This window comes from Miscanthus floridulus, unplaced genomic scaffold (genome assembly GCF_019320115.1).
Source record: "Miscanthus floridulus cultivar M001 unplaced genomic scaffold, ASM1932011v1 fs_310_1_2, whole genome shotgun sequence".
NCBI classification, from domain to species: domain Eukaryota; kingdom Viridiplantae; phylum Streptophyta; class Magnoliopsida; order Poales; family Poaceae; genus Miscanthus; species Miscanthus floridulus.
The window spans coordinates 1-60,000 of NW_027096560.1; the positions used below are offsets into that span (position 1 = coordinate 1).

Sequence of the window (60,000 nt, forward strand, 5' to 3'; positions counted from 1 at the left end):
TATACCATTTTGTTGAGGAGTATAAGTTACAGAGACTTCATGCTTGATTTCAACTTCATCATAATAAGCTTCAATGTTTGTGTTGTCAAATTCTTTTCCATTGTCACTTCTTATCTTCTTGAGCTTCACTTCAAATTCATTTTGAGCTCTCTTGGCAAACTTCTTGAAGTAAGATGTAACTTCAGATTTGTCATAAAGGAAGAATACCCATATATACCTTGAATAGTCATCAATAATCACAAGACAATAGAGATTCTCTCCCAAACTCTTGTATATTGTTGGTTCAAATAAATCCATGTGTAGGAGCTCTAGCACTCTTGTGGTTGACATGAAAGCTTTGGTTGGATGAGTATTTGTAACTTGCTTGTCGGCTTAACATGCACTACAAAACTTGTCATTCTTAAACTTCACATCCTTCAACCCTCTCACCAAATCATTCTTTATAAGCTTTTTGAGTGAGCTCATCCCAACATGAGCAAGTCTTCTATGCCATAGCCATCCAAGTGTTGTTTTGGTGAATAGGCAAGTCTTCAAATTTGCATCTTCGGAGGTGAAGTCCACTAGATATAAGTTGTTGTATCTAAATCCATTGAATATCACTTGATTGTCATCTACTTTGGATACAATAACCTCCTTCTCGATGAACAAGCATTGGAAGTCAAGATCACACAATTGTCCAACAGATAGCAAGTTAAAGCTCAATGAAGCAACATAGAGCACATTAGAGATGGAATGATCATTTGAAATTACCACTTTGCCCAATCCTTTAACCTTGCCCTTTGAATTATCTCCAAATATTATTTTCTCTTGTTCATCTACCTTTTCATCTAGTGAGGTGAACATACGAGGATCACCGGTCATATGTTGAGTGCAACCACTATCAATAACCCAATGACTTCCACCGGTCTTGTAGTTCATCTACACACAAGAGATTCAAACTTTAGGAATCCAAACTTGTTGAGGGCCCTTCACCTTCTCAATAAGTGACTTAGCCACCCAAATCTTCTTAGGCCTACTCTTGTTAGAGGGTCCTAAGAACATGACTTTCATCTTTCCACTAGAATCTTTTCTAAGCATGTAGTGAGCATTGAAAGCAAATGGTCTAGCATGCTTGGACAAGGGTTGTGGCGATGGAGTTTGACACTCATGAGCAAAGTGGCCTTCTTGTCCACACTCAAAACATCTCTTTGGCTTTGATTGTTGTTGTTGAGCTTGAGCCTTCTTCTTCTCTACACTTGCCACATATCCAATGCCACTTCTATCCATCTTCATGACGGTGTTCATGAGTAGCTCACTTTGGAGATGCTTGCCTCTTGCAAACTTGCTCAATCCCACCTTGAGATGCTCTTTCTCCATCTTGAACTTCTTGTTCTCTTCCTTGAGAACATCATTGTTCTTCTCTTCCTTAAGCTTCTTGTTTTCTTCTTTGAGCTTCTCATTCTCAAGGATCAACTCTTTGTCGTGATCAAGAGTTTCTAGCACAATGGTGTTGTGGCTTTTCATCTCTTCAAGATCTTTCATGAGCTTCTCATTATCACTCTTGAGCTTGACATACTCATCATAGTCATTGCACTCAACCACTTGCTTGCCTTTGCTACTAGTTCCTTGCTCAATGCTCTCATCAATTAAATCATCACATGAAGTAGCTATATCAATCTTAACAACATGGTTAGTAGCATCATGTGGCTCATTTGATAAAAATTCTTGAGCAATAACAAGAGTATCATGATTGATCTTGAGAGTAGTGTATTCATCTTTTAGCTTGTTGTGGCTAGTGATGAGCTCATTGTACACCCACTCAAGTTTATCATGTTTATCCTTAAGCTCTTTCTTAGAAGATTTGAGCTCCTTGAGTTTGGATGATATAGCATCATTAGTTTCTCTAAGCTCATCATTTGCCTTTTCCAATGTATCGCACTTAGCTAAGAGTGAATCATTTTCAGCATCAAGCTTTTTATTTATAGCTCTACTCTTTCTAATGATCTTAGTGTATTTTCTTAGTATTTTAACAAGATCATCATATGTAGGTGAATCATCATCATCGCTATCGCTATCATCATCACTAGCTTGCTCATCATCACTACTATCATCATTCTTAGTTACCTTGCGTTCACCCTTGGCCATAAGGTATAGGTGTGTAGAGGATGATGGCGATGGTGGTGGTGAAGTTGCAAGATCAATAGCAATGGCGGCCACCTTCTCATTGTCACTATCATCATTGGATGATCCACTTGATGAATCAATGTCCGTGAGCCAATCACCGACAATGTAGGCCTTTCCACTCTTCTTCTTCTTATAGAAGTCCCTCTTTTTGTCATCTCTCTTCTTGTATGGCTTGTTCTTCTTCTTCTCATCTTTATCTTCATTGCTTGAGTCATCTTTCTTGCCCTTGTTCTTGTTCTTGAACTTGTTTTTCTTAGGCTTTGTGCATTAATGAGCTAGATGGCCAAGTTCGCCATAATTGTAGCAATCCATCTCGGAGATTAGCTTTCTTCTTGAGCTAGTGAAGAACTTCTTCTTCTTGCCGTCAAACTTGATGCCACTCTTGTTTAGCTTCTTTAGCATATTGGCAGTCTTCTTCACCATGAGAGCAAGACTTTCTTCATCATTTTCATCACTTGAGCTCTCATACTCAAGTCTTGCTTTGCCCTTATCTTGGCTAGCTTTAAATGCTAAGTCCTTCTCTTTCTTCTTTATAGAGGATGAGCCATCTTGTGGCGTGATGTGCATGTATATCTCATGAGCATTGATCTTTCCCAAGATTTGTGTTGGTGTAGCGGCGGAAAGATCACCTTGATATAGCACGGTCACAATGTGCCCATATTTGTCAATGGGGAGGACACTCAAGATCTTTCTCACAACGTCGGATGGTGACATTTGAGTAAGTCCAAGCCCATTGACTTTCTCTATAAGAACATTTAAACGAGAATACATCTCGTTAGCACTTTCTTTGGGAAGCATCTCAAATGAATTTAGCTTTTTAATTATAAGATGATAGCGTTCCTCACGCTCACTCTTGGTTCCCTCATGGAGCGTACAAACGTGCGACCATAGTGCATGGGCGTCTTTGTGGTTTCTTACACGGTTGAACACATCTTTGCAAAGGCATCTAAAGATGGTGTTTCGAGCCTTTGCATTCCATTTTTCATAGTTAACCTCATCACCTTGTAGGTTAGTAGCATCCCGAGGTTTTGGGAAGCCTTGTGAGGCGGCTCTAAGAATACCAACGTCTAGAGCTTCTAAGTACGCCTCTATGCGGATTTTCTAATATAGAAAGTCATCTCCCTCAAAGATAGGAGGAGGTCCATCCCCGTGAGACATCTTGCTCAAAGCGATTAAGCTTAAAACGTGAGTACGAGGCTCTGATACCAATTGAAAGGATCAAGATGCCGAAGAGGGGGGTGAATTGGGCTAATTCTAAATTTTCTTGTAATAAACAAATCCTGTGGTTAGCCCAATTAACCCTTTGAGCCTAGAAAAGTGTTTCTATTGATCTAACGCACAACGGACTTGCAACCTATGTTTCAAACTTACTCTAGCATAGCAATTCTATGAATGTAAAGACAAGTATTGAATTGCTCAAAGTAAATGCTCAAAGTAAATAGAGAGAGAGAGGAACGCGACGATATTTTGCCGGGGTATCGGAGAGTCGCCACTCCCCACTAGTCCTCGTTGGAGCACCCGCGCAAGGGTGTAGCTCCCCCTTGATCCGCGCAAGGATCAAGTGCTCTCTACGGGTTGATTCTTCGACACTCCGTCGCGGCGAATCACCCAAAGCCGCTCACAACTTGAGTTGGGTCACCCACAAGCTCTACCAGGTGATCACAAAGCTCTCAATCACCACCAAGCCGTCTAGGTGATGGCAATCACCAAGAGTAACAAGCACGAACTCTCACTTGACCACGCGAAGCCTAATGAGAAGATAGATGCACACTTTGCTACTCTTGATTCACTAATGAGGCTACTCTCTTGGATTCTCAAATCTCAATCACCTCACTAGGATCTTGCTTTTCTTGGCACTCACAAACGTGTTTCTCAGCTGTTGGAATGAGCAAAAGTTACTCTACACACGAGTGGAGCTTCTATTTATAAGGCAGCCTGAAAAACGAACCGTTATGAGCTTCTGCGGGGTGACCGGACGCTCCGGTCGTGTTGACCGGACGCTTCGGTCAGTTCAACCCGCGAACCAGTGAAAATGTGTTGACCGGATGCTGGCAGGGTCCGGTCACCACTGACCGGACGCGTCCGATCGCATTAAACCCTTACTGGAACCTTATTGGACTCGACCGGACGCTGAACTCCCAGGGTCCGGTCAGTACTGACCCGATGCGTCCGGTCACAGATTCCCTTCTCTGGAACCTTACTGGAGTCGACCGGACGCTGTCTCTCAGCGTCCGGTCATATGACCTCTCCAACGTCCAGTCGCACCGAACGCAGACTGCTTGATCAAATGAACTGACCGGACCCTACGGCCAGCGTCCGGTCGCACCGGAGCCAGCGTCCGGTCAGCATTTGACCCTCCATTCACTTTCAACTCTCGAACATATGTGAATGAAGTTTGCTCCAAAAGATCTTAGGCATTCATAGGAGCTACCTAGAGCTAGTTTTAACAAGTGTGCACCACACCTAACTCACTAGACTCAACTAGGTCAAGCTACCCGTTCATACTCCCTTAATAATACGGTCAAAGGAAAAACAAAGTCCTAAACTACTCTAAGTGTCACTTCAACTCTAATCGACACTTAGAACTAGTCATCCTTAACCTTGTCGTTCATCCTTTGAAAACCGAAACGATTTCCATCGTAGGGGCATGACCACCTCGATTGCCCAATCGATCTCCATTACCATGACCTAACTTTATTGCCTCTGCAAAACACACGTTAGTCATAGTAATATTGTATTGACATTAATCACCGAAATCCAACTAGGGGCCTAGATGCTTTCAATGTGTATTAAATTTTTCCGTCGTAACGCATGGGCATTTATCTAGTAACGCTAACAAAATGTGATATGGATATTGCGTGGGACGTGGAAGACGGAGCTACCAGCCAGGTGGTGGCCTTAGGAGGTGTTTGATTCAGGGGCTAAAGTTTAGTCCGTGTCACATTGGATGTTTGGATAAACATGAGTTAATTATAAAACTAATTGCACAGGAGTAGACTAATTAGTGAGACGAAACTATTAAGCCTAATTAATCCATGAGTAACATATGTATATTGTAGCATTACATTGTCAAATTATGGATTAATTAGACTTAATAGATTCGTCTCGCAAATTACCCTCGATCTGTATAATTAGTTTTATAATTAGTCTATATTTGATACATCAAATTAGTGTTAAACATCCGATATGACAGGACTAAACTTTAGCACGCTATGATTTCGGGTTCAGCTCCTCCGCCTCCTTGGGACGCAAGTCAAATTCATGACAATGCCGAGCCTGACCTTTTCTTTTCTTGAAGCAGTATTCCTCGTTTGACCGCGCCAGTTATAGGTTGGGCATCTTTCATGTGCGTGCTTCTGAAATCCGAGCTTCCAATTGTCCTACAATTTTAGCTAGCTAAATTTAGTTGCTATGTATCCAGATGACTTAGCTAAAAGATTAGCTAAAGCTATTTTAATCTAGCTAAAATTTAGCTAAGTCTATTAGCTAGAGAATCCAAACACCTTAGTTGAGAGAACTTTTAGCTGGCTAAAATTTAACTTTAAAATTTTAGCAGTTAAATTTTAGTTGGGTACTAACGAGCCCTAGCTTTGGAGTATACGTTCCATTCCGATTAAATTAACTCGTTCGTGCCTTGGCATATTATGCTCTTTATATTATATATATATTCTTCACGTATCTACAAGGCTAAGGCATAAAGTGTGCCAGCCTCAGCAAATGTACATATTGTTACATGTATAAAAGAATCGTATATTCTATCAAGTAGATATAGTTCTCGCAGGCTACTTCGACTCTAAATCATGACTCACTTCAGTTTTTTCATAAGTTGTATTTTCTCCAATTTTAGTCGAGTTTACAAAAAATGTATATATTAACATCTCTACATGCTTAAATAAATGCACCATCTAAATAAATTTCATGGATACAAATTAATAAAGATGTCTTCAATTGCAAAAATAAGTGGTCACCGGTCAGACTGTTTATTGAGCCATTCTATGGCCTAAACCGAAGAGTAACCATGGTTTACCGTTAAACATTGTTGAAATACTGGCCAAAAACACTCGTTTAGGCTAATAGTACTATTCAAAGCTAATAACAAAAACTGATCATGTCTTTTGCAAGACATAAAGTAGACATAGAAAATTCAATTATTAGTACATATATCAATCTTAAAATGTTTTTTTCTAAATGACACTTCACACTTGATAGATGTCATTTTTTAAAAAACAAAATTTAGAATGTGAAAACCAGAGGCCAGTTGCTACCTTATTGCACCAAATTTCAAGCCATTGGTAAAAAGGCCAAGGCAAACACTTTTTTCTTTGGTAAAAGGATATCACTAATTGATTTAACAATGTATACATATTTTCCCCCCATTTTTCAGTTCAAACAGAATTTGGTTTTTGCATGCAACACATATATGTAATAAAAGTAAAATTCAGTTAAATATAAACCATGACAGCCATACGTCTGCAGCTAATATTCGGTTATACGAGCTTATACAAATTACAAAACACAAATACTCCTGAGTTGGTTTACGTAATTTTTTTTTTCTGAAGTAAGAAACGGTACCAAGTAAAAAAATAGTCCGTAGTACTGTACAACCAACCGTTAGAGTTGTCATAATACCAAACTATACGAGGTGTTCATCGCAAAATATCCGTCTTATTCCCCTGCGCCGCCCCCTGTTTTTTTCCAGCCCCTTTTTTTTTTCTCTCTCTATCTAATTTCTCGTGGAGGCGAGCAGATAGACAGGAGAGAGAAAGCAACGCAAGAAAGAGAGAGAGGGACACAGGAGGCGCTCTCGCGATTGGACAGGGCGCGAGCACCCCGACGGCGCGCGCGATCCCCGAGGCACGGGGGTGACAGCCTCGCCGTCGCCGTCGCCGGGGCGGCCGTTTCGAGCTCCGTCCCGCCTCGGCCCGGCTCGGATTTGCTGGGATCCGGCCAAGAAATCCCGCGGTTGGTGAGGAGGGAGAGGAGGGGAGGAAGGGAGGGGATGGGCGTCGGTGCGGAGCCCAAGGAGCAGGCGGCGACGGCCGCCGGGGCGCCGGCGGAGGAGGACGAGGCGGGCGGGAAGGAGGACAAGGCCGCCGCGGTGTCCTGCTCGATCTGCCTCGACGCCGTGCTCTCCGCGTCCGGGGAGAGGTCCACCGCCAGGCTGCACTGCGGCCACGAGTTCCACCTAGGTAATTGTCCCTGGATCTGTCGGTGGATTGTTTGTTGCTTGAGGTTCAATTGCGGGTAGGTGCTATTTTTGGGTTGGACAGGCAAATTGGATGTGGGGACCCTTAAATGTGGCCAAATTCGTGAATAAATGGTTTAATTTTGCGGAATTAGGACCCGTTCACAATTTATAGCTGCCTCCGTGCTGAATTTTGGGCTAAAAGTTCTAAAGGTCGGATCTTTTCAGCTATATAGGCATAGGCTTCTGTTGCATGAACAGGTTTCGTGGATGAATTTTTGCTATTTTAGCTGGCTCCATATGTCGGTACTGTTTGTGAGCTAGATTTGATGCCTGAGGATGATTTGGGAGTGTACACGGTTCTGAAATTTAGGTCAAGGTTCCTAATGTCTTATTCTTTTTTGTGTAACCTTGAATAATTTATGGTGACTTTAAAGGTTTGATAGAGCGGATTTTGTTCTCTATTAGTCTACTTGATAAAAGTCTCCAATTTTTGGGAACAATTTAACATTGGGAGGATGATTTGGGCAAGTACACCAGGTGGTTATTGCCAGATTTGTGTAACTTGTCTCTGGTTTTTGTTTACCTCATTCAAAAATCAGAAGTGTACCTGTTCTGAGTTTGTTTATGGTATAAGTTGAGCCTGTTTGGCGTGACTTTGAGGTTAGCAATGGGGAGTTTTCCTAGAAATTTTGGGGTCTTGAGCTATTTTATTGAACTTCAGTATAAATTCGGATTTTGGAGTTTGCTGGTTCTTCAAAGGGATTTAAGCACGTTTCAAATGCAAATATTGAAACTTGGGCAAAACTAAAAATGACACAAATTTGAGTTGTCAATTTGATTATCTCATTGGACAGTCTTTGTTGTCTTCTGTAATGAATTTAAGCTCATGTACTCACCTATTATATTCCCTTTTGTGCTAGATTTATAATTATGTGCAATTTGAATCTTTAGTAAATACTCCCTCCATCCCAAATTATAAGACGTTTGACTTTTTTGACCCCAAGTTTGACCACTCGTCTTGTTCAAAAAATTTATGTAAACATAGTCAAATTTAAGTCACTCTTGAAGAACTTTTATTAATAAACCAAGCCCCGACAAAAGAAGTGATATTTTGCACAAATTTTTGAATAAGACGAGTGGTCAAACTTAATGCCAAAAAAGTCAAACATCTTATAATTTGGGATGGAGGGAGTACTAGGCTGTCAGCTGTTTTAAGATGGCCAGTAAGAGGATTAGAGGAACTTTGCAGGTTTGTTGTTAACTTACCCTTAGGGATTGCTTGAATATTAGACTATAGAGATTCAGGTAAAATCCTTCCTGATATTTAGGGACATTGGACTAATATCTAGCGCGCACAAAAGAATTTGTGTATAGTCTTTATATTACTGAACAAATATTTAGTTGTTATCTTGATAAATGGAACCATGTGCTTCTTGTATATGCTGTATTCTCACTAAAGTTAATTTTAGTGGTATCGGTCTTCCTCAGCTTTGTTTTTAGCTCAACATTCCCTCATGTCACAAATATAAGTCATTTTGGACATTGACATGGTATACATGGTAGATCTCTGATATCTAAATAAAAAAGGATTATATTTTATGGAAGTATATTTCATGATGAACCTACTAACATCAATCCTACCTTGTCAATCTATCTAGTTCTTTATACATTAGTGGTCAAAGCAAAGTTGAAAGGTTTGACTGACAAGAATCTTAAAATGGCTTATGTTTATTATAGGAGGAAGTATCCATATGGTTGTAATTGAGTTCTGATAGGGGGTTTGCTACTTCCGTGGTTTTCTGATGAAATATTGCTTTCTCTCAGTTATCTACAGCATTTATACTAGGTTGAGGATGGTTTTAGATGCTTCTGAATGTTTATGCCTATTTTTCTAAATATGGTCTTCAAATAGAGATTGGAATTTCGAGAACCCATGATATTGCAACATGCTTTCATGTATATCCAGGGGCGAATTTAGGGGGGGTTATCGGGGTTTGTCGACCCTGACAAAATGTATAAATCCTTTAGCAAAATACTATTGAAGTTCAAGAAAATCTATATCATGTAATGAAGCTGACCCTGATGACCCTGACAAAATTTATAAATGCTTTAGCAAAATACTGTGTATATCATTAATTCTTTAGCTGGTACGCAGCTTACAAAAGTTCACGCGTATTGGGTATCTAATCTTGATTTGAAATGTTTGACTTGATAAATTAAGTTATGGGAGATAAAATAAGTATTACTTTTCCAAGGCGTTCGATGCGGCTTCTGCCTGTTCTTTGAATATACAATTTGCTGTTTTTTAGCAAGTAATTTCTGGTTTGCAATGTCACTGTTATGAACCTTAGTTCATTTGGGGATAGGGAGGATAACCATTGCTAGGAAGATGGCCGGGCAAAGTCGGCGTGGAGGGAGACTAGAGTATTTGGGGGAATTGGGAATTGGATTGTTTGTTCTTCATTGCTTGATTCAAATGAGGGCTGGTACATGGATTATATAGGCACTTGGCCTGCTAAATAAAGGAAAATAAACTCCATGATCCCATAAATCTTGTCTTCCCAGCATTCTGATCCGCAGCTGCTCCTTGCTGTTGCTGACCAAATCTGGCTGCGGTAATTGCGCCCCCTCTGGTCACCATGCAGCCGGTCACCATGCAACCCCCGGCTGCCCCACATGACAGTCACTGTAGTGAGATTAGATGCTGAATTGCTGATGGAGAATAGTTCTTCTCAAGGAATGTGCTTATTATGTGGTGTGAAGTTGTGCTAGTTTACTTTATTACCTATTATGCTGTCTTAATAACCTACTATTGTGTGAACTAATCAGGATCAAAGCAGTGCTCTGAATTTTCTTTGCTTGATAATCTTTGGTATGCTAAGTATAAGTTTTTTTCCCCAGATTGCATTGGATCAGCATTTAATGCCAAAGGGGTTATGCAATGCCCCAACTGCCGCAAAATTGAGAAAGGGAATTGGCTTTATGCAAATGGTTCCCGATCTGCACATGATGTTAGCATGGATGAGTGGGTCCATGATGAAGACCTTTATGATGTTAGCTACTCAGAAATGGTATGTGACTCTGTCAACCATACTCTTAAATTATTTGTTCTTGTTAAAGAAACTTGACTTCTTGTTAGTTTTTGTGTTGGCTACATGCCTTTTTCTACTGAATTTTCCTATATTTCAATGTGTACTCCTGATGCTTGATATGATTCCTCATGCCAACATGCAAATGGTGGAACTGACCATACTTTTCTTTTGGTGTACTTGTTATACTACATGAACCAGCGACTTCTACTAAGATCAACAGCTTTATGTAGCATATTTAGTATTCTAGAAACAATGCTTGAGTTAATTCAGCAATGTTCTTGCTGCATGAATAATCCTGGGACCAAACACTGTCCCTTATTTAGATAATTATTATTATAATGCATGTTTATGGTTCCTTGTTGCTTTTTCGTTAAAACATTTATGCGTCTCATATAAATCCTAGTTTGCTTTACTCTAATAAACAACCCTAGTTTAGTTTATTTTTGTCGATTCCTCATTTGCTGGCATTGTTTTACTTGCAGAGGCAGTTCTTGTGCATGATTATCCTGATAATTTATATTTCTGTTTTGTGCAGCCACTTCGCTTCCATTGGTGTCCATTTGGTCGCTTAGCACAACTTCCATCTTTATTTGAGTATGTTCTGCTTCACATTATTATTTTTTACTCTTGTTTAACATTCTGTTCAAGGATTCCGTGCACACAGTTTCATCTGTCTAATTGATTACAGGCCAGTAGGTTTAACATACAAACCACATTGTTTACCTACCTACCTTTACCTTGTTATAGATTCATACACATGACTCATATCATTTGTTCAACTTAAATCACCCATTTGGGATTTGCTGATGGCGATAATAGGTGCTTTACTTATGTAGGGTGTATTGAAGAAAACAAGTGAGCCAATCCTAAGATCCAGTAGCATCGATAATTTATTTTCTACTTGTAGCCATGCGAGAAAAAACTGATGCAGGGCAACCCAGCTATTTGCTTTTTTTAAGCTGGAAACTTGACTATTTGCATTTCAACACAATCCTGAACAATCTGCAATAATGAATTAAATTTTTTGGCAATGTCCATAGTGGCATTCTTGCCAAGATAGAGATGGCCCTTTTTTTTCTCAGAAGCATAGCCAAGTAATGATTGACAATCCATATTGCCATAGTGCTTCATGTGTAATGCAAGGAAATTATCGTGGAGGATACTCAGTGATTTTTGCGGGAAACTTGATTATTGGTGTTGATATGCAATCCTGAACAATCTACAATATATTGCCAGATTCCACAGCTGCTAGTTTGACAGTGCTTGGTTGAAAATCATGTATCAAGCACTATGGCAATATGGAATCTGTACATGTAACGTGTTTGTTCCAGTTATCTCCTAAGATCATATCTGATTTATCAACAAACCTGTCTATCTGTTCTCTTGCTGTGAACCCCACTCTTTTCCTGTTACCTGTTATGGAAAAATTAGTGCTATTCACTTACACCTTCCCTTTTTCTGTCAGGGAAGGAGAATCATCACCTCCAATTACATGTAAGTTCTGATTTGCATTGAGAAATTTGTAGTAAAATTGAAATTATATTGAACATGTTTGGATATTGGTGTTGCAGTTCATGACTTCATGGGACAACATGTGTTCACGGAGCAAGTAGCTGTATCTGCTGCACCAGGGACAACTCATCCTTGCCCCTATGTGGCATACTTGCATCCTCTTCCACCACTGACGTCATCATCAAGCTCCCATGTCCCTGAGAGAACTATGGATCGTCCTGCATACCATGATCATTGGAACCCCATGGCTGGGCCATCAGATGTTAGGCCCATGCAAACAATGCAACCTGCTGATTTCCATCATAGCCATTGGGCACACGTGCCCCATTCTTATGCTCAACCCAACAGCAATAACGAGCAGCCAGGAATCCCTTTTGGAACAAGGGCTGCACGGGTTGATGGTGATAGCCAACGTCGAGCATCCGTTGTTTCTCCATCTTACTTCAGTAATGGGTAAATTATACTTATCTCTCGTGAGTTATGCTACGACTTTGCTATGAAAATATGAAATTCTGAATTCATGCATTGTACTCTGAGAAGATGCACCATTTTTTAGTAAAATGAATCTAAATAAACAGTGAAAACCTGGGTCTCTTAGCATATATCACCTGTGTGAATACAACAACAACAACAAAGCCTTTTAGTCCCAAGCAAGTTGGGGTAGTCTAGAGTTGAAACCCAACATGAGCCCCTATTCACGGTTCAGGCACGTCAATAGCTACTTTCCAAGCACTCATGTCCAAACAAAGATCTTAAGGTATATTCCAACCATTCAAATCTCTTTTTATTGCCTCCCCCATGTCAGCTTCGGTCTTCCTTTACCTCTCCTCACATTAATATCTTGGCTTAGGACTCCACAATGCACTGGTGCCTCTGAAGGTCTCCTTTGGACATGGCCAAACCACCTCAACCGATGTTGGATAAGCTTTTCTTCGATTGGTGCTACCCCTAGACGATCACGTATATCATCGTTCCGAACTCGGTCCATCCTTGTGTGACCACAAATCCAGCGCAACATACGCATCTCCGCAACACTCAGTTGTTGGACATGTCGTCTTTTTGTAGGCCAACATTCTGTTCCATACAGCATAGGGGGTCTAATCGCCGTTCTGTAAAACTTGCCTTTAAGCTTTTGTGGTACCCTCTTGTCACAGAGAATGCTAGATGCTTGGCGCCACTTCATCCACCCTGCTTTGATCCTGTGGCAAACGTCTGCATCAATATCTCCATCCTTCTGTAGCATCGATCCTAGATAACGGAAGGCATCTTTCTTGGGCAACATTTGACCTTCCAAACTCACATCTTCCTCCTCATGTGCAGCGTTGCCAAAGTCGCATCTCATGTATTTTGTTTTAGTTCTACTTACTCTAAAACCTTTGGACTCAAGGGTCTGCCGCCACGACTCCAGTTTCCTATTTACTCCTGTCTGGCTTTCATCAACTAGCACTACATCGTCTGCAATATATCACCTGTGTGAATATTGTTAAAAAATTTCTTGTGCATATTTCTCGATGTTAGATTAGTGCCTTTGCCTCGATTGCATTACTCAATTTCCCTTTGTTTAACCTTTACCTGACATAATAGGTTGGGAGAATAAATCTAGAACAAAAGCTATACTGTTACAACATCAACGCCATACAGTCTAGCATCTTATTCATCTCTGTGAATACTGCTGTTATAATGTTTTTCTTGTTTGCAGATCTGGTTCCAGATCTAGACCTCCCAATGTTCCTCCTTTGATGCCTCAATTCATGAGGGCTCATGGCAGCATCAGCGAACAGTACCAACAAAATTCATCTTCTAGCCTATTTGCTGGGGCACATAGGTCAGGAGGCGTGCGACCTGCCCCAACACCTCTACCAGAGAACCTCACCTTTTCCTTGTTCCCGCCGGGTTCATCTGGCCATAGTTCGATGGAGACTGATGATGTGGGAGGAAGCCGGTTCTACGCCTGGGAGCGTGACCGGTTCGCCCCATACCCGTTGATGCCCGTGGACTGCGAGACAAGCTGGTGGACCTCACAGCAGCAGTCTCATAGCACATCAGAGCCTACATCCGCTCCAAGGAGGCTGTTTGGGCAATGGCTCGGCGTCGGCAGGTCGTCCCCTGAAAATAGATCGCCCGAGGGGTCTTCGTATCGGCAAATGCACTCACCGCGGATGTAGACCCTCGCTGCTATAGAATCCAAGTTAATTTGGAATCTGAGTCGCTTGTAAGAAATGATGTGAAACCCATTGTATTAAGTTAAGCCGGGCTGCGCCGTAAAACTTTGGGACAATGTTCGAGGGGCCAGAAACAGGAAATGATCCGGCTGAGAGGATATTTTGATTTGGTTTATGTGAATTCCATCTCGTACATATTTGAAATCAAGTTGGGATGTTCGGAGCTTCGAAATGTGATGTAATTTCGTATGCTGCAATTCTGCTGATTGACGGATATCAAATGATTACATTTCCGTTGCATGGTACCTGTTGAACAGTATATGTTTCGTGTTCGTATCATAATCATAACATATGAAAACCTACCTTTCATGCAGTTTCCAACAAAATAAAATAAAAATTTGGTTAAACACTTACCATCGATTTGCAGTTGGTGGCATTCGTCGTGTTAGCATTGTGAAGTGTTGAATGCTGCGAGATGCAGACATTAGTAGTGTCCACCTAGGTAATCTGATTGGAATCGCCACACAGAAGGCCAGCAATTGGGGCATGGATAGCACAGAAAATACAAAAATACTTCCATCATTCTAAATTATTGTATTTAGGTGCACTGTGCACATCTCTAGAATAGTTAAAATGAATTATAATTTGGAATGAAAGGAGTAGTACTTTAAGTACAAATTGGTTGCGGAGACATCTCTTTACGTTATTATTGACAAAAAGGTGCAGTTGAATTTCCGCATGAAGATCGTTGAATTTAAGGCCCTGTTTGGTAGGACTTTAGGTTCTGACTTCTTCGGAGGAGTTGGAGCCATCGAAACTAGAAATACTGACTTTATTGGCTCCTAGCTCATTTCAAAAAGAGAGAAAAACGGTTTTTTGTTACAGTGCAGGATATTTTCTAGAAGTCAGAACTGTTTTGTGACAATAAGCTCTCCCAAATAGCACCTCACTATTTGTAGTGAGGTTGAGCTCAATAGCATTTTTGAGGAAAGACGTGCGCCCTTGTGTTACACGAGCTCGTGTATTTATTTTTGGCGTACGCAACATTACAAATGCATCATGTATGTTTATGTTGTTACAGTGCATTTGATGTTTTTTTCCCTAAAAAGAAGCAATTCTCGTTTTTTAAGGAGCAAAAAATTTTAAGTTTAACCAAATCTATAAAAAAAAATACTAACATATATGATTCAAAAAATATTCGAAGATATAAGATCTGATATTTTTTTTATAAATTTGATTATTTTCTAAATGACCTATTCAATTTAGAGTTGCTTTTTTTTTACGAGGGAGTAATTAATCGCATATTCATATCAGCACGGTTAGAAATTTTCAAAAATCCATGGAAACGAACTAAATTCCGCCGTCCCCGCCCTTTTCCTTGGTTGGTTCTCTTCTCGCACTATCCCCATCACTCTCTCCTCGTGATCTCGCGGAGCGGAAACCCTAGTGAAACCCCCGCCGCGGGGGGGACCGAGCCGTCTCGATGCTGCACGAGCTCCTCCTCGCGCTGCTCGGCTTCACCGGCGACTTCGTCCTCGACGCCTCCCCGCCGCGCCGCCGCGCCGCGTCCCAGGAAGCCGGCGGGGATGGAGACGGGGACGGAGACGGCGAGGTGGGCCCCGCCTTCCGCCTCGCTCCGGACCTCACCTTCCTCCAGCCATCCGAGAGGTAACGGCAAACGCCTGCACTCGCCCGCGGACGCGAATCTGTGTTCGTGCTGTAGTGTTGTGTGGCGTCTGCGATCTGCGTGGGGATGGGAGATCTTTGTGCTGGTGTGGGTGGATGCGGAGTTAGGTGTGGTCGGGTGCCACCGAGTTCTGGAGAAATTTATGCAGAATTTTGCCTTTTATTGGTTGTTCTTGTGCATGCCTAGGCACAATTTCGTCATTTGATGTTTAATTGCTCATGAAATTATCGCCATAGCCATCCTATTTAAATTTTAAACGATAGCATGCTTTGTGAAATTTGCAATGCAATCAATACACTGGTTGAGTCGATCAGTCTGGCGATACACAATCTGCATTTTGCCATTATCCCATTAGAAGGGCACACATTTCATGGTAAATTTTAAGATCAATACTTATATCCTGTCTTCTGCTCAGGAATAAGGTTTCCATTTTTTATGCCTGACAAGTGTAAACCGCAACACTGGATACACTAACAAAATTGATACTTACATCCACAAGAATTCACCTTCACAGGCTCTGAAGTTCACTCTGCTCAGATGTCTTAGTGAACATGCTAGTGCCTCTAGCATTGTAACGAATATATAATATAACATGATTTACCTAATCGGAGGCTCTGAACTTCACTAGATTGCTATGCTAAATGGCTTTTATTCTGCAGGACTGCTATTGAGAGGCTCATATCTCTGGGATTTTACTACAGAGAACTGAACCGCTTTGCAACCGAGTCTCGTGACATGAGCTGGATTCAGTCTTCTGTAGATGTTTCATCACCTCATTCTGATAAAACTCAGAAGGGAAAAGTGAGAAAAGGGAGTGTGTACAGGAGGGCAATTGCCAATGGTATTACAGAGATTCTGTCAGTGTACAGATCAGCTGTTCTACAGGTCGAGCAAAATGTGTTGTCAGATCCGTTGCCTATCCTTGCGACAGTAACTCACGGGTTAAACAAGGTATGTCCATAAACATCTCTGAATAGCGTTTTCTGTTTACAATTACCATCTTCTAATTGACAAATCTATGTTGTATTTCTGTAGTATATATTATCTTATGATCTTTACTGTGCTTATGTGTTTGGTTATTACTTATTGGCATTTACCATGGTCGTTGCTGCACTAAATTGCAGTTTGAGGTCGTTCTGCCTCCACTGTATGAGCTTGTTATGGAAATCGAGCAGAAAGACATCAAGGGTGGACAACTTCTTAATCTTTTGCACAAACGGTGCCATTGTGGGGTTCCAGAACTGCAAAGCTGCATTCAGAGGTATAACTTTACCATTATTTATACATGTGACAATTAAAGACAATAGAACTGCCATTTTGATTTCTTTCATGCTTTGCATGGAAACTTCTGTGCTTCCATCTTCATTGCAGTTACTTTGCAGCGTGTTCTCAATTCTCTTGCATATGTCCTAACTGTTGAATTTTATTTGTTCATTTTCTTTTTATACTGTTTTAAAAAAGGATAGGTTACTTTGGCATGGACACCAGGTCATGTTCAACCAGCTGACATCTTGGATGGTTTATGGGATTATTCAAGATCAGTACAGTGAATTTTTCATTAGAAGGTACGTTCATTTTTTTTTCATTAGAAGGTCAGCATGTCTACAGGGCTCCTATTCATGCTATTTCGTTCCTGCTTCTGATGTCTCATTTCCAGATTTCCACTTGTCAGTTGTAATCCGGTAGATATAATGCTAATGCTCCAAGTTGAGCTTCCCAAGTTCACATTGGTTGCAATATGATACATTCCCTTATAGATGACATAAATTTTCTTTTGTCCCACACATTGCAAATATTTTTTTCTGTAGTGTTTTTAATACAGATCATTTGCAGTCTAATGTTGTTGGTTTGAGGGATACAACAAATTGGGTGATGAATATAAAATTCACAATTGGAGTGGAATCTGTTACCTTTCAGATGACAAGTAGTCCTAAGTGTTGAATGTTAACTCATGGTTTGATCCTAATATATAAAACTTGAGCTTCTCATCTTAATTTTCAGGCAAGACGACAGGGATGGGGAGAATGAATCATCTCAGCGTGATGTTTCTGATAAGTTTAAGCAGAAATTAGCTAAAGACACATCCTTGGCTAGTTGGCATACAGGATTTCATGTATCATTGGTATGCTTATATTCTTAAAATGAAGTGCCTGTGTATTATGTAGTAACTTTTAGCAAGGATAGTCATATCCTTTGTTTTTGACCCCACACTTCACAGGACATGTTGCCTGAGTATATCCACATGCGAGTTGCAGAGTCCATTCTCTTCGCTGGCAAAGCAATAAGGGTGCTTCGAAATCCAAGTCCTGCTACATTGCAGGAACCTGTTAACCAAAGCCAGAACTCTAAAGGATCTCATGGAATGCTAAGCTTTGTAGGAGGTTCTGGCGCTCCAAAAGAATTGCCAAGCTTCTCTATCATCAGCGCAGAAGAACTACTGCCACAAGCTGAAGCCGATAAAATTGATGTTATGCTCAAGGAGCTAAAGGTTAGTTGTCAACTAGGCAACTTCTGCTGGTACTGTACTGTTTATGTTACCACCATCTTTTGTTGCATGCGCGTTTCCCTGCTGTATTACAAATCCTTTTTATGCTATCTTCATAAAATGGATATACTGATTTGGGCATATGGTTGCTTGTGTTTCTGCAGCATTCTTCTGAATTTCACAAACGGCCTTTTGAGTCTGCTGTCGGCTCAATACGTACAATTGCAGCTAATCATCTCTGGCAGGTACTGATGTTTCAAAGCATTATATATTGTATCAATATTTGATTGCAGAGGAACATCACCCACTGTTAATTTTGGTAAAAGCTAGTGGTGGTACGTGCTGATCTCAACGGTCATTTGAAGGCATTGAAAGATTATTTTCTTTTAGCAAAAGGTGACTTTTTCCAGGTAAGCATGACATATGGCTTTTCCTTTCCTTTACATGCGCGTTTCTCAATTGTTGCATTAAGATCATTATATAGATTTTGTGCAAAATTGTTGTTTGGCTTGTTTTCTGACACGAGTGATCATGCTTCTCACCTAGTGTTTTCTTGAGGAAAGCCGCCAATTACTGCGTTTACCGCCTCGTCAATCTACAGCCGAAGCAGATCTCATGATCCCATTTCAGCTGGTGAGTAACATGTTCCCTACTTCCCTTTGTATTCCAAAGTTTTTATGATACACAATCTTATGTTCTCCTGCTGTTGATGTTATTTTCATCCACTTACCTTGTAGCTGATGTAGTTCTCTTATGTGTCGTGATGACTTATCTCAGCAAATAGATTTAATTGTAGCAGTGGTAATTTGCTGTTAATTCCTACAGGCTGCATTGAAGACTATCGGTGAGGAAGATAAGTACTTTACCAGAGTCTCATTAAGGTCGGCATTTCAAATAGGCTCACAGTAATTTATTTCAGGGCCTGCCTAGTGGATAGCTCTGCGGTTGTCAACTGATTTTATTTCTATTTTGTAGGATGCTATCATATGGTATGAAAAGTAGCACATCTCAGAAAGATCTCCAAAAACCCAATGCTTTAGAGCTTTCTTCACAAGGAAAAGCTACATCGGAATTAGCACTTGATGGGTGGGATAGTATTGCTCTGGAATATTCCGTCGACTGGCCTCTGCAGCTCTTCTTCACTCCTGATGTTCTGTCCAAGTAAGTATCATAGGACATAAGCAATTCTCAATCTCAATAAAGCTACACTCCTTTTGGGTTACACGGTTTTGTTCTGAATGTACACATATTTTAAAAACGTTACGAAACAGGCTCTGTTGGACTCAGAGTTCACAGTTCTTTTACTATTTGCTTTCCTTTTTTTTTTTTGCTAAGATGTGTAAATGTTATCCAGGTATCGCAAGGTTTTCCAGTATCTCATCCGATTAAAGAGGACACAAATGGAACTTGAGAAATCCTGGGCAGCTGTAATGCATAAAGACCATGCTGATTTTTCTGATTACTGCAAGGATCGGAAAAATAACTCTGCAACACAACTGCGTCGACAACGCTCTAAGCCTTTGTGGCGAGTAAGGGAGCATATGGCATTCTTGATCAGAAACCTACAATTTTACATCCAGGTAAAAATAAGATATGCTACCATGTATTTATCACATTTTTTTCCTTTCCTTTTTCCATATGTTTTTGGTTCAGTGGTTGTAGCATGTGAATGGATCACACTGAAATTGGATTCCGCTCTTGATGACATCAATGCTGGACATTTCTTATGATATCTATTTCTTGTGCTTTTTCCACTCCAATGAAAATAACCTTGTCCTTCCAAATTGAGCTTACTTTTCAGGTTGATGTAATTGAGTCGCAGTGGAATGTTTTACAATCTCACGTGCAAGATTCACATGATTTTACAGAGCTAGTGAGTTTTCATCAAGAGTAAGCAACTAATTTTCACTTTATCCTGGACAATCATAAAACTTGTTTTTTGCTGACAGGAATAACCTTTTTTCTTTTTTTAATTTATTTTCAAAATGCTTAGATAAATTATGAGTCAAATTTACTTGAGTTTTCTTTTGGATGAATACTTGTGTTTACTGATCCATCCATCATGCATTCATCTAATATTTCAATAGGATCTTCCGTCTAGTTGCATTGTTTTGCTGTGCAGTCTTGTTGAATAAACCCTGGCATTTAATTTCTACTATTAGAGAATTCTTTTTAACCTGGTGTAAATGGATATATTCACGGCGTGTTACCTTGTTTTGCTTGATTATATTCACATCGCTAAATTAGTTTCTATTGATTACTAATAAGGCTCTTGCATTACAGATATTTGTCAGCACTGGTTTCACAATCCTTCCTGGATATTGGATCAGTCTCTAGGATACTGGACAGCATAATGAAGCTTTGCTTGCAGTTCTGCTGGAGCATCGAACAATATGAAACTCGCCCAAATATTTCTGAGATTGATCACATAACTGAGGTATTTATGTTCCCTTTTACCCAAAAAACTTGAAGATCCCAGTACATAGCATAGCATTAGCATGCTGAGAAGTCTCAGTCCTAGTAAACCATACTTCATTCTTGCCATGATTTGATGATAACCAGGAGTTCGACAAGAAGTCAAATTCGCTGTACACTATCTTGAGGAGTAGTCGCCTTGCCGGTAGTCAAAGAGCACCTTTCCTGAGGCAATTTCTGATGAGGCTAAACTTCAACTCTTTCTTTGAGGTAACCTCCACCCAACTAGGGCACGTTTACTTATACCAGTAGACACGTTTCTTTCTCCTTAATTCGTTGGATTTTGTTTTTGGTAACAGACCACCGCAAGGGGAGTGATGAATTCAGGAAGGCTGCGCCCAAGCACTGCAGGTGCTCAGCTATAACAGGGACTGTTGATGTGCCCCTTGGTCTCTCGAGTTTTACAAGGGAGTGATGGTACGATGGTGGTAGTGCCTGCAAGAGACAAGGGAGGAGTTTTTGTAGTTTATGTAAATTAATTATGATCGGGTGCTGGTTGTCTGTCATGGAAAAGTCGATTGCAGACGATTCATGCTTGTGCCGTTGTTGTGTTCTTCTGTGCTTCCGTTTGTTAATTCTATCCAGTTCGTGTGGCCTCAATTGCACATCCGCAAACCGTACGTCATTCACCGAAGGGGATCTGGTTGACGATACAGTGAAATGTAAGTACATGTTCATTGGTCTGCGTGAGTGCTCGTGCTTGGACCTGATCCGTCTCCAGCTGCTCCATCTTGTTTGCTGATGCTTCACACGCCCAGATGGCCCTTTTCAAGTATATATGTGTGTGATATAGATAGCTCACATTCACAAATCGACTTGATCTCAAGTTTTGAACCTGAACGGGAGAAAAAAAAATGTGTGTAGCATGACTCGGTTTTCATAAGAACCTGCAGCTTTTTCTTAGTTATAAACTACCTAGGGCAGGGAGAAGAGCAATGCGGTCTGTAACCTCATCTCGTCGCTCTTTTCCGATCACTTGAGCTACTAGATGTTCTTGTCAATAGCTTGTTGTCCACACGGCATTTTATAGGCAGCCCAGAAAATCAATCTGCCTGGCTGTGGCTGTCCCACATTATATTTTTTTTAAAAAGAATTAAGGAGCACTGACAATTGTAACAAACTCAGGAGTTACTAGTTACTCTTTGTTTTTGCATACCACATGGTATAAAAGACAGAAGATATTGGGACGATAAATAATAACACTGATAAATCAATGGTAAAATTAAATTTTGAGGGCTTTTACAATTCCTTCAAACCAATACAGGAAATCCAATTCCCCTAATTTGACGGTTTAGGTTTAACAACGGCACCCTTCTGGCCGCTTGTATCACGAGTATCATTTAATAATATCACATAAATCATATGGATAGTATGGAGAAAAAAAAAAGGCCAAGATGGACTAGCAAAATACTTGCATTTAGTATTCTATACTATAGGTCAAAATTTAATATTCAACCTTTCTCAACCATCTTTACTCGTGCATCTAGTATTCTCCTAGGTCAAAATTTGATGTTCAATCTACCACAAGCTTCGTGGCCTGTCTCTTCGGATCGAGAAGTTTCTAGAACTACCCTACCATGCTCTGGACATGAAGAACATCACAAGGCGTAACCTCCTGTTTTGCTTCTTATCTTGTTTCCTGATTCTTCTTCACATGCCTATATGGCCCTAGAAAGAGTGATTCCATCCAAATATATATTCTGACCTAAACGATGCGTGTGATTTGCATCAATTTTTGTAAGAACCCGTTGTTCTAGAAGGCACACATGGAGAAGGGTAATGCAAGTTACCTCGCCTCTTCGTTCTTTCTATGCTCATATAGCTACTTGTTTGCACCGGATTTTGGAAAGATCCGTTAAAATCCAAAATTTGGGAGATATCGTGAAGACCGCGTTGCCTTTGGTATCGGCTCTTACAAGTCAGGATCGGAATCAGCTAGATGATGGATCCAGAAGACGGTGACGTCAGCACCATCAGCTCAGGCATGGAGGAGCCGGACTTTGTTAATACTATGGTGACGACAACTGCCATGTTCATTTGGCTGCTGTTGGTTGATTCGTTGTGAGAGAAAAATATTGTTCGTTGGCTGAAAAAATACGGCTTATAAGTCAAGCGAACAAGGCGAACGACGACATCGGCTATGGGCGTAAAGGAGTCAGACTCTACTAGAAAGAGAAGCATGGAGTCCAATTTACCCGATTTAGGTTGTTTTCTTTTCATTCAAGAATTGTTTGGTCTTGTTCGAATATGACTCGTTAAGCCCAAGGTATAAATATGAGCCCCGACTATTGTAATCAGACATCCGATCAATCAATATAATTTTCGGCTTTCACGCCAAAACCCTAGGAATAGGAGTAACGTAGTTTCTCGACGAATTCTTCGGTTTGCAGGGTTACGTCGGTTTTCGATCTCGGCTTACTTGTGAGTATCGTCACGGCTTGTACTTTATCTTGTGAGGCTGCATCGTTCGATCTCTCTCTTGATTTAGTATAAGTTAGTTATCGATTTGTATCTAATTAAGTAAGGCTGCATCTTTTGATCTCTTGCCTGATTTGATATCAAAACACCAGTTATTGAATCTATTAAGATCAACAAGGCTGCATCTTTAGATCTCTTGCTGTTTTTAGAAGATTCAGCAGTTATCGATCTTACTATATTTAGTATTTTACTAAATTTAGTAAAATCACCAATTTATTTGGCTAGATCAAGATCCATCGGCTCTTATCATTCTAATCTGTCGTTTTGCTATATTGCCACATTTATTTTATTCCTAACGTTAGATTCGTTATCATCAGTCGATGTATCTTGGTTCTAGTCAAACATAGTGCGCTTTCGAGGCCTTACTTTGTTGTAAATAGATCTATCGGCTAGTAGTCTTTGGTTTATCGCCCTGCTATCAACGCTGTATCGTTTGATAGTGACGCTGGATTAAAGATTATTAATCTATGGATTTATTTATTAGGAAAGTAAGGCATTGTTTGTTCACTATGCTCTCATTGGCTCTATAACCGATGGTCGGCTTCAATGTTCTACAGCATGTTTTCATGAGTCTTTTTCGTTATGATTAGATCTAGGGGAATTCCTGGATTGCCATTAAAAAAGATCGCAATACCCTATGTGTCTCTGGAAAAGTTCAGAAGTCTTCAGCGTTACTGCTCCAACTTTTTTGTGCCCTCCATGCCACTGCCGTCAGTTTGAGCTCTAACGCCGTCTTGTGAAAAGTCAAAAATACCCTTAAGTCTAAATATGTCATTATTTTTTTAACATCTTAACGACTTCAAATGAAAAAACTCAAAACTAGAAAGTTGTAGATCTCGTCGAGATCTATAATTTTCATATAAAAATTATCTTCCCTTAATTCCACAAAAAAATATGATTTGATATGATTTATATCTTAGAAAAATTATATCTTTTTTTTGCGGAATTAAATGAAGATAATTTTTATATAAAAATTATAGATCTCGACGAGATCTACAACTTTCTAGTTTTGAGTTTTTTTATTTGAAGTCGTTAAGATGCTAAAAAAGAATTAATGACATATTTAGACTTAAGAGTATTTTCAACTTTTCACACCTGTAGTTTGACGACGTTAGAAACCAAACTGACGACAGTGGCATGGATAGCACAAAGAAGTTAGAGCAGTGGCGCTGAAGACCGCTGAACTTTTCTAGGGGCACACAGGGCATTGCGATCTTTTTTAATGACACACAAGGAATCTCCCCTTAGATCTATCGGCTTGATGGCTTTATTTTATTGCCTTTGCCAACGCTGCATCAATCTGACCTGTTGGGCAGTGATAATGGATTAAATCTGGATAGTTTATAGGCCTTTTTATATGAAAATAAGATGATTGTTCACATGTTGTAATCCTTTCTATGCTCATCGGCTCAATGACCTGTATTGCATATTCTCTGTTTTAGCTGATGACACCTTTTTACATTGCATACATTATTAAAATTGATATATATCGGCTCTCTAGCCGATGGCCTTATTATGAGATTTTTTTTAATTTTAATACTTTTTGAAAACTAATTTTAAATTTAACAATGTCTGTTTTTTAAAACTAACACTTTTGGCCGCGCCTATTGCCCTGGCGTGGCCAAATGCCTGTGCCGCGCCATGCATGGTGGCGCGACAGAGGGCTGACGTGGCGACAACCGGAATCGCTGACCGATGACGTGCCAGGGTCTGCCGCGCCATAGACCTTGGCGCGGCAGTGCCGCGTCCTGATCCGTGGCGCGGCAGAGCCTAATGAAACCCCGCGGCCAGTCCCGCCTGCCCAAGCAGCAAGCCCACCTGGCCGCCGCGCCCGCCGCCCGCTTGGCGGTACCGGGACGGTTTAATCGGAACGCGTCGTGTCGATAGTGGGAGTTATTCTAAGTATTGCTTGACGTAAAATCAATAGTGGATTTGTTTCTGTCTTTTGTTGAATTTTTTTCACGGTCGAATAGAGAATTTGATAAGCCAATGATATTTTTTCCGTCTTTCATAATACGGTTAACCACCATGTTAACTAATCGATTACAAAAAATTAGATCGGATTGAAACGAATATTTTTTTAAGGGAATTTATTTATTTAGCTTTTTGGCCCCATATTATAGGATCGGCGGCGACGCAACCATAGACCCTGGCTTCCTCGACCCCTTGAGTAAGACACCGGCCACCAGCATCGAGATACTCCGGGACTACCAGTTTCCGAACTAGTTGCTACTTAATCTCGCATATAGTGATGCCGCAACGCATTGAAACGAATATGAAGCAAACAAATGAAGTCCGTGCACAAGTTGACACGCTGCCACATAATATTTTTATTGGTTTGACATAAGTTCAACATAACATAACATACTCCTCTGACTCGTCCCTAGTGACAGGACTGAGATAGTACTGGAGCTCCGGAGCATCCCAAGGACACCAATGCACCTGAACATTTCATAATTGAGTTAGGCTGTGATATAGTGTAGATCAAACAAGATGCAGGTATGATAGTAAAGAGAGCGTAACCTGATGCTGTGTCAGGATGTCGAGACCGTCCGTGTACTCCCTGTACTTACGTCTCATATTCCTTCTAACTAACTCTGATTCCGTCTAGATAAACAGAGCTGTAGGGAGTGTATCATGCCCGTTCCATTGCTGCATTGGACACGATAATGAATTAGCCATTAATAAACTCATCATATGTAACCATATCGAAGAATATAATGAACCGAAGTACTTACTTGTAAACCAGTACTAAGGGGCCTCCCAACAGGCCATCGTTCCCAACACCAAACCTAGAGTAGGTACGAGCAACCTCCAAGGTTCGTATACCCTGAGGTGCGATGACAGACAATGCATAGCTATCGATACGTCCATGCCAGGACTGCGCTGTCCCAGCTATACGCCGCTATGTTCTCCCACGACTGGCGTAGTATGTCAAGGAAGATCCAGCTGATGGTGTTGCCCGAGGTGTCTGGGAAGAGGAAAGCACCAAGAAAGTGCTAGAGCCACACTCGAGCGAACTTGTCGATCTGAGCCTCCTCAGCCTATGGATCCAAGTAATTAAAGCGCTCCGTGATCCAGGACGACGAAACACCGGAAGTTTTCGTGAAATTACCAAAGAAAATGAGACCCGATGGCTGCAGGAAAGCAATGCAAGTATTAAATAGGCTTCAATTTCTCACTTATTTTTCTAAGAAGCGAAGAAAGCCAGTAAACTGAGCCACCAGCTCCCTCCAGTGATCGTTGTCAACTATCCCTGTTACTAAAAGTCCCCCCAACCGAAGGCCAAAAATAGCATTCACGTCCTGCATGGTCAAGGTCATCTCGCCACAAGATAGGTGGAACATGTGGGTCTCAGGCCTCCACCTGTTATAAGAATAGAACGACTGTTAGTTGCCTCAAATTTGTTACAAGAATGTTTACGTACAAAGAATGCACTTGCACCTGTCTACAGCTGCAGTAAGTAGTGCTGGGTCATGGGGCGGAAGACCATGGTTAACAACACGGACAAACTCGAGAAAGCCGGCACGCCGTATGTACGGCTCATAACGCTCGTCCCACTAGTGCGTCCTGGTGTGCGTGCGGGGCCTCAAAGTAGGCAAGGCCACCTCTGCGTCGTTGTCACTCAAGATGTGTGCTCGGTGCTGGTCGTCGTACTCCACCTCAAGAATGTGGTATAACGGGTGCTGCCTGGGAGGGGTCATCCTGTTACAAATTGATAAACTAAACGTTATAGTATTCAAATTAACAAAATTCAAATTAACATTATGTAGCATTGCAAAATTTGAACTACTTGTTATGTAATACGAACACAATATAAAAGCACATGTATATATTCAAAGTAACATTAACAGACATATCACGCACTAGTAACATAAACAACTTCACTAGGAATATAAGCATTTGATGAAACTTCATGAAGTCATCAAAATCGAAGTATCACGCACTAGTAAGTACCGACATTTGTAAACTAGTATCTATACCCAAAATCCCTAACTAAATAACTAACTATAAACTAAATAATAAATACCTAATCAATCCCAAAATCCAAAATCCTAACTATACTAGAACACACAACCTCAAACCTAAAAACTACCTACGTAAATCACAAACAAATTCACTAACCTAACTATCCTAAATTTGACAAACTATCATAAATCAATAACAATCATAAAATCCTAACTATCCTAAATCACTAATTATCCTAAAACAATAATAATCAAAATAACATGAAATCTAGAGGGAGGTACCTTAGGAGCGGGCGGCCTTGACGCGCCAGCGTTCGTGGCGCCGCAGCGGGCGGGGGGGGGGGGGGGGGGGGGGGGGTGCGTGTGGGCGGGCGGGCTCACTTGCGATATTTATTTGGCCCTGCCGCGTCATGCCCCGTGGCGCGGCACTGCCGCGCCAAGATCAGTGGCGCGGCAGAGCCCTGCCACGTCACCGGTCACGATTCCAGTCGTCGCTACGTTAGCCCGCTGCCGCGCCATCATGCATGGCGTGGCACAGGCATTTGGCCGCGCCAGGACAATAGGCGCGGCAAAAAGTGTTAGTTTAAAAAAAACATGCAGTGTTAGATTTAAAATTAGTTTTCAAAAAATGTTAAAATTAAAAAAAAAATCTATTATGATCGGCTCTTTAGCCGCATATCGGAACTGTCTGGACAACAACCGACATGTTCTGCCTTAAATTACTGATTATCTTTTTTCTTGTCAATTACATGTCAAATTGACTGGCACGCCCTTGATCCCAAAATCGTCAGCTAAAGCTATGCAGATATTCCAGGCTTGTCGTGTGTCCTACGCAGTGACCAAATTTCTGCGTCGACACTACTACAACTAGACCTCAGATGTTCTTGTCAATATAGCTTGTCAATTTCTTTGTGTAAACAGCTGAGGTCGAGATGCAGTTTAATAGGCAGCCCAGCTCAGCAATGCTTGCTAACCTTTATGCATTCCATGTGCTTTCTGTTGTACCATTTCATCAATCCATCAACAACCAAGATAATTTTCAGAAAAAAATGCAAAAGACAAATGGGTCAATGATGTTAATATAAGAAGCGCTAATAGTTACAAGAGACGTGGGGGGGCACTTAGTTACTCTGTTTTTTTTTCATGCCATTGGGTTTAACATCCTGTTATAGAGAAACAAAAGATAAGACAACAAACAAGAATACAAATAAATCAAGGAAATAAGGAGTATGCACTATGTTCTTAAAGCTGTCTATAATTTACATGACTATATTGCGTGCGGTAGCTCCGTCACAAGTTTGGAAATCTTCTAGGACAACCTTGATCGTTGCTGGGGTAGTGGCTAGCGACTGGAGTTGTTGCCGGTGAATGAACTTGTTTGGCACTTGCACAGTTCGTACGGCAGGGCATAGGCTCATCGGTCCGAGTTAGAGGAGTTGCTGTTGCGCATGGCCCACGCGATGGTTTGGTCCATCCCCAGGAGTGCTGTATAGTACTAGCAGTTACTCGAGGGGAAAAATTTCTCAATTGTCAATTTTCACGAGTTTCTTGTCATGTCAACATTGAAAGTATGATTAAAAATTCAAACTGCGAAGCACAAATGACAAACTTGCAATTTAAATAGCAATTAGTGGTCCAATTAACTTTTGTGCGCCCCACTAAAAAGTCGTCTTGGTTTGCGGATATCGCCTTGCTAGGCGACTCCACCATGGTGCCCCGGTCCGAATTTTTTATTTTTCAGCTTTAAAAAAAATTCACAAATAGACCTCTGATCTTGGCTCCATGACTTTTGGCGCCGAGGAAATACGTCTCGGCGCCATGGCCAATGGCGCCGAGATCTTGGCGAGGCGTCGGACGTGGCGGTGACCTGACGCCGACGTGGACAAGGCCTCGGCGCCAAAGATCTTGGCGTCAAGCAGTTACCCTATAGATCCTGGTGTTTGAAATGAAACAAGTATAATTGTTCAGAAGAACATGCAACAATACCATTACGGTTCGGCTGGTTAGGACGCGCGTGACTTAGCTTAAAGGTCTAGGCTTAAACCCCAGCGCTAAATCTTTTTTTGCTACATTTTTAGAGCCAAGCATAAATGTATGCCAAAACCAGTTTCCGGTAACAGTCGAGTCGTATCTTTTTAAGCATAATTTGCTCAAAACTGATGCGGATCATCGCTAAACTGCTAACAACACACACAAACGCAATGGCTGGCAGGCCGCCGGTGTGGAAGAACGACTACAACTTTATATTATCGTCATGCTCATTCAGGGTCTCGAGGAGACGATCAACAGGTTGCTCTCCAGAATCACGCATGCCATTTCCGCCAACTGAAACCGCGAGCGAGAAAGGCATGTTCTAAAAATGTTAGAGCCAAGCAAGTGTAGCAAAAAGATTCAGCGCTGGTGTTCAAACCCAGGCCTTTGAGTTAAGTCGCGCACGTCCTAACCAGCTGAACCATAATGGTATAGTTACATATTTCTCGGAACAGTTATACTTGTTTCATTTCAAACGCCAAGATTTATAGGGTAGCAGCTCGACGCCAAGATCTACGGCGCCGAGGCCTTGTCCACGTCGACGTCAGGTCACCGCCACGTCCGACGCCTCGCCAAAACTTCGGCGCCATTGGCCATGGCGCCGAGACATGTTTACTCGGCGCCAAAAGCCATGACGCCGAGGTCAGAGTCCATAAACGAAAATTAAACCACCAGAGATCTATTTATGAATATTTTTCAAAAAAACGCTGAAAAATAAAAAATTTGGCCGGAATGAATTGAAGCACGCATCCATGCATGGCTATGTCGGATGCCGCCAAACGAAGCTGTCCCTCTCCGATCTTGGATGGCTAGCTCGATCTATGCAGGATCGACCGGAGCAGCAGTGAGCAGTGTACAGTAGTCCCCAATGCATGATAGATGAGTCTCTGCTGGCACGTCGATCTACGAAAGGACCATCACATTCACATATATATAGGAGCGCAGCATGCGTACGTCCACACAAATCCAATTAATCATGCACCCATGAAGCTAAGATCTCCATCGAACTATGCACCGATGCTATCCCTCCGCTTCAAATTATAAGTCGTTTTAACTTTTTGTTCAACCATTTTATTATGTATCTAGACATATTATTATATCACGATGCATAGTAAAATCGATGTAAAAAAAATCAAAGCGACTTATAATTTAGAACGAAGAAAATATTTTTTTACTTCATCATTGATGGACTGTACTTGCATAGCTAGCACTTGAAAGATGGATTGATGGTAGGTAAAGATGGATCTAAGCTATTACTATCTTGTATACATCCTTGATCCATCATTGACCATCGCCAACAAGCCCATGGTCGATGGATAGGACATGTGTGGATGAACTAATTGCTAGGCACCTAAACTTTAGTCTAGTAAATTCAAATAGGAGCGTACTAAATTTTAGTTCAACTTTAACGGGTTGCTAGCTCACTGGTTGGCAAAAGCAAGCTAAACTAGACCAAAAGCTGACAGGAACATGAAAAGAGGTAAATGTCATTCAACCTACTCCTTTCTCTCTCCTCTGTCCTCTCTCCCATGCTAAAAGGGTAGCATAGTCTATTCAATCAGGAATTACCTAAAATTTAGTTTGTTTACAAACATCACCCAGCTAAATTTTAGGTGACTAAACTTTAATTAATCCAACTAAATTTTAGTTCTAGGTGATCCAAAAATACCTTAGGTGCGGGTGGTCAGCTTCGTCATATCTACCCATATGGGCACATATATATATGCCCGTTGGTCTCATGACGCAAGCTAGATAGCTAGGTTTTCTAGAAAGATAAAAGTGCTACTACTCTCTCTGATCCAAGATATATGAAGAGTCATCTTTCCAGGAGTTAATCCGTTTTAAGTTTGATCAAATTTATATAAAATGTATTAACATTCATGATACCAAATTGATATTATTATATTAGATTAATCATGGAATATATATGTCCATAGTGTTTCTATTTTAAGTCATAAATATTAATAATATTTTTTATAAATTTAGTCAAACTTAAGAAAGTTTAAATTAATTCAAATCTAGAATTAATTTATTTTCTGTAATGGAGGATGCAGTAGATTTGTAGCCAAAAAAATTAAGAGTTCGGTAAGGTTCAGTCGTTGTAAATCTGGAGATGCAGTTAGGTGAAACTTGCCGCGTCCTGTAGAGGACGGGTTAGATTCATTCTTGGGTAACACACCGGCCCAGCCCATGGTCAGGTCAGCTGTGTTCGTGGGCCCGTGGTGGACTGTCGTATATTCATTTATAACTCGCTAACTGGATCCATGTCCACAACTCCAACCAAACGTTAACAAAGCCCTACGTTTCTATCCAATATGGCCCATATTTTTATGTAGCCAGCTTAATTTTTCTTGCAAATTGGCCCATCATGCTACTTGTGTTCTTGCTCTATTGCCCGCGGCACAGTTAGGTACACGATCAGGGGCGGATCCAGATCCAGTGGCATATCCTAGGTCCAGCCCAACAAGACTACTACCGCTTTTTGTAAAAAGAGAGAAGCCAGCCCTGCAGCCAGCACGCAAGACGACTCCAGAACACTCGACGCACGAGACCGCGACTCCACCGATTCACCTTGTCTTTAATTTGGACCAGGATTGGGAAAAATGAATAACAATACTCCATCCGTTCTAAATTATAAGTCATTTTGATTTTTTTTACATAGAATTTGCTATATATCTATATATACGTTATATCTACCTACATAGTAAAATAGATATACCAAAAAAGTCAAACTGACTTATAATTTAGAACTGAGAGAGTAATCCTCTATGAATAAATATAATTAAACTATTCTTGAAACCAACGTGCTTTCTGAAACAAGATCCCAACAAAGTTTCAGTCACTTAGTCTATAAAAAAAACTTAAGAGGCTAACAAGATGCCAAGGTGTGCCCACGCCCCTCGGCACGTCACGTCCATTTAAAATTAAAGACTTATATTAGTTAATATCAAAAGTAGATCTATTTTGTTCTAGACTAGAGAAGAAGAAGAAAAAGATAAGAAATGAATCAGACTCTGATGTGTTTTTGTGTACTGACACATACAAATTTTCTTCTCTTTATTAATTTATTTATTTCTACTTCTTTTAGATTTGGGACATGTTTCATCTCTTTGAGTTAGACTTGATCACAGTTCTATGATTTGAGCATCTGATGAGAAACAACATGCTCTATATATCTGGGCAAAATTGGCTGACGGACACCCAAAGTTGTGGTCGTTTGCTAGCGGATACCCAAAGTGGAGCTGCTTGCTAGAACACACTCTGGTTTGTTGCAATTTTGCCACAGGACACCGCGCCTCATATTTTATTCATTTGCACCGGTTGAGGAGAGATAAATTTTCAATATTGACATCCGGTCCCCCTGAGCCACATTTGGGTCCGACCCGAACCTCGTCTGGTTAGACCAGATAATAACTGGCCCGGACCCGACTGTTAGGGTTACAGCGGGCGTCACTTTCCCCAATCCCACTCCCGCCGCCGCTCACTCCACTCTTGTGGCCGCCTCGATGCCGTCCACTCCACTCCAGTGCCCGCCGCCATTGACACCTCTAGCCTCGGCCATCATCCACCATGGGGGCTGAGGATCTGCAACACCCCCGTGACCCGAAGATGAAGCCCCCCAGCAGAAAGAACGCACATTGCCCAGGTTCTCCACCTAGGGTGCCTCAATTCAAATGGATTCCAAAAGGGTGAGATTTCTTGCACCCGTACTTTTTCAATTTGTATGCCGGCAGATGCGTTAGAAAGGTTGCAGTTTCAAATCGTTTAGTTTGGATCTGGTCTTTTTTTTATTTAGGATGGATCTGACGGCCGCCTGTAGGTTGGCGATTAGAGTACCTGCCTATGTAGAGCAAAGACCAGATGGGCTCGATGATTATCATGTAACTGCTAATTTCATGCATGTGGTGGACAAGGATACCTTCAATTGGATGGGTTTTTATGATTTGCTTGCTGAGGAGATAGTTCATGGTAAGGATTAAGCACAAGAGGTTACTTTCTTTGACAAAATCAAGGATGAGACAATGCACATAGATTCTAATTCTACTCTGCTACATGCATTTGATGTGTATTGGGACAGTAGAAGGCTGCCACTAACTGTAGAGGTTGTTGACACTGGTCCTCGTTTATTACAGTCTCAAGTTTCTAATGCCAATGCATCTAGTGGTACTCAGTCTCTTATTAGCACACAACAGAGTTAGGTCATTTGTTTGCCAATAGCTATGATTCTGCATGTTGATAATCCAATAGCTGTTCATAATGATGAAGCTGATCATAATCCAGAAGCTGTTGATAATCCAGAAGGTGATGATAAATCCTGAGGTTGATACTAATCCAGAAGGTGATGATAATCCTGAGGTTGATGCTAATCCTGAAGGTGATGACAATCCTGAGGTTGATGCTAATCCTGAAGGTGATGATAATCCTGAGGATGATGCTAATCCTGATGATGACTGGGGAGAGTTTGATGAAATTGAGTATGTAGGAGTAGATGATGAGAAAGAGAAGTACAAGGATGTGCTCATTGATGATGCTGAGGATGGCTGTGATTATTATCCTGACAGTGACCCAGAAGATGATGACCCACTAGGTGTGGATGATGAGAGGGGCTGTGAGGGTGTGCTGCATGTGACTGACATAAATAACCCTAAGATAGTTGTTGGTGTTACTTTTGAAGATGGTTTCTGTTTTAAGAGGTGCATTAGGCAATATGCTGTGCTTAATGAAGTTGAACTTGCAGGTCCTTATAGTGAGTCACGGTGGTACAGAGCATATTGTAAGGCCAAGAGGTGTAGGTGGAGGATTCATGCATCTCAATGTCAAGATGGGAGGACATGGCAAGTATGTTTGATGTAGTTATTGATTCATTGTTAGATTCAGTGTTCATTTGTTGTTTACTAACTGTTGACTTTGTTTCCTTGTTTGATTGATGGGTGCAGATTAAGAAGTTATCACATAAGCATAACTGTGCCAGCAAAAGCAAAGTGCAAAGGAATTGCATGGCTACCAATCACTGGGTCAAGGATAGAGTGATAAATTGGCTTAGGGAAGATCCAACTCTTGGGCCTAAAGTTTTGAAGGGCAAGTTAGAGGAGAATACTGCATCCAGGTGAGCTACTACGTTGTTTGGGACTACCAACAGATGGCCTTAGATGAGATATTGGGTGGCTAGGAGGATAGCTTTGTACATGTGTTTTCTTGGAAAAGAGAAATTGAGAAGAGGAGTCCTGGCAGTGTTGTAGAGGTTGAGTGGGATGTTGTGAATAGGAAAAGAAGATTCAGTAGGATGTTTGTAGCACTGAAGCCATGCATTGATGGCTTCCTTCAAGGTTGCAGACCTTATCTTGGCATTGACTCCATAGTTTTGATAGCAAAGTGGAAGGGGCAGTTAGCAGCTGCAGTAGGTATTGATGGGCACAACTGGATGTTCCCAGTGGCCTTTGGATTATTTGGCATTGAGACCAAGGACAATTGGAAATGGTTCATGAAGATGCTACACAAGTGAAAGGTCCTTGTTTGGTTTTGGTAATTGAGTGACAACTTAGGTGGACTAATTGTGTTTATGTGAGATACACAGGTGATTAGTCCATAGGTACATGTGTATGAGCAACATATGCCATAAAGGTGAAAATAGCTTGGAGATGTTGCAAAGCTCACACATGTGATGATGAAGGAGCTTAAATGCACATGAGACATGACATTGAGTCATGTGATCAAGGTGGAGAAGATTACGACAAGACTTAGCTTGATGGACCAGTTGCAAGCGTGAACGGCAAGTTGAAGGCTTTGGAGTGATGGACCGCGTGGCGGTGAAGCTTGAGCAAGACTTGGCGCCGATGGACGATGGCAACGGTGAAGAGCAAGTAAAGTCAAGATCGATGAACCAATATGATCACGTGATGATATGAAGTGGATCATATCATTGTTGATCGTGTTGGTGCATGTGTTGCATCGACGTTGGAGGAGATGGAATGGAATGCGCAAGGTAAAGGTATAACCTAGGGCATTTCATTTCACCGGTCATAGGTGTGTAGAGAAGTTTATGACCAGGTTTAGGATAGATGGCCATACTATCAAGAGGAGCAAACTTATTTGCATATCGGTCATCTAGTGCCACTCGAGTGATTTAACTTTGCATCGTCGCTAGGATCGAGTGGGGTGGCAAGTTGAGTGGCTAACATCCATTGGGAAATGATTGTGAAAAGCTAACACACATACACATGGTGGTGTACACTTGGTGGTGTTGGCATATTTACAAAGGAGATGGAGTTGGAGTTGATGTGAATCAACTTGGTGAAGAAACTCCACCGGCGCCCTACACAGAAAAGAGGGTCTCACAGAGTGCACTGGACGCTGGCACTGGAAGTGATCGGACGCTGGCAGGGCACGTCCGGTCAGGCTGACGCATGGTGACGTAGGAGCTGGAGTATGACCGGACGCTGGGCTGTGTCTGATCACGTGCTGTACCTTACTGTAAATGACCGGACGCTGAGGGTCCAGCGTCCGGTCAGTTGAAGCTGCCACATCCAGTTAGAAGATGACTATTGAGATCGGAAGAATGTCGTTGAACGCAGGTGACAAGTGGCTATCATCGGGCGACCGGACACTGAGGTCTAGCGTCTGATCAACACGACCGGAGCGTCCGGTCGACCCAACAGTTGCCCAGTGAAGGAGTAACGGCTAGTTTAGCCCTTGGGGCTATAAATAGAAGTGGCCTTCGGCCATGGCGGGTGCTAAGCACCTTGGGGGACTTTGTGTCCATGCTTGAGAGTGCTTAGGAGCCCTCTATCTCACACATACTTGATAGTGATCATTCGATTGTGTGAGTGAGCGATTCTAGTGCGATTGCATCATAAGGTTGCATCGAGTGGCACTAGGTGATCGAGTTGCAAGCCGGTGGTGCTTGTTACTCTTAGAGGTTGCTACCTCCTAGACGGCTTGGTGGTGGTCTCCGTCGAAGCCCGTAAGAAGCTTATGCGGCGCTCTAGAGAAGAGCTTGTGAGGGGCATTGTGCTCGCCCCGCGGGAGCCGCGAAAGCAACTTTAGTAAAGCGTGTCATTGAGCTACCCTCATTTTCGGGGTAGGTTCTTGCGGTGCCCGACGTGCAGGCTTGGCGGGTGATGCCAATTAGCCGTCGAACCACCAAGTGAGCGGTCGACACAACGGGGACTAGCATATTGGCAAACACGTGAACCTCGGGAGAAAAATCATCGTGTCAACCTTGTTCTTCCCATTGGTTTGCATCCCCGTTACATAAGCTTGCGTTTACTTTCATATACATTAAGCTTGTGTTGTTGCTTTGTAATTAGTTAGCTTGTGTAGCTTGCTAGTTACCTTCATGCGTGTGTAGCATAGAAGTAGCTCCCTTATGTGGCTAATTTGATTTGTGTAACCTTGTTAGTCACATTACTTAGTTTGTATAGCTAAGTAATTGCGCTCTCTAATTTGGCATTGGTTGCCTTGTTATTGAGTATTGCTAGTGAGCTTAGTTGGCTTTGTGCTTTTACTTACTATCATGTGTAGGAGCTCCCTTGTAGCTTAAAGTACTAGTGGCATAGGTTTGTGTGACATTGCTTCTAGAATTGGTTAGGAGAGTTCTAGCTAGCCCGGCACCTTTGTTGCTTGATTAGTATCTTTGCAAGGTGCTAGTGAATATAGATAGAGGGGTGTAGTCTTAGTTAGACCGATAGTTTTAATTCCGCACTTGTTTCGGTTAGCCAACATGATTAAGTTTTAAAAATGACTATTCACCCCCCTCTAGTCGCCATCTCGACCCTTCAAGTGGTATCGGAGCCTGGTCTCTCTTTTGTGGTCTTCACCGACCCGAGAGGATGGCATCTAATGGGCTAGATGTTTGTGAGGCACATATTTTTTATGGCACAAACTTTGCACTTTGGAAAAATCACATGCTTGATCATTTTTGTGCAAAGGGACCTAAATTTTGGTGGGTTGTCACTAGTGGTCTCACCCATGTCTTGGATCATAGAACTCTAACCAAAGCTCAAAGAGTCCTCTATGAATTTGATGCACATGCTTGTTATTTTCTATTGGATGCTTTACATTTTGATTTGATGAAGTAAGTAAACTACAAGGGGACCGCTCGTGAGATATGGGAGTTCATCAAGGAAACCTTCGGTGATTCCTAGGATGATGGCAAATTCAAGAAGGAGGATGAGCCCAAGAAGGAGGTGCATGAGTGCGTTGAGCATAACCATAATATGGTGATTGTGAAAGATTGCTCCACCTCATGGTCAAGTGATGATGATGATCGATCAACTACAAGTTCACTTGACAAGGTTGATAATGGTGCCACAAGTGTTGTAAGTGATGATGCTACCCCATGCACACTTGATGGTGATGATGGTTCATGCTCAAGCCATGATGATGCTACTACAAGCCCATCCACTACACCACATTGTCTCATGTCACAAGGTGACACCAAGGTATCAAATGATGATGTGGTTGATCATGTTGATTCATATAATGAGCTTGTTAGTAGACTTGCTAGCATGACCATGTCTTTAGAAAATGAGAAAGCTAAAACATTGAAATTAGAATATGAAAACTCATTTATAAAGAACTCTTGTGAAGAACATAAGAAATTACATAATGCTTATAAATCTTCACTTGATGAGCTTAAATTGAATCATGAGACACTACTTGCATCTCATGATGAATTATTAGAACAACATGCTTCTCTCATTAAAGTATTTACAAAGAAACTTAAAAACAATGAGAGTTCATCACATGAGTCAATTGATAAATCACATACTATCGCTAACCCTTGTGATGTAGGCAAGAAGTATATATCCACCTCTTGTGATGATTTATTAGATATGCCATGCTCTTCACAAATAGATACTTGTTCTACTTCTATGTCTTATGAGACTAACCTTTTAAAGGAGAACAATGAGCTCAAAAGTGAAGTGAAGAAATTGAGCAGTAAGTTAGAGAGGTGCTACAACTCAAAAGTCACCTTTGAGCACATATTGAAGACTCAAAGAAACTATGATGACAAGTGTGGCATTGGCTTCAAGAAGAAGATGACAAAGGGCGAAAGAAAGAGAGAAAGGAAGATGAAGAAGCTACAACAAAGAAAGCTCTCTCATACCATGTGCTACCGGTGTCATGAAGCGGGACACCTTGCAAATGGTTGCCCAAACATTGAGAAGCTCAAGAATATAAAAGAAGAAGAGAGGCTAAAGCATGTCAAGTGCTTTAAGTGCCGCACTTGGGGTCATCTTACCTCAATGTGCCTAACCAAGCAATTGGTGAAGCAACAAGTGAAGCCTCAATCAAAGCCACAAGTTGAGTGAGAGAAGACACCCCAAGTTCAAATCAAGATCAACCATGAAGATGGTGGTGACTTGATGATAAAGAAGAAGAAAACAAGAAGGGGTGAAAAGGCAAGGCATCTAATGCAAACTCAAGATGCCAAGATGATGAGCAAGAATGAAGATTATGCTCACATCAAGTGCTTCAAGTGTGGAAATATGGGACACTTTGCCTCCAAGTGTCCTACCAAGCTTGAGAAGAAGCCTCAAGCAATCCATGAGAGGCAAGGCAATGAGAAGCACCATATGAGCAAAGATGAGAATGCTCAAGCAAAGAGAAAGTGCTACTCTTGCTGGGAAAGGGGACACATGGCACATTCATGTCTCCTAGGTGACATTTCTAAGCCTATTTCAATTGTTGATAATAATAATATGCTTAGGAAGGATGGCAATGGTACCTCATTGGTTGCAATTGCAAAACATCCCGCTATTCATACTAAGGCTATGCCTAAGTATGTTGCACCTAACTTGAGAGGACCCAAACTTGTTTGGGTACCATCAAAAAGTGGATTATTGATTATAGGTATCATCGGCATTGGAGACTTGATTCAATTGATCTCACATTGTTCATCATATGTTGAATCAAGTTATGAAGTTTAGTGCACATCATTATCCCAATGCCATGACAAATTGAATGAAGTCCAAATGTGCTACAACATACAAGTGTCTCATTCAAGTTGTGGTGATTTATTGGATTATTTGATGGCTTGCAAATATTTGAGTTGAAGCTTGCTAGTTGGATGATCATGAGCTAACCAAGGTATATCTCTTGTTGATCATTTCATTTGGATGCATATAAGTTGATTGAATTGGATAAATATGTAATGTTGCTTGCTATAAGATGTTTGAATGGATAATTGCCTAGTAATCAAGTTTGGATTGATTTGTATTGGATAAATTCATGAGATGACATTTAGTAAGTGATTTGAATGGATATATGTCTTATGAAAGTATTCAAACAAGTTAGTTTCAAGTTTGATTCATACATGATGAAGTATAGCTCAATTGCTTGAAATCTGTCCTATATTGAAAATCTGAGCTAGCTGTGATCATAGCCATGTTTGAATGATCAAAACCTATTTAATTGGCATGAAAATTGGTGTAATGCTCTATACTTATTGTATGAGATGATGTAGAAATTTCATGAAAATTGGATAAGAAATGCTTCGGTTTTGAAGTGGATCTTGTCAGCTATAGTGCAGCAGTTTTTAGCATATAGCAGTGGAGGAAGAATTGAAATATGGTAGCAATATAGAAGTCAAATGAAGCTCAAATTTTTACATCTGCTATATAACTTAGTAATGCACACCTCCACCAAATTTCGTGATATTTGGATTTGTACTTTGGGAGATATGCTTATGTCTTTGGAGAGTACAAAATCTGCCAGAAAAGTAACAAATATTGGATTAATCTAGAGTCACTTTGATTGAAAGGTCCTCAAGTTGGAAACATGTTTACAAGTGTTTGAGGTACCTAAGTTTGGTTTTGAGATGATCTAAAAGCATGACAAGCAAAGAGTACAAGGCTATTTGATTGTGGAGTTTACTTTGCATACATTTGGTACTCAAATTGGAAGATCAAGATCAAACTCAAGATGAAGTTAAAGTTTAAGTTCTAGTGACTATTGGAAATCATTTGGTAGAAACAAAAGAACTTAAACAAGAAGAAAGAAAAGGATTTAAAGAAGGAATCAAGGTTACTCATCAAGTTAAGTCCATTACTTGGATCAATCAATCAAATCATTTCAAGTGAGTATCAAGAATGGTTCTTGGAGAGAGGTCACTTCTCCCTAGTGTAGGGGCTTGCCGCCTATGAGTAGGTAAACCAAGTGTGGTACTTGGAAGGCTAACATGGAAGTGGTGATCCGAGGGACATTTAAGATGCTTAGTTGAAGCAATCAAAAGGATTGATCAAGAAAAGCAAGCAACACCCAAAAGAGAGTTAATCATGGTATTTCAAGTAGTATTTTCACATTGATGCTCTCATGCAAGCAAAGATCAAAAGATGAAGCAAGTCAACCACAACAAGAAAGTGCACTTGATCATTAGTGGTATTCATTTCATATGGGTGAAGAAGGGAATTCAAATTGGTATCTATTGGTCTTCACCAAGTTTATAATTGGACTTCACATTGCAAATTGGAGTAATGACTTGAAATCTATGTGACTATCATCTACTCCAATATAGCAAAGGTATCATTGAAATATGTATGATCATTTTATCCCTTACTAGTATGTGGTTAGTGTATATAGTACATGCTTCATAGGATCATGCATAACAAATGAAATGTTTAAATTCATAGCCTACCACTATTGTTTGAATGATTACTTGATCTAGTGGTTAGTACATGAATTTATTCATGAGCTAGTGAACCCAAGTATTTGACTTAATTTGGATTGCTAACAAGTGACAAGTACAACATTGGTAAGATAACCCTTGCAAGAGGTGTGAAGAAGCTTGTCATTGGTTCAAACTGAACTTGGAAGCTTAGGCAAATCATTTTAGTTCAAGTCAATCATAGAAGCTCATGACAGTGATAAGAGTACAAGCACAAAACAACAATGCAAATGGATATCTAGTTTGTTTCAAATGGTATCTAGACTCAAGTATTTTATCAAGAATCTACAAATAATGTCTAGATCAACTCACAAGTGATATCCTATAAGTGGTACTCATGAAGATAGCAAATGTTCAAGAAATGGTCTTTATTGATAAATCAAACAAGTGGTTCCATACTAGAAGATTCTTTCAAATAGTATTCACTTCCTACAAGTGGTATCTATACATAGTATCAACCATAAAAGACGATGGTTCCACAAGTGATCCTTAACTTTAAGTGATCATCAAATAAAAAATACATCCCTCACCGACAAGAGCTTAAGTGTAAAAAAAAGGATGACCCGTACATAGAATGATAAGATACAAGTAGTACAAGTTAAAAGTTCAAAATGGCATCTACAAGTAGTGTCATTCCAACAATCAAGTAATGTCCATCAAAAATATAAAATTCAAGTCTCAATCATCTACCCCAAAGTGCATACCTTTGCATCAATAAGAAGCACACCTTTTATGGAAATTGATGACAAAGGGGGAGAGATTGTACAAAGATATAAAAGCTTGATTGAATGAGGGAGAGATTGTACAAGGGGGGAGATGAGATATAAAAGAAATAGAGGTTGGACATGGACATGGACAAAGAGGGAGCAACATTCAACAAAAGAGATGGATCAAAATTCTTGGACAAGAGAAGCACACAAGTAGGGGGAGCAAGCTCATGAACTTGGATTGATTGCATTTGAAATGTGCATATTCATGTGCTTGCTTGCATTGCATAAGCTTTCAAATTCAATATGCATGCTTATGTGGTGTATGCTAGTTGTAGAACTTGAATGATGATTTGATAACTAGCATGCATAGGATGATAGCTAGACACTTGGTATGCTTTTCAAGTAATGCTAGTACCTTGCTTTTAATGTTGATCTCACAAGGTATCTAGTGTTTTTATTGCCAAGTGATATCTAGCTAACCATGGTGCTAAGGATGAACTTAAAGGTGCAACTCCGATTGGTACACGCTTCAAAGGTTTATTCTATACACCTTAGCATCATTTAGTAGTAATTACTCTCCCATAATTTTAATCTATGCATATGTGCGAACTTCAAATCAAACATTCTAGCACATATGTAGGGGGAGCTAATACTACCATTTCGGGTTTGTGGTACTTGTCCAAAATTATTTTCACATGGTAAAATTGCTTGGGCAAGCAACATGAATCCAAAAGAGCTTAATTTCCATATCTTTGTAGAGTTGTCATCAATTACTAAAAAGGGGAGATTGAAAGGTCCTTGTTTGGTTTTAGTAATTGAGTGACAACTTAGGTGGACTAATTGTGTTTATGTGAGATACACAGGTGATTAGTCCACAGGTACATGTGTGTGAGCAACATATGCCATGAAGGTGAAAATAGCTTAGAGATGTTGCAAAGCTCACACATGTGATGATGAAGGAGCTTAAATGCATATGAGACATGACATTGAGTCATGTGATCAAGGTGGAGAAGATCAAGACAAGACTTGGCTTGATGGACCGGTTGCAAGCATGAAGGGCAAGTCGAAGGCTTTGGAGTGATGGACCGCGTGGCGGTGAAGCTTGAGCAAGACTTGGCGCCGATGGACGATGGCAACGGTGAAGAGCAAGTAAAGTCAAGATCGATGAACCAATATGATCACGTGATGATATGAAGTGGATCATATCATTGTTGATCGTGTTGGTGCATGTGTTGCATCGACGTTGGAGGAGATGGAATGAAATGCACAAGGCAAAGGTATAACCTAGGGCATTTCATTTTACCGGTCATAGGTGTATAGAGAAGTTTATGACCGGGTTTAGGATAGATGGCCGTACTATCAAGAGGAGCAAACTTATTTGCATATCGGTCATCTAGTGCCACTCGAGTGATCTAACTTTGCATCGTCGCTAGGATCGAGTGGGGTGGCAAGTTGAGTGGCTAACATCCGTTGGGAAATGATTGTTAAAAGCTAACACACATACACATAGTGGTGTACACTTGGTGGTGTTGGCATATTTACAAAGGAGATAGAGTTGGAGTTGATGTGAATCAACTTGGTGAAGAAACTCCACCGGCGGAGTGTCCGCTCGTAGAGTGCAGACAGTCCGACGGTGCCACCGGCGCCCTACACAGGAAAGAGGGTCTCACAGAGTGCACCGGACGCTGGCACTGGAAGTGACCGGATGCTGGTAGGGCATGTCTGGTTAGGCTGACGCATGGTGACGCAGGAGTTGAAGTATGACTAGACGCTGGCTGCGTCCGATCACGTGCAACCGGACACGTCCGGTCAAGGTCGGTACCTTACTATAAACGACCGGACACTGAGGGTCTAGCGTCCAGTCAGTTGAAGCTGCTGCGTCCGGTCAGAAGATGACTGTTGAGATAGGAAGAATGCCATTGAACACAGGTGACACGTGGCCATCATCGGGTGACCGGACGTTGAGGTCCAGCATCCGGTCAACACGACCGGAGCATCCGGTCGACCCGACAGTTGCCCAGTGAAGGGGTAACGACTAGTTTAGCCCTTGGGGCTATAAATAGAAGTGGCCTTCGGCCATGGTGGGTGCGGAGCACCTTGGGGGACTTTGTGTCCATGCTTGAGAGTGCTTAGGAGCCCTCCATCTCACACATACTTGATAGTGATCATTCGATTGTGTGAGTGAGCGATTCTAGCGCGATTGCATCATGAGGTTGCATCGAGTGGCACTAGGTGATCAAGTTGTAAGCCAGTGGTGCTTGTTACTCTTGGAGGTTGCCACCTCCTAGATGGCTTGGTGGTGGTCTCCGTCGAAGCCCGCAAGAAGCTTGTGCGGCGCTCCGGAGAAGAGCTTGTGAGGGGCATTGTACTCGCCCCGCGGGAGCCGCGAAGAGCAACTTTAGTAAAGCGTGTCATTGAGCTACTCTCACTTTCGAGGTAGGTTCTTGTGGTGCCCGACGTGCGGGCTTGGTCGGTGATGCCAATTAGCCATCGAACCACCAAGTGAGCGGTCGACACAACAGGGACTAGCGTGTTAGCAAACACGTGAACCTCGGGAGAAAAATCATCGTGTCAACCTTGTTCTTCCCGTTGGTTTGCATCCCCGTTACACAAGCTTGCGTTTACTTTCATATACATTAAGCTTGTGTTGTTGCTTTTGTAATTAGTTAGCTTATGTAGCTTGCTAGTTACCTTCATGCTTGTGTAGCATAGAAGTAGCTCCCTTGCGTGGCTAATTTGATTTGTGTAACCTTGTTAGTCACATTACTTAGTTTGTGTAGCTAAGTAATTGTGCTCTCTAATTTGGCATTGGTTGCCTTGTTATTGAGCATTGCTAGTGAGCTTAGTTGGCTTTGTGCTTTTGCTTACTAGCATGTGTAGGAGCTCCCTTGTAGCTTAAAGTACTAGTGGCATAGGTTTGTGTGACCTTGCTTCTAGAATTGGTTAGGAGAGCTCTAGCTAGCCCGGCACCTTTGTTGCTTGATTAGTATCTTTGCAAGGTGCTAGTGAACATAGATAGAGGGGTGTAGTCTTAGTTAGACCGATAGTTTTAATTCCACACTTGTTTCGGTTAGCCAACGTGATTAAGTTTTAAAAAGGACTATTCACCCCCTCTCTAATCGTCATCTCGACCCTTCAACAAGGCTATTGGTTTCCCACATGGTCTTGTTATTTCAAATGATGCAGGCAAAGAAATAGATAAGGCAGTTACCAAAGTCTTCACAAATGGTGTAGAGCACAGAGAATGCATGAGGCATCTTGTGAAGAATTTCCAAAAGAGATTTAGGGGTGAAGTGTTTGAACGGAACTTGTGGTCTGCATCAAGGTGCTATAGGCAAACAACCCATGATAGACATTGGAATGAGATGCTTAAGGCATGCCCAAAGGCAACAACTTGGCTGATGGACAATCATAAACATCTATGTGCAAGGTCAAAGTTCAACACAACATGCAAATGTGACTATGTCACCAACAACATAGCTGAGACCTTCAACAGTTGGATCAGGGAAGAAAAGTCCTTACTTGTTCTAGAACTCATGGACAAGATAAGGCAATTGATCATGGAGAGGTTTTGCACAAGAGGGTAGTTGGCCTCAAAGTTGTCTGGGTTTAAGGTTTTGCCTCATGTCATGAAGGAACTACACAACAAAACAAGAAATCAAAGGTACACCATTAACAGGAGTGGCCCAATGGTGGGAGAAGTAGAAGGTGTGAATAAGGACCTAGTTCCATGGAGGTTCATTGTTGATCTAGAAAAGAAAGAGTGCACATGTAGAGGTTGGCAGTTAACTGGTTTGCCTTGTGTGCATGCCATAGCTTTCATTGGCATAAGGAGGGTAGAATTGGAGGACTTTGTGGACCCTTACTACTCTATAGAAATGTTCAAAACAGCTTATGCAACTGCTATGCCACCTATGCCAGACAAGGAAGAATGGGAAAAGGTGGACATTGGCTTCAAACTCCTTCCTCCTCAATGTAATAGAGTAGCAGGAAGGCCAAGGAAAAGAAGGATGGTTGATGCTGAAGAAGGCGGGTCAAGCAGCAAGGGCAAGAGAAGGTGTAAAAGGTGTGGTGGATTTGGCCACCTCCAGAAAACCTACAATGAAACTATCCAAGACCCTGATGCACCACCACCTGCACCACCAAAGAATAGGAGGACTTACAAGCCAAAAGTGATTGAGATTATAGAGACCACAGATGATCCATCTAAGAAGAAGAAGAGGAAGGCCTCCTCCAAGAGGAAACAACCCAAGAAGAAGAAGGCAACTCATGTTGACCCTACACCTCCTAAACAAGCTACGCAATGCGTGATCCATCTCTTGCCTTCATTTTTCACTTAGTTTACTACATCTTAACCACATGTTTCATGTTGCAGGGTTCCAAACTCCCCAGTCACTAGGACCTAGGCCAAACACCAAGTGGCAGATAGCCCAAGGCCACTGACTAGGAGTTAGGCTAGTTCACAGCTGATATTCAATCCAAGAGCTGGCATTAGGAGCAAGAGGGTCCTGATGGACTTCTAGGCACTACAAGCAACACTGAAAGAGAAGAAAGATTTTGCGACTTCTGTGACTTCTGTGCTTTTCTGTGTTTTTATAGCTTCTGTGGCATATGAGCACTACCAGAACAAACAGAGACAACTAGAGGGCCATTTAGCTTGAGAACTTGTAATTTATTGAACTTGGTATAGTAGTGAACTGGGTATTGTAGTGAACTTGGTATTGTATTCTAGTGAACTTGGTATGCTTGTTATGCCATCTACCTTATGATGCTAATGTTGCTTGCTGTATTGAAGTTGGTAATGATGAAAATGTATTAAACTTGGCAATGTCAGATAACTGCATTTCATTCATTTCACAAACATTACAAAGCCAAGTTCATGCATTGTTATACACCAACATGCACATGGCAACAAAGCTAAGAACTCCTACAAACACACTGGCCACATTCATCCACCTATTCACTCTCTGCTCTCCAACTATTCTACTCATAGCAGTCGTCTGAGCAGATACAACATTGGTCAGGTTCAATAGAGAATTGTCCAAAGCCTTCAAGCCTGCCCTCGCTGCAGCAGCATCCATGCCATCTCCTGCGCTCGATGGCTTCCACATGAAGAAAGCGCACTGGTCGTTGCCCTGTTCACGCCGAAGAACACAAGATTGGGATGAAACTCTAGATCAGGATTTGAAAAGGCCAAAATGGACAATAAAGAAATGAAAATAACTCACCCAGTCCTGATTCCTGCAAATATAGAAGTGCTTGTCTAGGTTATTTTGGGTTCTAGAGGTCCGTTCCACAACGGTCGCCATCCTGTAGAAAGGGCACAGTGGTTGTGCCTCTCTCATTCCACGCGAAGCTGTCGAGGACGAAGCGCCCGAGCCTGTCGCCATCTTGAACCGGCCTCTACTTGCCCTTTCCTATCGACGATGCCCGCCCGCCAACGCCGTGCCCGCCTGCTCGCCGTCGCGGAGACGGGGAAGGAGAGTAAGACGAGGTCCGGGCCGATTATTATCTGGTCCAACCAGACCAGGTTTGGGTTGGACCCAAATGTGGCTCAGGGGCACCGGATGTTTATATTGAAAATTTCTCTCTCCTCTACCGGTGCAAATGAATAAAATATGGGGCGCGGTGTCCTATGGTAAAATTGCAACAAACTAGAGTGTGTTTTAGCAAACAGCTCCACCTTGGGTGTCCGTTAGCAAATGACCACCAATTTGGGTGTCCGCTAGCCAATTTTGCCATATATATGTCGTGTGTTTTTCTCGTTAGTTTAGCAAGCTGATTTGATGGGTGCTTAATCCTACTATATATTGCTCGCTCGTGTCGGTGAACATTTTCCGAGGACAAGAAAGACCCCATGCACATGCATGGACCTTGTATGCAATGTTGCAGCGTGGGATATATATCATCTGATGACAACACATATATATGGTTCCTTGCATATATGGACCGTGAAGGGATCATGACACCTAATAGAAGAGAGTAAATTATAATTTATAAAAAAGAAAAAAAAGTCTAAATTACTGCCAACGCCTATTGTCGGTGCTTTGGAACCGGGGGTCCCTCAACCAACGAGTGAATTTGTGCTGCGTGCCCCTAATCCCGGATGGTGATGCAAAGAGACACAAGGTTTATACTGGTTCAGGCAATCGAGGCCCTACGTCCAGTCTGAGAGATTGATCTTGTATTCCTTGCACCGGAGTGCTCGTAGTAGGGGGTTACAAGCTAGGTGAGAGAGGGGGCTAGCCCCAGGTCTCGGCGAGGGTGGTGTGGGCTGTTTGAGGCGTTGTCCTCAGGCAGCGTAGTGGAAGTGTCTAGTTCTATCCGTGTGTTCGTCCCTTTCGTCCCCTAGAAATGGCCCCGGTCCCTCCCTTTTATACTCCAAGGGAGAACCAGGAATTTACATATGTTGCTACATAGCGTTCTAAAAACAGGGGTGGCGTGTCCGAGCCCTGTAGCCGGCCACTGTTGTGGCATGGTCGACGGAGTGGCCCCGTCCTTGTCGTGCAGAAGTGACACGCCGGTCATACTCGATCTTGTGCGTCGTGGGGCTCCAATACAGCTTGATGCAGGACATGGCGGGCGACGTGCTGGTCACCGTGCAATGACGTCGTAGGGAGCAGCGGCTCTGCAGATGCCGAGGCCGAGCCATCGTGGGGGGCTCGGCGGTCATGGGCCCTCAGGCTGCCGAGCCCGTGAAGTAAACTGCCGAGGCCTTGGGGGAGTTATTGGCCCTGGGTACTGATTCCGAGGCCATAGTAGCCCAGGCGTGGCTCCCCATGCTGCGTTGTCCTCGGAGCAGGAGTTGGCAGCACAGTGCGGCATGGGCGTCAACCATGCGCATGGTGGTTAGCACAGTGACGGGTAACCCCTGCCCAGTCCGGGGGACGTGCAGGTCATCGCGTGATGACGTCGTAGGGGGCTGTGGCTCTGTGGGTGCCGAGGCCAAGCCACCACGGGGGGCTTTGGCGGACATGGATCCTTGGGCTGCCGAGCCCCTGAAGCCAACTGCCGAGGCCTCAGAGGGAATTATTGGTCCTGGGTACTGATTCCGAGGCCACAGTAGCCCAGACGTGGCTTCCCACGCTGCGTTGTCCTCGGAGCAGGAGTTGGCAGCACAGTGCGGCATGGGCGTCAACCATGCGCATGGTGGTTAGCACAGTGGCAGGTAACCCCTGCCCGGTCCTGCCTCCTGTCCCGTCGGTCATTCCGCTGTACTGTGCCGAGCATGCGGCCGATGTCAGGAGCAGCAGTCGGCTGAGTTAATGTGACACGACGTTTTGTCAGAGGGACGGGAGAAGGTAGAGGCAGCGGAGTGCTGCCGAGCCCGCCTCGCGCGAGATGGAGGGTTGGTGGCCCGGCCGAGGCCTTTGGCGGGGAATCGCCCGAGGTCAGTGGCGAGGGGGCCTCGGGCGAGTCGGAGAATCGGCCGAGGCCAGCGGTGTTTAGGCCACCAGGTGAGGGGGCCTCGGGCGAGTCGGAGAATCGGCCGAGGCCAGCGGTGTTTAGCTGGTTTCGATCTTTACGAAGTCTAAGCAGTCGTTTTTTGGGTCTTGCTTAGGGTACCCCTTCTTACGGTATCCGACAGTAGCCCCCGAGCCTTGGGGGGAGTGGAGGCACTCCCCCTGAGGTTCTGACGAGAATTGGCTCTTGATAGTTCCTGTCGGGATGGTGTTTTGTTTTCGAGGTTTCGGTGGGTGCGCGCGAGCGCACCCGCCGGGTGTAGCCCCCGAGGCCCTGGAGGAGTGATTTCACTTCTTCAGGGGCTTTTTTCTCTTTCGAGTGAGGCGTTTTTATCGTGTTTGCCGAGCCCCCTCGTGTGCGAGCCTAAGTCGCTGGGCCTCGGCAATGTTTTGCAGGAAGAGTCCCTTAGCCTCTGCGCGGGGCAAGAGGGCCGTCAGGGATTCTCCTGACTTTTTATTTGACCCTCGCGCTTCCTTTTTGCTCGGAAGGAGGGGTGGAAGATGCCGTGCTACCCTCGGTGGGCGCGAGCGACGGCATTTCCGGTGAGCTGTTATTGGGTAAGTCCGAGTGGAGGCCCGTACCCCGTTCGCTGGGGGTCGGCTAGCGGTCCGGAGACGCGCTCCAAGAGTACCGGAGGGTTTCTCTAGTGGGTGCTGAGGCCGTTCGCTGGGCCTCGGTGGCTCGGTGCCTCCCTACGGTGGGATCCCATTCGGAGACCTCCCTACCGGTCTCGGACACGACACAGGGCGCCCCAAGCGTTTCGCTTGCTCGGGCCTTGGCCTCGTATAGGCTCGCCCGTAGTCGCCCCTGACTCCTTTACCCTGGGGCGGCTGTCGAAACCCCTGGGGGCCCAGCCTTCGAACCCCTGGACCGTAACGGGCTTGGGTCGCTTTGTCTTTAGCCCCGCACGTCCTTTTCGTTCGGACGAGGGGGCTGTTTGCCGAGCCCACTTGTGTGCGAGCTTGAGCCGCTGGGTCTCGGCAAAGTTGCAGGAGGAGCCCCCGAGTCTCTCGCACGGAGCGAGAGAGCGGTCAGAGGTCCCCCTGGCTTTTGGTTCGCCCCTCGCGCGTGAGGGTCTGTCTGCCGCGCCCCCCTCGGGTGCGAGCCTAGGTCGCGGGGTCTCGGCGACTTTTGCAGAAGGAGCTCCCTAGCCTCTGCACGGAGCAAGAGGGCCGTCAGGAGTTCTTCTAGCTTTTTGAACGACCCTCGCGCTTCCTTTTCGCTTGGAAGGAGGGTTTGTTTTGCCGAGCCCCCTCGTGTGCGAGTCTAAGTCGCTGGGCCTCGGCAATGTTTTGCGGAAGGAGCTCCCTAGCCTCTGCACGGAGCAAGAGGGCCGTCAGGAGTTCTTCTGGCCTTTTGAACGACCCTCGCGCTTCCTTTTCGCTCGGAAGGAGGGTTTGTTTTGCCGAGCCCCCTCGTGTGCGAGTCTAAGTCGCTGGGCCTCGGCAATGTTTTGCAGGAAGAGTCCCTTAGTCTCTGCACGGAGCAAGAGGGCCGTCAGGGATTCTCCTGACTTTTTATTCGACCCTCGCGCTTCCTTTTCGCTCGGAAGGAGGGGTGGAAGATGCCGTGCTACCCTCGGTGGGCGCGAGCGACGGCATTTCCGGTGAGCTGTTATCGGGTAAGTCCGAGTGGAGGCCCATACCCCGTTCGCTGGGGGTCGGCTAGCGGTCCGGAGACGTGCTCCAAGAGTACCGGAGGGTTTCTCTAGTGGGTGCCGAGGCCGTTCGCTGGGCCTCGGTGGCTCGGTGCCTCCCTACGGTGGGATCCCATTCGGAGACCTCCCTACCGGTCTCGGACACGACACAGGGCGTCCCAAGCGTTTCGCTTGCTTGGGCCTCGGCCTCGTATAGGCTCGCCCGTAGTCGCCCCTGACTCTGTTGCCCTTGGGCGGCTGTGGAAACCCCTAGGGGCCCAGCCTTCGAACCCCTGGACCGTAGCGGGCTCGGTGCCCAGTTCCTTTGCCTGAAAGGAATCGGGGGGGTTATTTCTCCCCCTACGGCTAACAACGGCAGGCGCGCCTTTTGAGGCGACTTTTTCGGGGAGGCGAAACGGCGCCTGCTGCTGCTGCGGTTGGACGCGACGTGGCATCAACCGACGGGACGTGTCTGCACGCACGATTTAATGAGGAGGGAGTGGGCGCGTGGGCGGTAAAACCGGATCTAGATAACCGCTCCGGATCCTTTGGGGGAAACTTCCCCGATTTCGTCGCCCGGCGGTTTCGTCTTGTCCCTGCATAAATACGCAAAGAACCTCGCCCTTCCCCTTCTTACCTCTTTTGCATTCGCTTTTGCTGCCTCCGTGCCGCTGCTGAGAGCATAGAGCGCCGGGGAGGAGAAGGGCGAGGGCGAGAGACTGAAAGAGAGAGGGAGAGAGATAACCGTCGTAGCAGCGTCCTTTGCCGCGCAAATGGCTGGTGGTCCCGTCCTCCTTGCGGCGGATCCCTGGGAGCGGTCTGACGTCACCGAGGAGAAGCTGCAGTCGCTCGTGGAGGCCGGTCTTCTTCGCCCGATCACCAACCCCGACGAGCCGGAGTGGATTGCTCCGGGGAACGAGTTGGAGCCGAGGCCGCGCGACGGCTACGTGGTGAGCTTCGTGGTCTTCCACGAGCGAGGCTTTGGGTCGCCGGCGGATAACTTCATGCGGGCGCTCCCGCACTATTATGGCGTGGAGCTGCACAATTTCAGCCCCAACTCCATCACGCAGGCGGCCATCTTCGTCGCCGTCTGTGAGGGGTACTTGGGGATCGCTCCCCACTGGGAGTTGTGGCTCCACTTGTTCCGAGCGACGTTCACCACCAAGCCGGGGGGACGAGGGGGGCTCGGAAGGTGCAGAGGGCCGGCGGCTGCACCCTTCACGTGTGGCAAGACCGGCAGTCCCTCTACATCCCGGCCCAGCTATCGTCGTCCAACCGTCGTTGGTATGACGGCTGGTTCTACCTCCGCAACGACGGCGGAGGACTTCCCCCTTATACCGGGCGGGTCGTAGAGAGTCAACCGGAGAAGTGGGGGTACGGCGTCATCAAGGCCGATCAGCCCAGGCTGGAACCGCTTTTGAGGGCCTTGCGGAAGCTGCGTGACCACGGCCTTTCGGCGGCCGTGGTCGTGGCGGCTTTTCACCGCCGGAGGGTGTTGCCGCTGATGGCCCGGCGGCGGCGGCTGTTCGAGATGACCCCGGGCGATTCGATCGTCGGTGTCAAGATGTCCGCCTTCGCCCTTTCCGACGACGAGACCCTGCGTCGGGTGAGAGAAGCGGTGGACGGGAAGCCGAAGATCGACGACTTGATGCCGTTCCCGATGCGCCCGTCGCGGGGGTATGTTTCGCTGGTAAGCTGGATGTTGTCGAGGCTTTCGCGGCCTTCTTGTTTTTCGCCTTTTTTGTCTGTTGTCTTACTTCATCGTTCTCACAGGGGATGAGAGACGTGCGAGGCTCCCCGCCGCCCGTTCCCGAGGACGCCCGGCGGCGATCCGCGAACAGGGCGCGTGCCGAGGAGGAGAAGAGGAAGAAAGATGCCAAGGAGGCGAAACGTACGAAGAAGATCCTTGCGCGTGAAAAGCTGGACGCCTGCCGCCGGCGTCAGAAGCTCGACGGTCTCCCGTTGGAGCCGTCTCCTTCGTCGTCGGTGTCGGATTCTTCGAGCGACGGCGGCGGGCGCGAGGTGGGGACGGCCTGTTTGGAATACCTCCCCGACATCAGGGAGATGGTACCCGGGGCATCGGCAAGGAGCCTGACGCCCCTAGGAGGAGGAGGAGGTGTCCCGGGGCCAGTGGCGGTCCGTCCCGGGGACGAGGCCGACACACCCGAGGCGCGGGTGTCGGAGGAGCGCGCCGTCGGCCTGACGGGTTCAATGGTGGAGGTGGAGCGGGTGACGGTGGGGGCGACCCCATTGTCTCCGCGAAGGGTCGAGGAGGTGCCGGGGACCGACGGAGGCCAGCTGGCATTGGTGGACACCGAGGCCGCACTGCCGCTACCACCGCCACCGTTGCGGAGGAGGCAGGTGGTGTCGAAGCGGCTGCATCCCCGTTCGCGGTAAGCGTCTTCTCTGGTGGAGTCCGTAGTACTTCTTGTTTGCCCCTTGATCGCATGCTGACCTCGGGAGTGTCTTTGTTTCCAGCCAGACGCATCTGGTGGAAGATCCTCCCTTGGCGCCCCGTAAGGCGCTCAAGGTGAACGTTAGCTCCTCCGCCCATCAGGCAGCGGAGGCGCAGGCTGACGCGCAGCGTGGCGCGGCGTCGGGCGAGGCCATTTCGGAGGAGGTGGCCGCCCAGGAAAAGGGTGCCGAGGCGGCCGCGGGGCGAGTGGAGGAGGAGGAGCCCACGCCTCATGATGTTGTGGGTCTTGGGGCGACGGAGGCTGGGGCGTCTAGCACTGCCGAGGCCATTGAGGGTGAGGCCGGGGCCCCCAAGACCTCCGAGGTCAGGGCGGTGGACTCCGGGGCCATCGAGGTAGAGATGGCGGAGGCCAGAGCCCCCGGGTCCGTCGAGACCGAGGCAATGGAGGTGGAGGCGGGGCAAACTTTGGCGCCACCCCTGGTTCAGACAATCTCGTCTGATGATTCTTCCCGAGGGAAGGAGGCGGCGGACGCCGAGGCGGCCAGTGCCACGGAGCAGCAAGTCCCAGATCCTGCCGAGGGGAGTTCGGCCCTTGCCCCGCTACGGCCCGAGCCCCGTGGGTGGAACTTCCCGCGTGTTTTCTGGCGGGACCAGGCTGATCCCGAGGGGGAGCCTGTGTTTGCCCTTGAGGACATCGCCGAGGGGGGGCGTTGGGATACCCTCGAGGAGTACCGCCAACTGGCAGTGCGGTCGTTGCAGACAGCGATGACTGTCATGGAAGGGGACTTGCCTGGTGTTACTCGGGTAAGTACTTTCGTGTCTCGTGCCGAGTTGTCCTCGCAGTGTTTGACGTGCGTTTTTTACCTCTTTAGGAGCTCGAGACCCGGTCCCTTGGGAAATCGGTGTTCCTACGAAGGGAGAGGGATATCTGGGACCAGCTCCGGCGGTAGAGGGGCCTGCTTGCCGACGCCCAGGGGCTTTTGTCGGCGCGGAGTGCGGAAGTGGAGGACCTCCGCCTTCATTGTGCTGACCTTCAGGCCGAGCTGGTCACGGCTAAGGGGCAGGCTGCCCCTCTGGTGGCGAAGATCAAGGAGCTGGAGGAGGAGCGAGACTCCTTCAGGTCTCGGGCCCAAGAAGCGACGGCCTCTGCGAAGGCCACAGCCGGGCAGCTGGGTGCGGAGCAGAGCGAGCATCAGGCGACGAAAGTCGCCTTGGCAGAGGCTACCAAGGCGGCCGAGGCCTCTCGGGTCGAGGTCTCATCCTAGAAGATCAAGGCCGAGGGTAAGTTCTGCTGAACCGTGTTCTTTGCTCCATTTGTTCCGGTTCGCGTTTGACTCCTGACCCCTCGTTGCGGCGTAGATCTGGAGAAAGAGGCTTCCCAGGCGGCTGAGGCCTCCGTCGCAGCGCAAGCGGCGCTGGATGTTGAGGTCCGGGAGCACGAGGCGCTATGCAGCGCTGTTCGTACCGCCTGCGAGGCCCTGGACGTCGAGGAGGTCCAATCAGCCAGCTCCCTTGGGAGCCGCCTGATTGCGTTGAGCGGCCGCGTCCACGAGAGGCTCCGGGGGGCGTTGCACACGGGTGTCAAGCGCGCCCTGGCCATCGTCTCCTCGCACTATGCCATCAACCTCGAGGCTGTTAGCGACGGCTACGTGTTGCCAGAAGATGACGAGGAGGCGGATGCCAAGGTCGTGAAGCTGTTGGAGGCGGCCGAGGCACCTGGCACAGCGCTGGCCCGTCTATTTGAAGAAGAGGTGGTCCCTCCCACGCCGGCCGCCGGTCCTTGAGCTTTGATCTAGGCCCAAAGGGGTCATGTAACCGGATTGGGTTAGTTGTCATACCGTGACGTCTTGGTGGCCGTCGAGGCCTTTAAAGTATTTGCGTACGCGCGTCCTTTAACCGTTTTCTGTTCTACTTCCGAGCCTGTGCCCTCTGTCTCGATCTTGGGGACCCGCAAAGAAATCCCTCGGGACCTAAGCCGTCCTTCGGCGAAGGGTGGTGAGGGAGCTGCCGTAGCCCAGAAGCGTAGGCCGTTCTCACGACTCGACCGGCCCTTTGGCCTCCAGACAAACTTTTGGTCTTTGGGTTTCTTGTGAAGGTCCCATCGGAGCGCGAGAGAGTTTGGCGTAGAAATTTCTCGAAAGACCATTAACAAACGGTGTTCGAGACTTAGGGGGTTTCGGGACTTAGGGGGTTCCCCCTTTTTAGCCCCCGAGGGAGGCTCGGCTTTGCAGAGGCAGAGCCGAGTCTCCCTTATAGCGCTATTGTGACGTCGAGCCCCTAAGGGGGGTTCCTCGAAAGATTATAACAACTAAGAACGCATCTTTATTGTATTTCGAGAAACAATGTAAACAACGTTTGGAAATTTAAGGGTAGAAACGACGTAGCTGTTCTATGTTCCAAGCGTTTGTGAAGATTTCGCCCTTCTCGTTGGCCAACTTGTAGGTCCCGGGCTTCAGCACTTGAGCGACGATGTACGGCCCTTCCCAGGGTGGGGTCAGCTTGTGGCGGCCCTTGTTGCTCTACCTCCGTCTCAGCACCAGGTCGCCCACCTTCAGGTCTCGTCTTTGGACGCGCCGGGCTTGGTAGCGTCGTAGGGCTTGCTGGTACCTGGCTGAGTGTAGCAGCGCGACGTCTCGGGCTTCCTCCAGTTGGTCGAGGGCGTCTTCGCGGGCAGTGCGGTTGCTTTGCTCGTTGTACGCCTGTAGCCTCGAGGAACCGTATTCTAAGTCAGTGGGGAGGATGGCCTCGGCTCCATAGACCAGGAAGAACGGTGTGAATCCCGTGGCTCGGCTCGGGGTATTCCTTAGGCTCCAGATGACTGACGGGAGTTCGGCAAGCCATTTCTTGCCAAACTTCTTCAACCGATTGAATATTCTTGGCTTAAGGCCTTGTAGGATCATGCCGTTGGCACGCTCTACTTGGCCATTCGTCCTTGGGTGCCCTACGGCCGACCAGGCCACCCGGATGTGGTGGTCGTCGTAGAACGTTAGGAACTTGCGACCGGTGAATTGTGTCCCATTGTCAGTGATGATGGTGTTAGGAACCCCGAACCTGTGGGTGATATCTGTAAAGAACAGCACTGCTTGCTCGGATTTGATCTGAGCGATCGGACGAGCCTCGATCCATTTGGAGAACTTGTCGATAGCTACCAGCAGATGGGTATAGCCCCCGGGTGCCTTCTGCAGAGGCCCAACCATGTCCAGCCCCCATACAACGAATGGCCATGTGATGGGGATGGTTTGGAGGGCTTGGGCCGGGAGGTGCGTCTGTCGAGCGTAGTACTGGCATCCCTCGCAGGAGCGTACTAGCCTCGTGGCGTCGGCCACCGCCGTCGGCCAATAGAAACCTTGGCGGAAGGCGTTACCCACGAGCGCCCGAGGCGCCGCGTGGTGTCCGCAGACTCCCGCGTGCAAGTCCCAAAGTAAGGATTGGCCAGCCTCGGTGGTGATGCATCGTTGGAGAATACCAGATGGGCTACGCCTATACAACTCGCCGTCGCAGAGGACGTAAGTCTTGGCGTGTCGCGCGAGCCGTCGGGCTTCAGTTCCGTCGGCAGGAAGCTCTCCTCGAACGAGGCGATCAAGGAAAGGGACTCGCCAGTCCGTCCCTTGATCGGCCTCGGGAGGCTCTGCGTCAATCGCCATGGCCTCGGGCTCGGCGGGCGAGGTCTCGGTGGCAGAGGGGGCCTCGGGCCCTACGGTGGGCTCGGCCGATGGGCCCTCTTCCGTCGCCGAGGCGTAGTCGATGGATGGCTTGTGGAGGTCTCTGGCGAAGACGTTCGGGGGAACCGGGGTCCGTGCCGACGCCATCTTCGCTAGTTCGTCCGCGGCCTCGTTGAACTTTTGTGCAACGTGGTTGAGTTCGAGACCGTCGAACTTGTTCTCCAGGCGTCGTACTATCGCGCAGTACGCCTTCATTTTGGGGTCATGGCAGCTCGACTCTTTCATCACCTGATCGACGACGAGCTGCGAATCACCCCGTACGTCGAGGCGTCGCACTCCAAGTTCGATGGCGATTTGCAGGCCGTTGACGAGGGCCTCGTATTCGGCGACATTGTTGGAGGCGGCGAAGTGAAGACGGATCATGTAGCGCATGTGTACTCCGAGGGGCGAGACCAGGAGCAGGCCCGCGCCAGCCCCAGTTTTCATCAGAGACCCGTTGAAGTACATGGTCCAGCATTCTGATTGGATCTGAACGGGTGGCAGCTGTGTGTCGGTCCATTCGGCTACAAAGTCGGACAGGACTTGTGATTTGATCGCTTTCCGAGGCGCGAAAGACAAGGTTTCCCCCATGAGTTCGACAGCCCACTTGGCTATTCTACCCGAGGCCTCCCGGTTTTGGATTATCTCTCCCAGAGGAAAAGACGACACCAAAGTCACCGGGTGGGACTCAAAGTAATGACGCAGCTTGCGTCGAGCCAAGACTACGGCGTAAACTAGCTTCTGGATGTGGGGGTAACGCGTCTTAGTCTCGGAGAGTACTTCGCTGATGAAGTAAACAGGTCGTTGGACGGGTAGAGCGTGTCCCTTCTCCTGCCTCTCGACCACTATGGCCGCGCTGACCACTTGGGTTGTCGCAGTGGCGTAGAGCAAGAGGTGCTCGCCCTCGGTGGGCGGAACCAGGACGGGGGGGGGGTGGTGAGCAGTGCTTTGAGCCTGGCGAGGGCTTCCTCGGCCTCGGCGGTCCAAGAAAAGCGCTCGGACTTTCTCAAGAGGCGGTACAGGGGTAGGCCTTTTTCGCCGAGGCGCGAGATGAAGCGGCTTAAGGCCGCAAGGCACCCCATGACCCTCTGCACCCCTTTGAGGTCCCGGATCGGGCCCATGTTGGTCACGGCCGAGACCTTCTCCGGGTTGGCCTCGATCCCACGTTCCGAGACTATGAATCCCAAGAGCATGCCTCGGGGAACCCCGAAGACACACTTCTCGGGGTTGAGCTTGATGCCCTTCTCTCTGAGACACGCGAAGGCAACCTTCAAGTCGCCGATGAGATCACCGGCCTTCCTGGACTTGACTACGATGTCATCCACGTAGGCCTCAACGGTTCGTCCGATGTGTTCGCCAAAGACTTGGATCATGCACCGTTGGTAAGTAGCCCCTGCGTTTCTGAGGCCGAACGGCATGGTTATGTAGTAGTACATGCCGAATGGAGTGATGAAAGAAGTCGCGAGCTGGTCGGACTCTTTCATCTTGATTTGGTGGTAACCGGAATACGCATCGAGGAAGGAGAGGGTTTCGCATCCCGCAGTGGAGTCGACGATTTGGTCAATTCGTGGTAGTGGGAATGGGACTTTCGGGCACGCTTTATTTAGACCAGTGTAGTCCACGCACATCCTCCATTTGCCACTTTTCTTCCTGACTAATACAGGGTTAGCCAACCACTCTGGATGGAATACCTCCTTGATGAACCCGGCTGCCATGAGCCTCTGCACTTCTTCGCCGATGGCCCTGCGCTTCTCCTCGTCAAATCGGCGCAGGCGCTGCTTTGCCGGCCTGGAGCCCGCCCGGATATCTAAGGCGTGCTCGGCGACCTCCCTTGGTATGCCCGGCATATCCGAGGGGCTCCACGCGAACATATCGACGTTCGCACGGAGAAAGCCGACGAGCACGGCCTCCTATTTGCTGTCGAGGGTGGCGCCGATCTTTAGTCCTCGGCCGTCGGGGACGGCGGGATCGACGGGGACGAGCTTGGTGGCCTCCGCGGGCTCGAAGGTCCCGGCGCGCCGCTTGGCGTCGGGAACCTAGCTACCAAGCTGGTCGAGATCGGCGATGAGGGTCTCGGCCTCCACGATGGCCTCGGCGTACTCGATGCACTCGACGTCGCAGTCGTATGCATGCTCGTACGTGGACTCGACGGTGATGATGCCGTTGGGGCCTGGCATCTTGAGCTTGAGGTAGGTGTAATTGGGGATCGCCATGAACTTGGCGTAGCACGGGCGCCCCAAGATGGCGTGGTAAGCCCCCTTGAATTCCACCACCTCGAAGGTGAGGACCTCCTTGCGGTAGTTGGAGGGAGTGCCGAAGCAGACGGGTAAGTCGATGCGCCCGAGGGGTCGCGTGCGCTTTCCTGGCACGACGCCGTGGAAGGGCGCGGAACCGCCTCGGAGCAGTGATCGGTCGAGCTCCAGGAGCTCTAGAGTGTTGACGTAGAGGATGTTGAGGCCGCTGCCTCCGTCCATGAGCACTTTGGTAAGTCGGGTGTTGCCGACGATCGGGTCGACGACAAGCGGGTACTGTCCGGGGTTTGGAATATAATCGGGGTGGTCATCCCGATCAAAGGTGATTGCCTCCCGAGACCAGTCGAGGTACCGGGGGGTGGCCACCTTGACCGAGAAAACCTCCCGGCGTTCCCTCTTTCGCTGGCGCGCCGTGAGGCATGCCGAGGGTCCGCCAAAGATCATGAAAGCGTTGCGTACCTCGGGGAACCCGTCGTCCTTGTCCTCGTTCCGACCGCCGGGGCCCTTCTGCTTGGCGTCGTCGTCGGGGAGCCCGAGCCTGGCGTAGTAGCGCCAGAGCATGGTGCACTCCTCGAGGGCATGCTTCACCGGACCTTGATGGTAAGGGCAGGGCTTCTTCAGCATGTCGTCAAATAGCCCGGGGCCGCGGGGGCCGCGGGGATTCCTACGATCCGTCGTGGCGACATGGACGGCCTCGAGGACTTCCTGCTTCCCTGGGCAACCCTTCTTCTTTTTCTTAGGGAGGTGGGGGGCTAAGGCCTCGGGGGCCTCTTCCCTCCGCTTTCCCTTGGAATCGGCGTTGGGGAAGATGGCTCCGACAGCCTCTTCCCCTGAGGCGAAGCTGGTGGCAATGTCGAGGAGTGCGGCAGCAGAGCGCGGGACGTTGCGTCCTAACTCTCAGACCAAGTCCCG

At 45.5% G+C, this 60,000-nt stretch overlaps 3 protein-coding genes and 1 pseudogene across 5 annotated transcripts; 3 read left to right on the forward strand and 1 right to left on the reverse strand.

Moving 5' to 3' along the window:
- Nucleotides 1-6,885: 6,885 nt before the first annotated feature.
- Nucleotides 6,886-14,290, forward strand: LOC136531253 (E3 ubiquitin-protein ligase IPI1-like). The gene is made up of 6 exons (XM_066523926.1): nucleotides 6,886-7,352; nucleotides 10,253-10,422; nucleotides 10,979-11,037; nucleotides 11,909-11,937; nucleotides 12,015-12,408; nucleotides 13,655-14,290. The coding sequence occupies exons 1-6, from the start codon at nucleotides 7,163-7,165 to the stop codon at nucleotides 14,118-14,120; spliced, it is 1,308 nt and encodes a 435-aa protein (XP_066380023.1). The 5' UTR covers nucleotides 6,886-7,162; the 3' UTR covers nucleotides 14,121-14,290.
- LOC136531254 (uncharacterized) lies at nucleotides 12,415-13,648 on the reverse strand. The gene has a single exon (XM_066523927.1). It carries the CDS (start codon nucleotides 13,295-13,297, stop codon nucleotides 12,740-12,742), a length of 558 nt encoding a protein of 185 aa, XP_066380024.1. The 5' UTR covers nucleotides 13,298-13,648; the 3' UTR covers nucleotides 12,415-12,739.
- Nucleotides 14,288-22,009, forward strand: LOC136531251 (gamma-tubulin complex component 4-like). Of its 3 annotated transcripts, none has more exons than XM_066523925.1 (16): nucleotides 14,288-14,419; nucleotides 16,464-16,755; nucleotides 16,929-17,065; nucleotides 17,271-17,369; nucleotides 17,806-17,926; nucleotides 18,023-18,292; nucleotides 18,454-18,534; nucleotides 18,616-18,699; nucleotides 18,836-18,922; nucleotides 19,115-19,170; nucleotides 19,265-19,450; nucleotides 19,644-19,869; nucleotides 20,091-20,179; nucleotides 20,573-20,726; nucleotides 20,852-20,974; nucleotides 21,064-22,008. In XM_066523925.1, exons 2-16 carry the CDS (start codon nucleotides 16,540-16,542, stop codon nucleotides 21,127-21,129), a joined length of 1,995 nt encoding a protein of 664 aa, XP_066380022.1. In that variant the 5' UTR covers nucleotides 14,288-14,419; nucleotides 16,464-16,539; the 3' UTR covers nucleotides 21,130-22,008. The 3 variants fall into 3 exon arrangements, 2 of the variants coding, with proteins under 2 accessions (XP_066380022.1, XP_066380021.1); XM_066523924.1 differs by lacking the exon at nucleotides 14,288-14,419 and adding an exon at nucleotides 15,458-15,785 and having other exon boundaries at nucleotides 21,064-22,009; XR_010777994.1 differs by lacking the exons at nucleotides 14,288-14,419; nucleotides 21,064-22,008 and adding an exon at nucleotides 15,456-15,785 and having other exon boundaries at nucleotides 20,091-20,162.
- Nucleotides 22,010-33,501: 11,492 nt separating this feature from the next.
- On the forward strand, nucleotides 33,502-46,018 carry LOC136531255 (uncharacterized; annotated as a pseudogene).
- The last annotated feature ends 13,982 nt before the right edge of the window (nucleotides 46,019-60,000 follow it).

What these genes read in the sequence shown, in the direction of transcription:
- LOC136531253 (XM_066523926.1), top strand. Translation starts at nt 7,163, where the DNA reads ATGGGCGTCGGTGCGGAGCCCAAGGAGCAGGCGGCGACGGCCGCCGGG. An exon ending in ATCATCACCTCCAATTACAT is followed by an intron (nt 11,938 to 12,014) that starts GTAAGTTCTGAT and finishes TTGGTGTTGCAG; the next exon opens with TTCATGACTTCATGGGACAA. An exon ending in CCATCTTACTTCAGTAATGG is followed by an intron (nt 12,409 to 13,654) that starts GTAAATTATACT and finishes TCTTGTTTGCAG; the next exon opens with ATCTGGTTCCAGATCTAGAC.
- LOC136531254 (XM_066523927.1), bottom strand. Translation starts at nt 13,297, where the DNA reads ATGAGATGCGACTTTGGCAACGCTGCACATGAGGAGGAAGATGTGAGT.
- LOC136531251 (XM_066523924.1), top strand. Translation starts at nt 15,601, where the DNA reads ATGCTGCACGAGCTCCTCCTCGCGCTGCTCGGCTTCACCGGCGACTTC. An exon ending in TAACTCACGGGTTAAACAAG is followed by an intron (nt 16,756 to 16,928) that starts GTATGTCCATAA and finishes ACTAAATTGCAG; the next exon opens with TTTGAGGTCGTTCTGCCTCC. An exon ending in CAAAAGGTGACTTTTTCCAG is followed by an intron (nt 18,700 to 18,835) that starts GTAAGCATGACA and finishes CTTCTCACCTAG; the next exon opens with TGTTTTCTTGAGGAAAGCCG.